The sequence below is a fragment of the Melospiza melodia genome, unplaced genomic scaffold (assembly GCF_035770615.1).
Source record: "Melospiza melodia melodia isolate bMelMel2 unplaced genomic scaffold, bMelMel2.pri scaffold_140, whole genome shotgun sequence".
Lineage (NCBI taxonomy): Eukaryota > Metazoa > Chordata > Aves > Passeriformes > Passerellidae > Melospiza > Melospiza melodia.
Window position 1 is genome coordinate 1 of NW_026948510.1, and position 69327 is coordinate 69327.

Here is a 69327-nt window from a genome sequence, read left to right on the forward strand (position 1 = left end):
TTAACCCCAAAAAATCATCCCAAAAACATCCCAAAATATCCTGAGAAAAACCCCAAAAACATCCAAAACATCACAAAAAATATCCCAAAATCATCCCAAAAATATCCTGACAATAACCCCAAAATCATCCCAAAAAAATCCCCAAAATCATCCCAAAAATATCCTGAGATTAACCCCAAAAACATCCCAAAAATATCCCAAAAATATCCCCAAAACATCACAAAAATATCCCAAAATCATCCAAAAATATCCTGACAATAACCCCAAAAACATCCCAAAAATATCCCCAAAATCACCACAAAAAACATCCCGAAATAATCCCAAAAATATCCTGAGAATAACCCCAAAAACATCCCAGAAACATCCCCAAAATCATCACAAAAAATATCCCAAAATAATCCCAAAAATATCCTGAGAATAACCCCAAAATCATCCCAAAATAATCCATAAATATCCTGAGAATAACCCCAATATCATCCCACAAATATCCCCAAAATATCCTGAGAATAACCCCAAAATCATCCCCAAAATATCCCAAAAATCACCATAAAAACATCCCAAAAACATCCCCAAAATATCCTGAGAAAAACCCAAAAACATCCCAAAACATCCCAAAAACATCCCAAAAACATCCCAAAAACATCCCCATAATCACCACAAAAAATATCCCAAAATATCCTGAGAATAACCCCAAAATATCCCAAAAACATCCAAAAACATCACCAAAAAATCCCAAAATCATCCCCAAAATACCCTGAGAATAACCCCAAAAACTTCCCAAAAATATCCCAAAAACTTCCCAAAAATATCCCCAAAACATCACCAAAATATCCCAAAATCCTCCCAAAAATATCCTGAGAATAATCCCAAAATATCCTGAGAATAACCCCAAAATCATCCACAAAATCTTCCCAAAATATCCTGAGAATAACCCCAAAAACATCCCAGAAACATCCAAAAACATCCCAAAAATATCCCAAAATCATCCCCAAAATATCCTGAGAATAACGCCAATATCATCCCAGAAATATCCCAAATCATCACAAAAACATCCCAAAATCATTCCAAAAATATCCCCAAAATCACCACAAAAAATATCCCAAAATCATCCCATAAATATCCTGAGAATAACCCCAAAAACATCCCAGAAATATCCCCAAAACATCACAAAAATATCCCAAAATAATCCCAAAAATATCCTGAGAATAACCCCAAAATCATCCCCAAAACAACCCCAAAATCACCACAAAAATATCCCAAAATAATCCATAAATATCCTGAGAATAACCCCAAAAACATCCCAAAAATATCCCCAAAACATCACAAAAAATATCCCAAAATAATCCCATAAATATCCTGAGAAAAACCCCAAAATCATCCCAAAAATATCCCCAAAACATCACAAAAACATCCCAAAATCATTCCAAAAATATCCCAAAACATCACAAAAATATCCCAAAATAATCCCATAAATATTCTGAGAATAACCCCAAAAACATCCCAGAAACATCCCCAAAACATCCTGAGAATAACCCCAAAATGTCCCCAAAATATCCTGAGAATAACCCCAAAATCGTCCCAAAAATATCCCAAAATCATCCCAAAAACATCCCCAAAATATCCTGAGAATAACCCCAAAATCGTCCCAAAAATATCCCCAAAATCATCACAAAAAACATCCCAAAAATATCCTGAGAATAACCCCAAAAACATCCAAATCATCCCAAAAACATCCCAAAAATATCCTGAGAATAACCCCAAAATCATCCCAAAAACATCCCCAAAATATCCTGAGAAAAACCCCAAAAACATCCCAAAACATCACAAAAATATCCCAAAATATCCCCAAAAATATCCTGAGAATAACCCCAAAAACATCCCAGAAATATCCCAAAAACATCACAAAAATATCCCAAAATCATCCCATAAATATCCTGAGAATAACCCCAAAAACATCCCAAAAATATCCCCAAAACATCACAAAAAAATCCCAAAATCATCCCAAAAACATCCCCAAAATCACCAAAAAAACATCCCAAAATCATCCCATAAATATCTTGAAAAATACCCCAAAACCATCCCATAAACACCCCCAAATAATCCCATAAAAACCCCAAAACATCCCAAAAACCTCCCCAAAAAATCCCCAAATCCCCCCAAAATCCCCCCAAAAAACTCCCTAAAATCCCCCAAAACCCCCCCTCAAATCACCCCAAAATCCCCAAAAATCCTCCCAAAACTCCCCAAAATTATCCCAAATCCCCCCAAAATCCCCCCAGGACCCCCCAAAATCAACCCAAACCTTCCCCAGACACCCCAAAACCCCTCCAGGACCCCCCAAAATCAACCCAAACCCCTCCAGGACCCCCAAAATCAACCCAAACCCCTCGGGACCCCCAAAATCCTCCCCAAATTCCCTTAAAACCCCCCAAAAATCCCCTCAAAATGTCCTAAAATCCCCCCAAAACAGCCCCAAATCCCCCAAAATCCCCCCTAAAATCACCCCAAAATCCCCCAGGACCCTCAAAATCCCCCAAAATGCCATAAAATCCCCCCCAAACCCTCCAAGACCCCCCAAAATCAACCCAAACCTTCCCCGGACACCCCAAAATCCCCCCAGGACCCCCCAAAACCCCCTTAAAACCTCCCCAAAATCCCCTGAAATCCCCCAAAATCCCCCCTCAAAAACCTCCCACAATCCCCTCAAAACTCCCCAAAATCCCCCAAAATCCCCCCAAAACCTCCCAAAGACCCCCAAAATCAACACAAACCTTCCCTAGACCCCCCAAAATCAACCCAAACCCCTCCAGGACCCCCAAAATCCTCCCCAAATCCCCCTTAAAACCTCCCCAAATCCCCTCCAAACTCCTTCAAACTCCCCTAAAATCCCCCCAAATCCCCCCAAAATCGCCCTCAAAACTCCCCCAAAATGGCCAAAAATCCCCAAAATTGCCCCAAATCCCCCCAAAGACCCCCCAAAATCAACCAAACCCCTCCAGGACCCCCAAAATCCTCCCCAAACCCACCCAAATCCCCCCAAAAATCCCCCTCAAAATGTCCTAAAATCCCCCTCAAAACACCCCCAGGACCCCCCAAAATCCCTCCAGGACCCCCAAAATCAACCCAAACCTTCCCCAGACACCCCAAAATCCCTCCAGGACCCTCAAAATCAACCCAAAGCCCTCCAGGACCCCCAAAATCCTCCCCAAAATCCCCCTTAAAACACCCCAAAAATCCCCTCAAAACTCCCTCAAATCACCCCAAAATTGCCCCAAAATGCCCTAAAATCCCCCCAGGACCCCCCAAAATCTCCCCAAAATGCCATAAAATCCCCCCCAAACCCTCCCAAGACCCCCAAAATCAACCCAAACCTTCCCAGGACCCCCAAAATCCTCCCCAAATCCCCCTTAAAACCTCCCCAAATCCCCTTCAAACTCCTTCCAAATCCCCTAAAATCCCCCCAAAATCGCCCTCAAAACTCCCCAAAATGGCCAAAAATCCCCCAAAATTGCCCCAAATCCCCCCAAAGACCCCCCAAAATCAACCCAAACCCCTCCAGGACCCCCAAAATCCTCCCCCAAACCCACCCAAATCCCCCCAAAAATCCCCCTCAAAATGTCCTAAAATCCCCCCAAAACAGCCCAAATCCCCCAAAATCCCCCCTAAAATCACCCCAAAATCCCCCCAGGACCCCCCAAAATCTCCCCAAAATGCCATAAAATCCCCCCAAACCCTCCCAGGACCCCCCAAAATCAACCCAAACCTTCCCAGGACCCCCAAAATCCTCCCCAGGACCCCCCAAAACCCCCTTAAAACCTCCCCAAAATCCCCTGAAATCCCCCAAAATCCCCCCTCAAAAACCTCCCACAATCCCCTCAAAACTCCCCAAAATCCCCCAAAATCCCCCCAAAACCTCCCAAAGACTCCCCAAAATCAACACAAACCTTCCCTAGACCCCCCAAAATCAACCCAAACCCCTCCAGGACCCCCAAAATCCTCCCCAAATCCCCCTTAAAACCCCCTGAAAACCTCCCCAAATCCCCCTCAAAACTCCCCCAAAAATGCCCAAAAATCCCCCAAAATTGCCCCAAAATCACCCCAAATCCCCCCAAAATCCCCCCAGACCCCCCAAATCTCCCCCAGCCCCACCTGAGAACATCTCCCCGTGGCGGGTGTAGCCCCTGGCCCGCGCTGTCTCCAGCAGAGCCCCCAGACCCAATTGGGGCCGGGGGGGTCCCAGCAGAGCCCCGGCCATGGCCAGGGCAACCAGGCCACACCTGGAAATTGGGGGGATTTTGGGGGGATTTGGGGGATTTCGGGGGGATTTGGGGATTTTGGGGGGATTTTGGGGGATTTTGAGAGGATTTTGGGGGGATTTGGGCGATTTTGGGGGGGATTTGGGGGGAGTTTTGAGGGGGTTTTAAGGGGATTTTATTGGGGATTTGGGGGAGGATTTTGGGGGTCCTGGAGGGGTTTGGGTTGATTTTGGGGGGTCCTGGAGGGATTTTGGGGTGTCTGGGGAAGGTTTGGGTTGATTTTGGGGGGTCCTGGAGGGATTTTAGGGGGTCCTGGGGGTGTTTTGAGGGGATTTTTGGGGGGATTTGGGGAGGGTTTGGGGGAGGATTTTGGGGATTTTGGGGGGTCCTGGAGGGGTTTGGGTTGATTTTGGGGGGTCTAGGGAAGGTTTGGGTTGGTTTTGGGGGGTCTTTGGGGGGTTTTGGGGGGATTTTGGGGATTTTGGGGAGTTTTGAGGGGATTGTGGGAGGTTTTTGAGGGGGGATTTTGGGGGATTTCAGGGATTTTGGGGAGGTTTTAAGGGGGTTTTGGGGGGTCCTGGAGGGATTTTGGGGTGTCCGGGGAAGGTTTGGGTTGATTTTGGGGGGTCCTGGAGGGGTTTGGGGGGATTTTATGGCATTTTGGGGGATTTTGGGGGGTCCTGGGGGGATTTTGGGGTGATTTTAGGGGGGATTTTGGGGGATTTGGGGCTGTTTTTGGGGGATTTTAGGACATTTTGAGGGGGATTTTTGGGGGGATTTGGGTGGGTTTGGGGGAGGATTTTGGGGGGTCCTGGAGGGGTTTGGGTTGATTTTGGGGGGCCCTGGGGGATTTGGGATGATTTTGGGGAGTTTTGGGGGCAGTTTTGGGGGACTTTGGGGAATTTGGGTGGATTTTGGGGGGATTTTGGGGAATTTTTGGGCATTTTTGGGGGAGTTTTGAGGGGGATTTGGGGAGGTTTTAAGGGGGATTTGAGGGGGATTTTGGGGGGTCCTGGAGGGGTTTGGGTTGATTTTGGGGGGTCTAGGGAAGGTTTGGGTTGATTTTGGGGGGTCTTTGGGAGGTTTTGGGGGGATTTTTGGGGGGATTTTGGGGGATTTTTTGGGCATTTTTGGGGGAGTTTTGAGGGGGATTTGGGGAGGTTTTCAGGGGGTGTTAAGGGGGATTTGGGGAGGATTTTGGGGGTCCTGGAGGGGTTTTGGTTGATTTTGGGGGGTCTAGGGAAGGTTTGGGTTGATTTTGGGGGGTCTTGGGAGGGTTTGGGGGATTTTATGGCATTTTGGGGGGATTTTGGGGGGTCCTGGGGGGATTTTGGGGTGATTTTAGGGGGGATTTTGGGGGATTTGGGGCTGTTTTGGGGGGATTTTAGGGCATTTTGAGGGGGATTTTGGGGGGGATTTGGGTGGGTTTGGGGGAGGATTTTGGGGGGTCCTGGAGGGGTTTGGGTTGATTTTGGGGGTCCTGGGGGATTTTGGGGTATCTGGGGAAGGTTTGGGTTGATTTTGGGGGGTCCTGGAGGGATTTTGGGGGGTCCTGGGGGTGTTTTGAGGGGGATTTTTGGGGGGATTTGGGTGGGTTTGGGGAGGATTTTGGGGGATTTTGGGGGGTCCTGGAGGGGTTTGTGTTGATTTTGGGGGGTCTAGGGAAGTTTTGGGTTGATTTTGGGGGGTCTTTGGGAGGTTTTGGGGGGATTTTTGGGGATTTTGGGGAGTTTTGAGGGGATTGTGGGAGGTTTTTGAGGGGGGATTTTGGGGGATTTCAGGGATTTTGGGGAGGTTTTAAGGGGGTTTTGGGGGGTCCTGGGGGGATTTTGGGGTGTCCTGGGGAAGGTTTGGGTTGATTTTGGGGGGTCTTGGGAGGGTTTGGGGGGATTTTATGGCATTTTGGGGGATTTTGGGGGTCCTGGGGGATTTTGGGGTGATTTTAGGGGGATTTTGGGGGGATTTAGGGCTGTTTTTGGGGGGATTTTAGGGCGTTTTGAGGGGGATTTTTGGGGGGATTTGGGTGGGTTTGGGGGAGGATTTTGGGGGTCCTGGAGGGGTTTGGGTTGATTTTGGGGGGTCTTGGGGGGGTTTGGGATGATTTTGGGGAGTTTTGGGGGCAATTTTGGGGGACTTTGGGGAATTTGGGTGGATTTTGGGGGGGATTTTGGGGGAATTTTGGGCATTTTTGGGGGAGTTTTGAGGGGGATTTGGGAGGTTTTAAGGGGGATTTGAGGGGGATTTGGGGAGGATTTTGGGGGTCCTGGAGGGGTTTGGGTTGATTTTGGGGTGTCTAGGGAAGGTTTGGGTGATTTTGGGGGGTCTTTGGGGGGTTTTGGGGGGATTTTGGGGGATTTTGGGGAGTTTTGAGGGGATTGTGGGAGGTTTTTGAGGGGGGATTTTGGGGGATTTCAGGGGATTTTGGGGAGGTTTTAAGGGGGTTTTGGGGGGTCCTGGGGGGATTTTGGGGTGTCTGGGGAAGGTTTGGGTTGATTTTGGGGGGTCCTGGGAGGGTTTGGGGGGATTTTCTGGCAGTTTGGGGGGATTTTGGGGGTCCTGGGGGGATTTTGGGGTGATTTTGAGGGGGGATTTTGGGGATTTGGGGCTGTTCTGAGGGGGATTTTAGGGCGTTTTGAGGGGGATTTTGGGGGGATTTGGGTGGGTTTGGGGGAGGATTTTGGGGGGTCCTGGAGGGGTTTGGGTTGATTTTGGGGGCCCTGGGGGGATTTGGGATGATTTTGGGGAGTTTTGGGGGAATTTTGGGGGGATTTTGGGAATTTGGGTGGATTTTGGGGGGGATTTTGGGGGAATTTTGGGCATTTTTGGGGGAGTTTTGAGGGGGATTTGGGGAGGTTTTCAGGGGGATTTGAGGGGGATTTTGGGGGGTCCTGGAGGGGTTTGGGTTAATTTTGGGGGGTCTTGGCAGGGTTTGGGTTGATTTTGGGGTGTCTAGGGAAGGTTTGGGTTGATTTTGGGGGTCTTTGGGGGGTTTTGGGGGGATTTTGGGGGATTTTGGTGAGTTTTGAGGGGATTGTGGGAGGTTTTTGAGGGGGGATTTTGGGGGATTTCAGGGATTTTGGGGAGGTTTTAAGGGGGTTTTGGGGGGTCCTGGGGGGATTTTGGGGGTCCTGGGAAGGTTTGGGTTGATTTTGGGGGTCTTGGGAGGGTTTGGGGGGATTTTATGGCATTTTGGGGGGATTTTGGGGGGTCCTGGGGGGATTTTGGGGGATTTTGAGAGGATTTTGGGGGATTTGGGCGATTTTGGGGGATTTGGGGGGATTTTTGGGGGAGTTTTGAGGGGGTTTTAAGGGGATTTTATTGGGGATTTGGGGAGGATTTTGGGGGTCCTGGAGGGGTTTGGGTTGATTTTGGGGGGTCCTGGAGGGATTTGGGGTGTCTGGGAAGGTTTGGGTTGATTTTGGGGGGTCCTGGAGGGATTTTGGGGGGTCCCGGGGTGTTTTGAGGGGGATTTTAGGACATTTGAGGGGGATTTTTGGGGGATTTGGGTGGGTTTGGGGAGGATTTTGGGGGATTTTGGGGGTCCTGGAGGGGTTTGGGTTGATTTTGGGGGTCCTGGAGGGGTTTGGGTTGATTTTGGGGGATCTAGGGAAGGTTTGGTTGATTTTGGGGGTCTTTGGGAGGTTTTGGGGGGATTTTGGGGGATTTTGGGGAGTTTTGAGGGGGATTTTGGGGGGTTTTGAGGGGGGGTTTTGGGGGATTTTAGGGAGTTTTTGGGGGGTATTTTGGGGGATTTGGGGAGAATTGTGGGGATTTGGGGTTTTTTGGGGCTGGGTTTCAGGGATTTTGGGGTTTTTGGAATATTTGGGGGAATTTCGGGGGATTCGGGGTTTTTGAGGGATTTAGGGGTTTTTGGGAGTGGGTTTCGGGGGGTTTTGGGGATATTTGGGGGAATTTTGGGGGGGTTTTGGGTGAGATTTGTTGGGTTTTGGGGGGATTTGGGTTTTTGGGGATTTTGGGGGATTTGGGGGATTTTGAGGGGATTTAGGGGTTTTTGGAGTGGGTTTGGGGGGATTTGGGGATATTTGGGGGGGTTTTGGGGATATTTGGGGGGATTTTGGGGGGGTTTTGGGCGGGATTTGTTGGGTTTTGGGGGGATTTTGGAGATGTTTTTGGGGGATTTTCGGGGGAATTTTGGGGGGATTTTGGGAGGCGGGTTTGGGGGGGTTTTGGGGATATTTGGGGGAATTTTGGGGGGGTTTTGGGCAGGATTTGTTGCGTTTTGGGGGGATTTTGGGGGATTTTTGGGGGATTTGGGATTTTTGGGGGGATTTGGGGGATTTTGAGGGGATTTAGGGGTTTTAGGGAGTGGGTTTGGGGGGGTTTTGGGGATATTTGGGGGAATTTTGGGGGGCGGTTGGGTGGGATTTGTTGGATTTTGAGGGGATTTTGGGGGTTTTTGGAAGGATTTGGGGGGATTTGGGGGTTTTGGGGGGATTTGGGGGATTTTGAGGGGATTTTGGGGTTTTTGGGAGTGGGTTTGGGGGATTTGGGGATGTTTTTGGGGGTTTTTGGGGGGGATTTGGGGGATTTTGGGGGGATTTGGGGTGATTTTGAGATGATTTTAGGGGTTTTTGGGGTGAGTTGGGGGTTTTTGAGGTGATTTTGAGGTGATTTTGGGGGTTTTTGGGGTAATGTTGGGTGTTTTTGGGTGTTTTTGGGGTGATTTGGGGGTGATTTTGGGTGATTTTGGGGTGATTTTAGGGGTTTTTAGGGTGATTTTGGGTGTTTTTGGGTGTTTTTGGGGTGATTTTGGGGTGATTTTGGGTGTTTTTGGGGTGATTTTGGGGGTTTTTAGGGTGATTTTGGGTGTTTTTAGGGTGGTTTTGGGGTGATTTTGGATGGTTTTGGGGTGATTTTAGGGGTTTTTAGGGTGATTTTGGGTGTTTTTAGGGTAATTTTGGGTGTTTTTAGGGTGTTTTTGGGGTGATTTTGGGGTGTTTTTGGGTTTTTGTTACTCACTGGGGCCCGTTCTGGATCAGGGGCGGCACCGGGCGGTGGAACAGGAGCCACTTCCAGGGACCCTCCAGGCTTGGTGGGGAGGGGGAGACCATGGGAGACCCCTCCCCAAAATCACCCCAAAAACCCCCAAAAAAACCCCAAAACCCTCCAAAATTTCCCCCAAGACCCCTCCCCAAAATCACCCCAAAAAACCCCCAAAAAAACCCCAAAACCCTCCAAATTTCCCCTCAAGACCCCTCCCCAAAATCGCCCCAAATTCCCCCAAACCAGCCCAAAACTCCTCAAGACCCCTCCCCAAATTCCCCCAGGATCACCCCAAGACCCCTCCCCAAAATTGCCCCAAATCCCCCCCAAACCCCCTCCCCAAAACCATCCCAAATTCCTCCAAGACCCCTCCCCAAAATCCAGCCCAGGGCTCTCCAAGACCCCTCCCCAAATTCACCCCCAGACCCCTCCCCAAATTTCCCCAATCCCTTCCCCAAAACCTCCTCAGACCCCTCCCCAAATCCCCCAAGACCCCTCCCCAAATTCCCCCAGGACCACCCCAAGACCCCTCCCCAAAATCCTCCCAAGAGCCCCCAGGACCCCTCCCCAAATTTCCCCAAATTTCCCCAAAACCTCCACAAGACCCCTCCCCAAAATCCAGCCCAGGGCTCTCCAAGACCCCTCCCCAAATTCCTCTCTTAAACCTCCCCAAACCCCCCCAAAATCTCCTCAAGACCCCTCCCCAAATTCCCCAAGGACCCTCCCAAGACCCCTCCCCAAATCCCCTCAAGGACCCCCCAATCTCCCCCCAGACCCCTCCCCAAAACCCCCCGAGGACCCCTCTCCAATTTCCCCCAATCCCTTCCCCAAAACCCACCAAGACCCCTCCCCGAATTCCCCAAAACCTCCCAAGACCCCTCCCAAACTTCCTCCTCAAAGCCACCCCCAGACCCCCCCAAAACCCCCTCAAGAACCCCCCAGACCCCTCCCCAAAACCTCCCAAACCTCCTCAAGACCCCTCCTCAAAACCCCTTCACCCCTTCCCAAACTCCCTCAGAGACCCCTCCTCAAAAACCCCAAATCCCCCCAAAATCCTCCAAGACCCCTCCCCAAAACCCGCCCAGGACCCCTCCACAAAACCCCCCTCAAACCTCCCCAAATTCCCCCCAAAATCCCGCTCAAAACCCCCCCAGACCCCCCAAAACCCCCTCAAGTTCCCCCCAGACCCCTCCCCAAAACCTCCTCAAGACCCCTCCCCAAATTCCCCTCACGAGCCCTCACCTGTCCCTGCGCCTCCTCAGCAGCTCCCGGAGCCCGCCGTCCTCTCCGAGCGCCTGCCCCGCTCTCTCCAGCGCCTCCCGCAGGACCGGCCCGAGCCCGGGGCGGCTCCCGGGGGTCCCTGAGGGGGTCCCGGGGGTCCCTGAGGGGGTCCCGGGCGGCGGCGGCGGCGGAGGGGGCGGAGGGGGCGCCCGCTCCATGCCCGGCCCCGGGATCAAACTCGCCTCTGATTGGCTGGAGCGGCGAGGGGAGGGCGGGAGTTGCCTGAGGGGAGAAGCGCGGTGATTGGTTGGTTTCGCAGAGGGCGCGGTGATTGACATGAAAGGCGGGTGAAGGCGGGAACTGAGGAAGGGAGACGCGCGGTGATTGGTTGTGGTTGGGAGGGGGAGGCGGGACTTGCCTGAGGGGAGCCGCGCGGTGATTGGTTGGTTACGTAGAGGGCGCGGTGATTGACATGAAAGGCGGGTGAAGGCGGGAGTTGCTGAGGGGAGACGCGCGGTGATTGGTTGTGGTTGGGAGGGGGAGGCGGGAGTTGTCTGAGGGGAGGCGCGCTCTCATTGGCTACTTTGGTTTAGGGGCGGTGATTGACAGGGGAGGCGCAAGGGAGGCGGGAGTTTCTGAGGGGAGGCGCGCGGTGATTGGTTAAATGGGCGGGCGTTGCTGAAGGAAGACGTACGCTGATTGGTTGGTTTAGAAAAAGGAAAGGCGGGCGTTGCTAAGAGGAGGTGCGCGATGGTTGGTTAGCTTGGCGCGAGAGAGGCGGGCGTTCCTGAGGAAAGACGCGCGGTGATTGGTTGGTTTAAAAAAATGAGGAGGCGGGCGCTGTTGAGGTGATTCGCGCGGTGATTGGTTGGTTTGGGGCATTGGGAGGCAGGAGTTCCTGAGGGAAGGCGCGCACTGATTGGTCGATTTGGAGCCGAGCGCGCCGCGATTGGCTGGGAAAAGTCCGGGAATTTTAACGGAATACTCCCCGCTTTTTGGGAAAAATTCCCGTTTTTTAGAGGAGAAACTTTGCCGGATTTTTTGACCCTACATGACCTGAAATAACTTAAATATCCCTACATGAACTCTAAAAACTTCTTCAAAACCGTTAACTATCTAAAAATAATGCAAATAAACCCAAAAAACGCAAATAACCCTAAAACACCCTAAAACACCCGAAAATAAACCCAAATAACCCAAAGTACGCCAATATAAACACAAAGAAGCCCCAAAAATCCCCAAATAATTCCAAATAAACAAAAACCCCCATTAACCCAAATAAACCCAAATACTGCCAAATAACCCAAAAATTAAAAACAACTACAAAGAACCCCCCCAAAAAACACCAAATTAAAAACAAAAACAAAACAGAAAAAAACCAAATAGCCTCAAAAAACACAAAAAAAAGAAAAATAAACCAATTTAAACCCCAAAAAAACCACCAACAAAGTCCATTAAAAGCCACAAATAATTCCCAAATAATTCCTAAAAAAACCCAAGTAACTCCAAGTACACCTAAATAAACACCAAAGAAATTCAAATAAACCCCAAATGAACCCAAAGAACTCTACATAAGCCAAAAAAAACCCAAAACTAAACCCAAATAACCCCCAAAAACACGAAAAAACGCCAAAAAAAAAACCCAAATAATCCCCAATATAAACCTAAATACACCACAAGTCACCCCAGTTCCTCCCGTCCCCTCCCAAAAACAGATCCCGGCCAATCAGGGTGCGCGGCACTGATCACGATAATGTTGCTGGGCAGAAACTGAAAGCACTGGTCCCACTCAGCGATTCTCAGCCAATCAGCGACCGGATCAGCTCTGACTCATCAGTTGCCAAGCAGAGACCAAAACCTGCCACTCGGTTAAACACACAAGAGACAGCGCGGTGTAATTTTTAGCCAATCAACGCGTTTCTCGCTGATTACTCATCAGTTGCCAGGAGAGGAATTGGGAAGGAGGGGAAGGTGACACGGGGGATGCGGGGGGGACCCCAAATTAATCCAAAACGAGGTTGGAAACCCAAAACGGAGCAGGAGGGGCCTGGACCTCCAAAAGCAAACACGGGGGAGGGGATGGGACCCCCAAACAGGATGAAGCCAATTTTGTTCCTGGAATATGTAAAGTAGATTATGGATATGCAAAAATAGCCATGAATATGCAACAGGCTGATGTCATGGGAGACAAGGACCATCGAGCAAAGGTTGTTATGGCCGCCAAGACCCCCCAGTTATTTTCGGGGACACCCCTAAATTAATCTGGTTTTAATTACATCAGCCTGTGGCATATTCTTAGATCCTTATGCAAATCCATGAAATAATTTACATATTCCGGGAATGATTTTAAATGGCCCCTCCCTGGGGGTGTCTCCCCATTGCAGGAGCCTCCACTGAAATGGAAAATGTAAACCCTCTCCCTTTAAGTAGTAATATATTACTATTATTATTATTATTATTATTATTATTATTATTATTATTATTATTAATAATAATAATAATAATAATAATAATAATAATAATAATAATAATAATAATAATAATAAATTATTTTGACATGAAGGGTCTCTCAGAAAAGATATGGGAGTAGAAATTTATGCCGAATTTTGCCCCAAAAGGCGAGAATAACTGCTTAAGAGACTCAGCTTAAGTCAAATAAGCAAGAGGTATTTTATTGCCACGGGTCGGAGAAATCACAAAATGGATTTCTAAGTTATGTACAGCAAAAGCGGGTTTTTATACAATTTTAAACAAGGATTACATCATTTATTACATGCATATTCATAGGCAGGCGGAGTCTACCGGGAATTCTTGGTCTTCCTTAGTGAAATTTTAAGATTTTCCTAATTTGGACTTCTTCCTGTTATCCTTGGCATGTTTTTCCATGGCTTGGCTGAAGTTACTGTTGTACTTGGCTTGATCCTAACGGCTTGGCAGGTCACTTTAACTTTTTGGCTTCCACTTCTGTTTCTTCAAATATTCTAATTCCAAAGTTTCTTCTGTGGGTGTATTTTAGATTAACTTATCCAAATATCTGATCAAAGTTCTTCCTGATAGTGTATTTTAGGTTATTTATTAACTTCTGCGATTCCCTTGATATACTTTTGAGTGTCTTTTAATTCTTTTATTTCTCAGAATCTATTGTTCATTATAAAAAATGTCTTCAAAATAACAGGGGTTTTATTAGCAAAAATTACAACTACAAGTGCAGTCGTACAAACAAGAAAAACCAGTGACAGAGTCAGAATCCTCTGGGAATCCATTGGGAAAAGGTTGATCCTTTGGAATCCAGTGGGAAAAGCTGAAATTTTGGAAATCTGGTGGGAGAAGCTGAAATTTTGAGAAATCCAGAGGAAAAAGCTGAAATTTTGAGAAGTCCAGTGGGACAAGGGCTCATCCTTTGTGAATCCATTTCTTACCCATCAAGGACAGGGCAAAGGCAAGGCCGTGCGGTTTTGAGAGGGTACCCAAAGGGTGGAGTTGGGGTTTGGGTAAAGGGAGGAGTTCTCAGCAAAACAAGGATGAGATCACATTGCTGCCTCTTACCAAAAGTGGCACGTCATAGAAAACATGGCCCAAAATCCCACATTCCCTCTAAAATAGAGAAATTACACAACTTCAGATATATTCGATCAAATTCCTTCACTGACAGCAGTCTGCGCTGTTTTTAAGGGATGAAGATGAAGCAGAGTAAAAAAAGGTGAAACTAAATTCAGAAACAGCCAGGTGTGTTCCCAGCAGTATCACAGGGAATGTGAGTGACCAGGGCTGTGCCCACAGTGCCTCCTCCAGTGGGGGATGGAGCTGGAGCAGCGCACGAAGCTCTGCCTGCACTCGGGGCACTCGCAGGGCTTCCCTTAGTGGTGTCTCCGTTGGTGTTGGGTCAAGTTAGAGCGTCTGGAGAAGCTCTTCCCACACTGGGGACACTCGTAGGGCCTCTCCCCTGTGTGGATGCGCCGGTGCATGACGAGGGTGTAGTTCTGCTTGAATCCCTTCCCGCAGTCGGGGCAGCGGAAGGGCCTCTCCTCTCTGTGAATCCGATAGTGCTGGAGGAGATCAGAGCTGGTCTGAAACCTCTTCCTGCATTTGTCACACTCGTAGGGCCTCTCCCCAGTGTGGATGCGCCGGTGGATGATGAGGTGGAAGTTGTGCTTGTATGCCTTCCCACACTCAGGGCATTGGAAGGGCCTCTCCTCTCTGTGACTCCGATAGTGCCTGATGAGATTGGAGCTGCTCTCAAACGCCTTCCCACACTTGGAACACTTGTAGGGCTTCTCCCCTGTGTGGATCCTCTGGTGCACAACCAGGCTGGAGCTCTCTGTGAAGCTCTTCCCACACTCCCCACACTCGTAGGGCTTCTCCCCAGTGTGCATCCTCTGGTGCACGATCAGGCTGGAGCTCTCTGTGAAGCTCTTCCCACACTCCCCACACTCGTACGGCTTCTCCCCAGTGTGGGTCCTCTGGTGCCTGATCAGGGCAGAGTTCCGTCTGAAGCTCTTCCCACACTCCCCGCACGTGTGGGGCTTCTCCCCATCACGGAGCTGCTCACGGAGCACCAGCTCCGAGCTCTGGCTCCATCTCCGGCCGCCTTCCCGGCCCAGGCCGGCTCTTTCCCCCTCACATCCCCGCCGGCTGCGTTTGCAGCCCCTCCCCGTGCGGCATCTCCGCGCCTTTTCCTCCCCGTTGCCTTCCTGCGCCGTGGAGCCGCTCAAAACGGCCTCTGCCACCAGCTCCTGCCGCGGGCATTTGTCCTCCCTGCTCTCCATGCTCAGCTCCTGCTCTGGGGGAGGAAGGACAAGGACACCATGGGATTTGCCTCCGTGCCACGGCCGAGGGCAACGAGATCCCCCCAGGGCGTCCCCGGCAGGACGGCACCGCCACCCCCCGATGTCCCCCCGAGGGGCCTTTTCCGCTCAGCCTTGGACTTCTCCATTCTCCAAACATCCCCCCAAAAACCCAACCCAGGGGACCCCCGGGATATCCGGGCCGGGCTCCCCCTCCCTGCTCACCGGCGCGATGCGGGGGCCGATGGTCCCACAGGTGGGGGCTGCGAATCCAGGCAGGGTCGACCGCGTGGATCCGTCCGCTCAGCCTTGATCCGCCTTTGTCCCTCCTCTTCCTCTTCCTCCCGCTCCTCCTCGTCCATCGGCCCTCCCGCTCCTCAGCCTTATCTCCGCCTCCTTCTCCTCTTCCATCCCGCCCCTTCCATCCCTTCTCCTCCTCCTGCTCGCTAACCCCACCTCCTTCACCTCCTTCCATCGCTGCTCTCTCTCCGCCTTCATCCCTCCCCTTCCATCTCCGCTAGCCCTGCTCCTCTCCCCGAACCGGCTGGAACCGTGAGGGGAAAGGGGGCGGGGAAAGGGCGGGAACCGTGAGGGGAAAGGGGCGGGCTCAGGCCAAGGGCGGCAAGTGTGAGGGGACGCTCTGGGACGCGGCACTGTGCGAACAGAACTGCAACGGACTGAACAGGAACGGGACAGAAATCAGTAAGTCTGAAAGTTTTATTTGCACTCAAATACACCCCACACAACCAGCCCCACACAATCCCCAGCCCAGCGCTCTAATTGAGATCCCACTACTGTAAATCACAGCCTGGCTGTAGAATCGAGGAAGATTTGTACGGCATGGAGTTTTTCTCAGGAGGGATTGAGCATTCTGGGGCAAGACTGAGCTGTTTTCACGGGGATTTGAGTCGTTTTGAGGTGACAGATTCATCTCTCTTGGCTTCTGGAGTGCAAAGAGACCGAGAAGAGTAAAAAATTAAGGTGATATTAAAAGGAGAAGCTTCCAGGTGTGTTCCCAGCATGGATCACAGGGAATGCGAGTGACCAGGGCTGTGCCCACAGTGCCTCCTCCAGTGGGGGATGGAGCTGGAGGAGCACACGAAGCTCTGCCTGCACTCGGGGCACTCGCAGGGCTTCCCTCACCGGTGGCTCCGATGGTGTCGGGTCAAGTGAGAGCTGCTGGAGAAGCTCTTCCCACACTGGGGACACTCGTAGGGCCGTTCCCCAGTATGGATGCGCCGGTGCCTGACAAGGTTGGAGTTGCGCTTGAATCCCTTCCCACAGTCGGGGCAGCGGAAGGGCCTCTCCTCTGAATGAATCCGATAGTGCTGGAGGAGATGAGAGCTGGTCCGACACCTCTTCCTGCATTTATCACACTCGTAGGGCCTCTCCCCTGTGTGGATGCGCTGGTGGAGGACGAGGGTGGAGTCGTACTTGAATCCCTTCCCACAGTCGGGGCAGCGGAAGGGCCTCTCCTCTCTGTGACTCCAATAGTGCTGGAGGAGATGGGTGCTGGTCCGACACCTCTTCCTGCATTTATCACACTCGTAGGGCTTGTCCCCTGTGTGGATGCGCCGGTGGATGATGAGGTTGGAGTTGCGCTTGAATCCCTTCCCACACTCAGGGCATTGGAAGGGCCTCTCCTCTCTGTGACTCTGATAGTGCTTGAGGAGATTAGAGTAGGCCTGAAACGCCTTCCCACACTTGGAACACTCGTAGGGCTTCTCCCCAGTGTGGATCCTCTGGTGCACGATCAGGCTGGAGCCCTCTGTGAAGCTCTTCCCACACTCCCCACACTCGTAGGGTTTCTCCCCAGTGTGTGTCCTCTGGTGCGTGATGAGATTGGAGCGGTGCCTGAAGCTCTTCCCACACTCCCCACACTCGTAGGGCCTCTCCCCAGTGTGAATCCTCTGGTGCCTGATCAGTTCGCTGTTCCACCTGAAACTCTTCCCACACTCCCCGCACGTGTGGGGCTTCTCCCCAGTGTGGATCCTCTGGTGCCTGATCAGTTCGCTGTTGCACCTGAAGCTCTTCCCACACTCCCCGCACTCGTAGGGCTTCTCCCCAGTGTGAATCCTCTGGTGCCTGATCAGGCTGGACCTGCGGTTGAAGCTCTGCCCACACTCCCCACACTCGTAGGGGCTCTCCCCTATGTGAATCCTCTGGTGCTCGATCAGTTCGCAGTTCCACCTGAAGCTCTTCCCACACTCCCCACACTCGTAGGGCTTCTCCCCAGTGTGGATCGTCTGGTGCCTGATCAGGTCGCTTTTCCACCTGAAGCTCTTCCCACACTCCCCGCACGTGTGGGGCTTCTCCCCATCACGGAGCTGCTCACGGAGCACCAGCTCCGAGCTCTGGCTCCATCTCCTGCCGCCTTCCCGGCCCAGGCCGGCTCTTTCCCCCTCACATCCCCGCCGGCTGCGTTTGCAGCCCCTCCCCGTGCGGCATCTCCGCGCCTTTTCCTCCCCGTTGCCTTCCTGCGCCGTGGAGCCGCTCAAAACGGCCTCTGCCACCAGCTCCTGCCGCGGGCATTTGTCCTCCCTGCTCTCCATGCTCAGCTCCTGCTCTGGGGGAGGAAGGACAAGGACACCATGGGATTTGCCTCCGTGCCACAGCCGAGGGCAACGAGATCCCCCCAGGCCGTCCCCGGCAGGACGGCACCGCCACCCCCCGATGTCCCCCCGAGGGGCCTTTTCCGCTCAGCCTTGGACTTCTTCATTCTCCAAACATCCCCCCGGAAACCCAACCCAGGGACCCCCCGGGATATCCGGGCCGGGCTCCCCCTCCCTGCTCACCGGCCCGATGCGGGGTGCGATGATCCCACAGGTGGGGGCTGCGAATCCAGGCAGGGTCGACCGCGTGGATCCGTCCGCTCAGCCTTGATCCGCCTTTGTCCCTCCTCTTCCTTTCCCCCTCCCGCTCCTCCTCTTCCTTTCCCCCTCCCGCTCCTCAGCCTTATCTCCGCCTCCTTCTCCTCTTCCATCCCGCCCCTTCCATCCCTTCTCCTCCTCCTGCTCCCTAACCCCACCTTCTTCTTCTTCTTCTCCTCCCATCGCTGCTCACTCTCCGCCTTCATCCCGCCCCTTCCATCTCCCCTAGCCCTGCTCCTCTCCCCAAACCGGCTGGAACCGCGAGGGGAAAGGGGGCAGGGAAAGGGCGGGAACCGTGAGGGGAAAGGGGCGGGGAAAGGGCGGGAACTGTGAGGGGAAAGGGGGCAGGGAAAGGGCGGAACCGTGAGGGAAAAGGGGCGGGCTCAGGCCAAGGGCGGCAAATCTGAGGGGACGCTCTGGGAGGCGGCACTGTGCAAACAGAACTGCAACGGACCGAACGTGAACGCGAGAGAAATTAGTAAGTCGCAGAATTTTATTTCCTGTCAAATACATCACGCTCAGCCAGCCCATAACAATCCACATCCGTGAGGTTGAGCAGCGCACGAAGCTCTGCCCGCACTCGAGGCACTGGCTGGGCTTCCATCACTGGTGCCTTCGTTGTTATGAGGTCAAATTAGAGCTCTGTGAGAAGCTCTTCCCACACTGGGGACACTCGTAGGGCCTCTCCCCTGTGTGGATGCGCCGGTGTCTGACGAGGGTGGAGTTCTGCTTGAATCCCTTCCCACAGTCGGGGCAGCGGAAGGGCCTCTCCTCTGAGTGAATTCGATAGTGCAGGAGGAGATCCGAGCTGGTCCGAAACCCCTTTCTGCATTTATCACACTCGAAGGGCCTCTCCCCTGTGTGGATGCGCTGGTGGGTGATGAGGTGGGACTTCTGCCTTAATTCCATCCCACATTTAGGGCATTGGAAGGGCCTCTCCTCTCTGTTAATCCAATAGTGCTTGAGGAGATAGGTGCTGGTCTGAAACCTCTTCCTGCATTTATCACACTCGTAGGGCCTCTCCCCTGTGTGGCTCCTCTGGTGGTTTTTCAGGGCGGAGCTCTGGCTCTAGCGCTTCTCACACACAGAACACTTGAAAGGCTTCTCCCCAGTATGGATCCTCTGGTGCAGGATCAGGTGAGAGCTCTTAATGAAGCTCTTCCCACATCCCCCACACTCGTAGGGCCGTTCCCCAGTGTGGATCCTCTGGTGGTTGACCAGGTCCGATCTCCATCTGAAGCTCTTCCCACACTCCCCGCACGTTTGGGGGCTTCTCCCCATCACGGAGCTGCTCACGGGGCACCAGCTCCAAGTCCCACTGTTCCCGTTTTTTGGGGTCCCAAATTCCCCCAAACTCTCCCAAATGTTGGGGTCCCAGAGTCTATTTTTGGGGTGCCCGTTCCCGTTTTTCGGGTGCCCCGAGCCCATTTTTGTGGTCCCACCATTTCCATTTATCGGGGTCCCAAGTTCCCCCAAGCTCTCACAAATTTTGGGTTCCCTGTGCCCACTTTTGGGCTGCCTGTGTCCATTTTTGGGGTCCCTCCATTCCCGAATTTGGGGTCCCAAATTCCCCCAATTTTCGGGATCCCAGTGCCCATTTTTGGGGTGTCCCGTGCCCATTTTTGGGGTTTCCTGTTCCCGTTTTGGGTGTCCCGTGCCCGTTTTGGGGTGTCCCGTACCCTGCTCCAGCGCCAGCCCCAGCGTGACCCGCCCGGTTCTGCCGGTGGCTCCGAAGATTGCGATCTTCATCCCCGGTGCCGTCAACCAAACCGGACCGAACCGAACCGGATCGTACCGGGAACGGGATCGAGATCGGGATCGGGACCGAGACTCGAACCGGGACCGCGATCGGGACCGGAACCGAGACTGAAACCGGGATTCGAGATCGGGATCGGCACCGGGAGCTCCGCGATGGCTCCGAGGAGTTTTGGGAGGGAACTGGGAGGAACTGGGAGGGAACAGGGCGGGACTGGGAGGGACTGGGACGGACTGGGAGGGACTGGGAGGGACGGGATGGCCTCGGCTCGCTCGGTTCCGCTGCAGCCGCCCCTGTCGGAATGGTCCCGGTCCATATTTGATCCCAGTCCATATTTGATCCCATTCCATATTTGAGCGCAGCCCCTATTTGATCCCAGTCTATATAATCTCAGTCCAGTTTATCCCAGTCTGTACAGTCCGAGTCCATTCGATCCCAGTCCCTGTTTTATCCCAGTCCATATTTGTTCCCAATCTATACTTAATCCCAGTCCACAGTTGATCCCAGTCCATATTTGATCCCAGTCCACATTTGATCCAAGTCCATCTTTGATCTTAGTGTATATAATCTCAGTCCAGTTTATCCCAGTCAGGATTATCCCAGTCTATATTTGATCCCAATTCATATTTCCTCCCATTCCATATTTGTTCCCAATCCATATTTAATCTCAGTTCCTATTTGATCCCAGTCCATATTTGATCCCAGTCTAAATAATCTCAATCCAGTTTATCCCAGTCTGTAGGATCACAGTCCATTTGATCCCAGGCCATATTTGATCCCAGTCCGTATTTCATCCCAGGCCATTTTTTATCACAATTCATATTTGATCCCAGTCTATATAATCTCAGTCCATCTTATCCCACTCTGTAGGATCCCAGTTCCTATTTAATCCCAATCCATATGTGATCCCAGTTCATATCTGACTCCAGTCTATATAATCCCAGTCTATATAATCCCAGTCCAGTTTATCCCAGTCTATATTTGATCCCAGTTCGTATTTGATCCCAGTCCACAGTTGAGCACAGTCTATATATGGTCCCAGTCCATAGTTGATCCCAGTCCAGTTTATCCCAGTCTGTATGGTCCCAATCCATAGGATTCCCAGTCCATATTTGATCCCAGTCTAAATAATCTCAGTCCAGTTTATCCCAGTCTGTACAATCCCAGTCCATATTTCATCCCAGTCTGTATTTGATCCCAATCCATATTTGACCCCAGTCCATTTTTTATCCCAATTCATATTTGAGCCCAGTCCATATTTGAACCAAATCTATTTAATCCCACTCCCTAACTGATCCCAGTCCATATTTGATTCCAAACCATATTTAATCCCACTGCATATTTGATCCCAATCTATTTGATCCCAGACCACATTTGATCCCAGTCCATATTTCATCCCAGTCCATATTTAATCCCAGTCCCTAATTGATCTCACTCCACATTTAATCCCAGTCCTTATTGCCCTGCACACATTCCAAAAGTCTGGAATTCCAGCTCCCAGCCAGGAAAAGATGTTCCCGACCTTGAAGGCAAATGGAGCAAAATCCTCCAGAGACATTTCCCTGCCAGCCCTCAGGACTTCAGGTCCTGGGACTGGGAATTAAAATATTAACCAAGAAATATAATAATAAATAATCGGGGAGGGTCAGTGGGGACAGAGGGGGAAATTAAATCAGGGCAGGGGTCAATAAAATCAGGCAATGGGTCAATTAAATCGGGGCAGGGGCCAATTAAATCAGGGCAGGGGTCAATTAAATCAGGCAAGGGGTCAATTAAATCGGGGCAGGGGCCAATTAAATCGGGGCAGGGGTCAATTAAATCAGGCAAGGGGTCAATTAAATCAGGGCAGGGTCTCTGGTGGTCCCAGGGTCAAGGAGACACTGAGAGAGAAACAGAGCAGGCAAAGAGAGGCAGGAGAGAAAAGAGGACACGAACACAATGAGCTGAGCAGGCGGCACTGTGCGAACAGAACTGCAACGGACTGAACATGAACGGGAAAGAAATCTGTAAGTCTGAGTTTTATTTGCTATCAAATACATCCCACACGCCAAGCCCCACACAATCCCCAGCCCAGCGCTCTAATTGAGATCCCACTACTGTAAATCACAGGCTGGCTGTAGAATCGAGGAAGATTTGTACGGCATGGAGTTTTTCTCAGGAGGGATTGAGCATTCTGGGGCAAGACTGAGCTGTTTTCACGGGGATTTGAGTCGTTTTGAGGCGACAGATTCATCTCTCTTGGCTTCTGGAGTGTAAAGAGATCGAGAAGAGTAAAAAATTAAGGTGATATTAAAAGGAGAAGCTTCCAGGTGTGTTCCCAGCATGGATCACAGGGAATGCGAGCGACCAGGGCTGTGCCCACAGTGCCTCCTCCAGTGGGGGATGGAGCTGGAGCAGCGCACGAAGCTCTGCCGCACTCGGGGCACTCGCAGGGCTTCCCTCACCGGTGCCTACGTTGGTGTCGGATCAAGTGAGAGCTCCTGGAGAAGCTCTTCCCACAGTGGGGACACTCGTAGGGCCTCTCCCCAGTATGGATGTGCCGGTGCCTGACGAGGTTGGAGTTCTGCTTGAATCCCTTCCCGCAGTCGGGGCATTGGAAGGGTCTCTCCTCTCTGTGAATCCAATAGTGCTGGAGAAGATGGGAGCTGCTATTAAAGCCCTTCCCACACTTGGAACACTCGTAGGGCCTCTCCCCAGTGTGGATGCGCCGGTGGGTGATGAGGTGGGAGTTCTTCTTGAATCCCTTCCCACATTCAGGGCACTGGAAGGGCCTCTCCTCTCTGTGAAACCGATAGTGCTGGAGGAGATAGGTGCTGGTCAAAAACCTCTTACTGCATTTATCACACTCATAGGGCCTCTCCCCAGTGTGGATCCTCTGGTGCATAATCAGATTGGTGCGCTGGCTGAAGCTCTTCCCACACTCCCCACACTCGTAGGGCTTCTCCCCAGTGTGGATCCTCTGGTGCCTGATCAGTTCGCAGTTCCGCCTGAAGCTCTTCCCACACTCCCCGCACCTGTGGGGCTTCTCCCCATCACGGAGCACCAGCTCCGAGCTCTGGCTCCATCTCCGGCCTCCTTCCCGGCCCAGGCCGGCTCTTTCCCCCTCACATCCCCGCCGGCTGCGTTTGCAGCCCCTCCTAGTGCGGCATCTCCTCGCCTTTTCCTCCCCGTTGCCTTCCTGCGCCGTGGAGCCGCTCAAAACGGCCTCTGCCACCAGCTCCTGCCGCGGGCATTTGTCCTCCCTGCTCTCCATGCTCAGCTCCTGCTCTGGGGGAGGAAGGACAAGGACACCATGGGATTTGCCTCCGTGCCACAGCCGAGGGCAACGAGATCCCCCCAGGCCGTCCCCGACAGGACGGCACCGCCACCCCCCGATGTCCCCCCGAGGGGCCTTTTCCGCTCAGCCTTGGACTTCTTCATTCTCCAAACATCCCCCCAAAAACCCAACCCAGGGACCCCCCGGGATATCCGGGCCGGGCTCCCCGTTCCTGCTCACCGGCGCGATGCGGGGGGCGATGATCCCACAGGTGGGGGCTGCGAATCCAGGCAGGGTCGACCGCATGGATCCGTCCGCTCAGCCTTGATCCGCCTTTGTCCCTCCTCTTCCTCTTCCTCCCGCTTCTCCTCGTCCATCTCTCCTCCCGCTCCTCAGCGTAATCTCCGCCTCCTTCTCCTGTTCCATCCCGCCCCTTCCATTCCTTCTCTTCCTCCTGCTTCCTAACCCCAACTTCTTCTCCTCCTTCCATCGCTGCTCACTCTCCGCCTTCATCCCTCCTCTTCCATCTCCTCTAGCCCTGCTCCTCTCCCCGAACCGGCTGGTACCGTGAGGGGAAAGGGGGCAGGGAAAGGGCGGGAACCGTGAGGGGAAAGGGGCGGGCTCAGGCCAAGGGCGGCAACTGTGAGGGGACACTCTGGGAGGCGGCACTCTGCGAACAGAACTGCAACGGACTGAACATGAACGGGACAGAAATCAGTAAGTCTGAAAGTTTTATTTGCACTCAAATACACCCCACACACCCAGCCCCACACAATCCCCATCCCAGCACTCTAATTGAGTTCCCAGTACTGTCAATCACCTCCCAACCCCATCTCAGGCTGGCGGCTGTGCAATCGAGTAAATTTATTATGGCATGCAGTCTTTCTCGGGTGGGATTGGGCATTCTCAGGTAAGACTGAGCTGTTTTCACTGGGATTTCAGTAGTTCTGAGGTGACAGATCCATCTCCCTTGGCTTTTGGAGTGCAAAGAAATGGAGAAAAGAAAAAAATTAAGGTGAAATTAAATGGAGAAACAGCAGGATGTGTTGCCAACATGGATCACAGGGAATGTGAGTGACCAGGGCTGTGCCCACAGTACCTCCTCCAGTGGGGGATGGAGCTGGAGCAGCGCACAAAGCTCTTTCCCCACTCGGGGCACTCGCAGGGCTTCCCTCACCGGTGCCTACGTTGGTGTTGGGTCAAGTTAGAGCTGCAGTAGAAGCTCTTCCCACACTGGGGACACTCGTAGGGCCTCTCCCCGGTGTGGATGCGCCGGTGCATGACGAGGGTGGAGTTGTGCTTGAATCCCTTCCCACAGTCGGGGCAGCGGAAGGGCCTCTCCTCTGAGTGAATCCGATAGTGCAGGAGGAGATGGTAGCTGGTCCGAAACATCTTCCTGCATTTATCACACTCGTAGGGCCTCTCCCCTGTGTGGATGCGCTGGTGGCTGATGACGTTGGAGTTGCGCTTGAATCCCTTCCCACACTCAGGGCATTGGAAGGGCCTCTCATCTCTGTGACTCTGATAGTGCCTGAGGAGATCAGAGCTGGACTGAAACGCCTTCCCACACTTGGAACACTTGTAGGGCCTCTCCCCAGTGTGGATCCTCTGGTGCCTGATCAGGCTGGAGCCCTCTGTGAAGCTCTTCCCACACTCCCCACACTCGTACGGCCTCTCCCCAGTGTGCATCCTCTGGTGCACGATCAGGCTGGAGCCCTCTGTGAAGCTCTTCCCACACTCCCCACACTCGTAGGGCTTCTCCCCAGTGTGTGTCCTCTGGTGCGTGATGAGATTGCAGTGGCGCGTGAAGCTCTTCGCACACTCCCCACACTCGTAGGGCTTCTCCCCACTGTGGATCCTCTGGTGCCTGATCAGGTCTCTGTTCCACCTGAAGCTCTTCCCACACTCCCCGCACGTGTGGGGCTTCTCCCCATCACGGAGCTGCTCACGGAGCACCAGCTCCGAGCTCTGGCTCCATCTCCGGCCGCCTTCCCGGCCCAGGCCGGCTCTTTCCCCCTCACATCCCCGCCGGCTGCGTTTGCAGCCCCTCCTCGTGCGCCATCTCCGCGCCTTTTCCTCCCCGTTGCCTTCCTGTGCCGTGGAGCCGCTCAAAACGGCCTCTGCCACCAGCTCCTGCCGCGGGCATTTGTCCTCCCTGCTCTCCATGCTCAGCTCCTGCTCTGGGGGAGGAAGGACAAGGACACCATGGGATTTGCCTCCGTGCCACAGCCGAGGGCAACGAGATCCCCCCAGGCCGTCCCCGGCAGGACGGCACCGCCACCCCCCGATGTCCCCCCGAGGGGCCTTTTCCGCTCAGCCTTGGACTTCTCCATTCTCCAAACATCCCCCCAAAAACCCAACCCAGGGACCCCCCGGGATATCTGGGCCGGGCTCCCCCTCCCTGCTCACCGGCGCGATGCGGGGGGCGATGATCCCACAGGTGGGGGCTGCGAATCCAGGCAGGGTCGACCGCGTGGATCCGTCCGCTCAGCCTTGATCCGCCTTTGTCCCTCCTCCTCCTCCCGCTCCTCCTCTTCCATCGGCCCTTCCGCTCCTCGGCGTTATCTCCGCCTCCTTCTCCTCTTCCATCCCGCCCCTTCCATCCCTTCTCCTCCTCCTGCTCCCTAACCCCACCTTTTTCTCCTCCTTCCACCGCTGCTCTCGATCCGCCTTCATCCCTCCCCTTCCATCTCCCCTAGCCCTGCTCCTCTCCCCTAACCGGCGGGAACCGTGAGGGGAAAGGGGACAGAGAAAGGGCGGGAACCTTGAGGGGAAAGGGGGCGGGGAAAGGGCGGGAACCGTGAGGGGAAAGGGGCGGGCTCAGGCCAAGGGCGGCAAATCTGAGGGGACGCTCTGGGAGGCGGCATTGTGCGAACAGAACTGCAACGGATTGAACATGAAACGGACAGAAATCTGTAAGTTTGAGTGTTTAATTTGCTGTCAAATACATCATACTATGGCAGCCCATAACAATCCACATCCGTGAGATGGAGCAGCACACGAATCTCGGCCCGAACTCGGGGTACGCGCAGGGCTTCCCTTACCGGTGGCTATTTTGGTGTTGAATCAAGTTAGAGCTGCTGGAGAAGCTCTTCCCACACTGGGGACACTCGTAGGGCCTCTCCCCAGTGTGGATGCGCCGGTGTCTGACGAGGGTGGAGTTCTGCTTGAATCCCTTCCCACAGTCGGGGCAGCGGAAGGGCCTCTCCTCTGAGTGAATTCGATAGTGCAGGAGGAGATCCGAGCTGGTCCGAAACCCCTTTCTGCATTTATCACACTCGTAGGGCCTCTCGCCTGTGTGGTTGCGCTGGTGGATGATGAGGTGGGAGTTCTGCCTGAATCCCTTCCCACAGTCTGGGCATTGGAAGGGCCTCTCCCCTGTGTGACTCTGGTAGTGGCGGAGGAGATTAGAGCTTGTCAGATACCTCTTCCCACACTTGGAACACTCGAAAGCCCTCTCCCCAGTGTGGCTCCTCTGGTGGGGTATCAGGTCGGAGCTCCGAATGAAACGCTCCCCACATTGCCCACATTCGTAGGGCCTTTTCCCAGTGTGGATCCTTTGGTGGATGATCAAGTCCGACCTCCATCTGAAGCTCTTCCCACACTCCCCACACTCGTAGGGCTTCTCCCCAGTGTGGATCCTCTGGTGCTCGATCAGTCTGGAGTTCCACCTGAAGCTCTTCCTACACTCCCCACACTCGTAGGGCTTCTCCCCAGTGTGGATCCTCTGGTGCCTGATCAGGTCGCAGTTCCACCTGAAGCTCTTCCCACATTCCCCACACTCATATGGCTTCTCCCCACTGTGGATCCTCTGGTGCCTGATCAGTTCGCAGTTCCACCTGAAGCTCTTCCCACACTGCCCGCACGTGTGGGGCTTCTCCCCATCACGGAGCTGCTCACGGAGCACCAGCTCCGAGCTCTGGCTCCATCTCCGGCCGCCTTCCCGGCCCAGGCCGGCTCTTTCCCCCTCACATCCCCGCCGGCTGCGTTTGCAGCCCCTCCTCGTGCGGCCTCTCCGCGCCTTTTCCTCCCCGTTGCCTTCCTGCGCCGTGGAGCCGCTCAAAACGGCCTCTGCCACCAGCTCCTGCCGCGGGCATTTGTCCTCCCTGCTCTCCATGCTCAGCTCCTGCTCTGGGGGAGGAAGGACAAGGACACCATGGGATTTGCCTCCGTGCCACAGCCGAGGGCAACGAGATCCCCCCAGGCCGTCCCCGGCAGGACGGCACCGCCACCCCCCGATGTCCCCCCGAGAGGCCTTTTCCGCTCAGCCTTGGACTTCTTCATTCTCCAAACATCCCCCCAAAAACCCAACCCAGGGACCCCCCGGGATATCCGGGCCGGGCTCCCCCTCCCTGCTCACCGGCGCGATTCGGGGGTCGATGATCCCACAGGTGGGGGCTGCGAATCCAGGCAGGGTCGACCGCGTGGATCCGTCCGCTCAGCCTTGATCCGCCTTTGTCCCTCCTCTTCCTCTTCCTCCCGCTCCTCCTCTTCCTTCCAACCACGCCCTGCTCCTCCCCCGACCCCGCCTCCTCCTCCCCTTTCATCTCTGCCCTTCCCTCCCTCCTCCTCCTCCCCAGCAGCAGCCAGTGGCACTCTCCGTGCCCCGTTCCCGCAGCCCTCGCAGCCCGTGGCAGGAGCGCGCATGGAGCCGGGACAGGTCGGGATGGACAGCGCGGGGCTCTCGGCTGCTCCCAGCCGCTGCGGGAGGGGTGAACCCGGCCCGGGCCAAAGGAGAGGCAAACTGGGCAAACTGGGGGCTGCACATCCAGACTGGGCCTTACTGGGGACCCTGCGTGGCCACTGCCAGCCCTTGGGGCTCCTCTCGGCACATCCGCCAGGGGGAACGCACACAGGGCTGGGGCATCCCAGCAGTGGCAGCACTGCCAGGGACTGGGCTGGACTGGGATCGTACTGGGAGTGACTGGGGCTGTGCTGGTTCTGTACTGACATCATACTGGGGTCACACTGGGAGTGACTGGGGCTGTACTGGTTCTGTACTGACACTGGGATTGTAGTGAGTTTGTACTGACATCATTCTGAGATCACACTGCCTTCCCAGGGCAAATTGTGATCGCTCTCATGGGGACTGGGATCATACTGGGGTCATACTGGGAGTGGCTACAGTCATACTGGGATTAGAGTGGCTGTGATTGGACCCTCAGTGGGGGTTACTGGGAGCTACCAGGCCCATGCTGGGAGCCAACTGGGGACTTAATTAGAGGAACTGGGAGCAACTGGGGTAAAAATGGGGGCAAGTGAACCACGCTGAGGTGACTGGGAGTGCCTGGCAATGACTGCCAGAATGTTCAGGGCAACTGGGATGTACTGGGAGGGCAGGAGACCATGGAGGTGGTGATTGGCACCAAACTGGGACTGACTGGGAAGGTGTTGGGGGTACTGAGAACACGCTGGGGGCAAGTGGGAGTGACTGGGCCATTGCTGGGAGAGACTGGAGTCACACTGGGAGTGCCTAGGACTATGCCAGGGACAACTGGGAGGACGGAGAACACACAGGATGAAAGTGGGAGGAACTGGGAGCAACGGGGACCATGCTGGGAGAAAATGGCATCATCCTAGGGAAGCAAAGGGAGGGACTGACCTCGTCTGAGAGTGACTGGGATCAGGCAGGGAGGCAGGGCAAGTGACCAGGATGATACTGGGAGTGCACAGGCCCATACTGGGAATGACCAGGCTATTGCTGGGATTGCCCAGGAAACTGGAAGCACACGGGGGAGCAACTGGGCTCATAGTGGGAGCAGCCACTGCAGACCCCGGATGTCCCCCCGAGGGCCATTTGCGGCTCGGCTTTGGAGCCCTGCCAGCTGCGAACATCCCCCCCGAAACAAACCCCAAAGCCAGGCAGCCCCCGGGATATTTGGGCCGCGCTCCCCCTCCCCAGGAACCTGCGGGATGTGGGGCGATGCTTCTGGGGCTGTGGCACTTTGAGGGAGCGCCTGGGGCACGAGATGCTCCCTCTCCTCTTCTGCTGCGGCAGCTGCTCGGCCTCTTCCTCCCTCCCTCCTCCTCCACCCCCGTTCCCTATGGCCGAACCGTGAGAGGAAAGGGGGCAGGGAAAGGGCGGAATCGTGAGGGGAAAAGTGGGCAGGGAAAGGGCGGGAACCGTGAGGGGAAAGGGGGCAGAGAAAGGGCGGAAACCGTGAGGGGGAAAGGGGGACAGGGAAAGGGCGGGAACCGTGAGGGGGAACGGGTCAAGGAAATGGCGAAACCGTGAGGGGAAAGGGGACCGGGAAATGGAGGAACCGTGAGGGGGAAAGGGAGCAGGGAAAGGGCGGGAACCGTGAGGGGAAAGGGGCGGGGAAAGGGCGGAACCGTGAGGGGAAAGGGGGCAGGGAAAGGGCGGAAACGTGTGGGGAAAGGGGACCGGGAAATGGCGGAACCGTGAGGGGGAAAGGGGGCAGGGAAAGGGCGGGAACCGTGAGGGGAAAGGGGCGGGCTCAGGCCAAGGGCGGCAACTGTGAGGAGACGCTCTGGGAGGCGGCACTCTGCAAACAGAACTGCAACGGAATGAACATGAACGGGAAAGAAATCTGTAAGTCTCAGAGTTTTATTTGCTATCAAATACATCCCACACGCCCAGCCCCACAAAATTCCAAGCCCAGCGCTCTAATTGAGATCCCACTACTGTAAATCACAGCCTGGCTGTAGAATCGAGGAAGATTTGTATGGCATGGAGTTTTTCTCAGGAGGGATTGAGCATTCTGGGGCAAGATGAGCTGTTTTCACTGGGATTTGAGTCGTTTTGAGGTGACAGACTAATGTCTCTTGGCTTCTGGAGTGCAAAGAGATCGAGAAGAGAAAAAAATTAAGGTGATATTAAATGGAGAACAGCCAGCCGTGTTCGCAGCATGGATCACAGGGAATGTGAGTGACCAGGGCTGTGCCCACAGTGCCTCCTCCAGCGGGGGATGGAGCTGGAGCAGCGCACGAAGCTCTGCCCGCACTCAGGGCACTCGCAGGGCTTCCCTCACCGGTGCCTACGTTGGTGTTGGGTCAAGTTAGAGCTGCAGTAGAAGCTCTTCCCACACTGGGGACACTCGTAGGGCCTCTCCCCTGTGTGGATGCGCCGGTGCCTGACGAGGTAGGAGTTGTGCTTGAATCCCTTCCCGCAGTCGGGGCAGCGGAAGGGCCTCTCCTCTGAATGAATCCGATAGTGCTGGAGGAGATGAGAGCTGGTCCGAAACCTCTTCCTGCATTTATCACACTCGTAGGGCCTGTCCCCTGTGTGGATGCGCCGGTGGCTGATGAGGGTGGAGTCGTACTTGAATCCCTTCCCACACTCAGGGCATTGGAAGGGCCTCTCCTCTGAGTGAATGCGATAGTGCTGGAGGAGATGGCCGCTGGTCCGACACCTCTTCCTGCATTTATCACACTCGTAGGGCGTCTCTCTAGTGTGGATGTGCTGGTGGGTGATGAGGTGGGAGTTGCGCTTGAATCCCTTCCCACACTCAGGGCATTGGAAAGGCCTCTCCTCTCTGTGACTCTGATAGTGCTTGAGGAGATCAGAGCTGGTCTGAAAAGCCTTCCCACACTTGGAACACTCGTAGGGCCTCTCCCCAGTGTGCATCCTCTGGTGCACAATCAGGTTGGAGCCCACTGTGAAGCTCTTCCCACACTCCCCACACTCGTAGGGCTTCTCCCCAGTGTGTGTCCTCTGGTGCGTGATGAGATTGGAGTGGCGCCTGAAGCTCTTCCCACACTCCCCACACTCGTAGGGCTTCTCCCCAGTGTGAATCCTCTGGTGCCTGATCAGTTCGCTGTTCCACCTGAAGCTCTTCCCACACTCCATGCAGCTGTGGGGCTTCTCCCCATCACGGAGCACCAGCTCCGAGCTCTGGCTCCATCTCCGGCCGCCTTCCCGGCCCAGGCCGGCTCTTTCCCCCTCACATCCCCGCCGGCTGCGTTTGCAGCCCCTCCTCGTGCGGCCTCTCCGCGCCTTTTCCTCCCCGTTGCCTTCCTGTGCCGTGGAGCCGCTCCAAACGGCCTCTGCCACCAGCTCCTGCCGCGGGCATTTGTCCTCCCTGCTCTCCATGCTCAGCTCCTGCTCTGGGGGAGGAAGGACAAGGACACCATGGGATTTGCCTCCGTGCCACAGCCGAGGGCAACGAGATCCCCCCAGGCCGTCCCCGGCAGGACGGCACCGCCACCCCTCGATGTCCCCCCGAGAGGCCTTTTCCGCTCAGCCTTGGACTTCTTCATTCTCCAAACATCCCCCCAAAAACCCAACCCAGGGACCCCCCGGGATATCCGGGCCGGGCTCCCTCCCTGCTCACCGGCGCGATTCGGGGGGCGATGATCCCACAGGTGGGGGCTGCGAATCCAGGCAGGGTCGACCGCGTGGATCCGGCCGCTCAGCCTTGATCCGCCTTTGTCCCTCCTCTCCCTCTTCCTCCCGCTCCTCCTCTTCCTTTCCCCCTCCCGCTCCTCAGCCTTATCTCCGCCTCCTTCTCCTCTTCCATCCCGCCCCTTCCATCCCTTCTCCTCCTCCTGCTCGCTAACCCCACCTCCTTCACCTCCTTCCATCGCTGCTCTCTCTCCGCCTTCATCCCTCCCCTTCCATCTCCGCTTGCCCTGCTCCTCTCCCCAAACCGGCTGGAACCGCGAGGGGAAAGGGGGCAGGGAAAGGGCGGGAACCGTGAGGGGAAAGGGGGCAGGGAAAGGGCGGGAACCGTGAGGGGAAAGGGGGCGGGGAAAGGGCGGGAACCGTGAGGGGAAAGGGGCGGGCTCAGGCCAAGGGCGGCAAGTGTCAGGGGACACGCTGGGACGCGGCACTCTGCGAAGAGAACTGCAATGGACTGAACAGGAACGGGAGAGAAATCAATAAGTCTGAAAGTTTTATTTGCACTCAAATACACCCCACACACCCAGCCCCACACAATCCCCATCCCAGCACTCTAATTGAGTTCCCAGTACTGTCAATCACCTCCCAACCCCATCTCAGCCTGCTGGCTGTGGAATCGAGAAAATTTAGTATGGCATTGCAGTCTTTCTCGGGAGGGATTGAGCATTCTCGGGTAAGACTGAGCTGTTTTCACTGGGATTTGAGTAGTTCTGAGGTGACAGATCCATCTCCCTTATCTTTTGGTGTGCAAAGAAATGGAGAAGAGGAAAAAAATTAAGGTGAAATTAAAAGCAGAAACAGCAGGATGTGTTCCTAACATGGATAACAGGGAATGTGAGTGACCAGGGCTGTGCCCACAGTGCCTCCTCCAGTGGGGGATGGAGATGGAGCAGCGCAGGAAGCTCTTTCCGCACTCAGGGCACTCGCAGGGCTCCACTCACCGGTGCCTACGTTGGTGTTGGGTCAAGTTAGAGCTGCTGGAGAAGCTCTTCCCACACTGGGGACACTCGTAGGGCCTCTCCCCTGTGTGGATGCGCCGGTGTCTGACGAGGGCGGAGTTGTACTTGAAACCCTTCCCACAGTCGGGGCAGCGGAAGGGCCTCTCCTCTGAGTGAATTCGATAGTGCAGGACGAGATCAGAGCTCGTCCGAAACCTCTTTCTGCATTTATCACACTCGTAGGGCCTCTCCCCAGTGTGGATGCGCCGGTGGGTGACGAGGGCGGAGTTGTACTTGAATCCCTTCCCGCAGTCGGGGCAGCGTAAGGGCCTCTCCTCTGAGTGAATCCGATAGTGCTGGAGGAGATGGGTGCTGGTCCGAAACCTCTTCCTGCACTGATCACACTCGTTCAGCGTCTCTCCAGTGTGGATGTGCTGGTGGGTGATGAGGTGGGAGTTGCGCTTGAATCCCTTCCCACACTCAGGGCATTGGAAAGGCCTCTCCTCTGTGTGACTCCGATAGTGCTTGAGGAGATCAGAGCTGGTCGGAAACGCCTTCCCACACTTGGAACACTCGTAGGGCTTCTCCCCTGTGTGGATCCTCTGGTGCACAATCAGGCTGGAGCCCACTGTGAAGCTCTTCCCACACTCCCCACACTCGTAGGGTTTCTCCCCAGTGTGTGTCCTCTGGTGCGTGATGAGATTGGAGTGGCGCCTGAAGCTCTTCCCACACTCCCCACACTCGTAGGGCCTCTCCCCAGTGTGAATCCTCTGATGCACGATCAGGGCGGAGTTCCACCTGAAGATCTTCCCACATTCCCCACACTCGTAGGGCCTCTCCCCAGTGTGAATCCTCTCGTGTTTTATCAGTTCGGAGTTCCTGCTGAAGCTCTTCCCACACTCCCCGCACGTGTGGGGCTTCTCCCCATCACGGAGCTGCTCACGGAGCACCAGCTCCGAGCTCTGGCTCCATCTCCGGCCGCCTTCCCGGCCCAGGCCGGCTCTTTCCCCCTCACATCCCCGCCGGCTGCGTTTGCAGCCCCTCCTCGTGCGCCATCTCCGCGCCTTTTCCTCCCCGTTGCCTTCCTGCGCCGTGGAGCCGCTCAAAACGGCCTCTGCCACCAGCTCCTGCCGCGGGCATTTGTCCTCCCTGCTCTCCATGCTCAGCTCCTGCTCTGGGGGAGGAAGGACAAGGACACCATGGGATTTGCCTCCGTGCCACAGCCGAGGGCAACGAGATCCCCCCAGGCCGTCCCCGGCAGGACGGCACCGCCACCCCCCGATGTCCCCCCGAGGGGCCTTTTCCGCTCAGCCTTGGACTTCTTCATTCTCCAAACATCCCCCCAAAAACCCAACCCAGGGACCCCCCGGGATATCCGGGCCGGGCTCCCCCTCCCTGCTCACCGGCGCGATGCGGAGGGCGATGATCCCACAGGTGGGGGCTGCGAATCCAGGCAGGGTCGACCGCGTGGATCCGGCCGCTCAGCCTTGATCCGCCTTTGTCCCTCCTCTTCCTCTTCCTCCCGCTCCTCCTCTTCCTTCCAACCATCCCTGCTCCTCCCCCGACCCCGCCTCCTCCTCCTCCCCTTTCATCCCTGCCCTTCCCTCCCTCCTCCTCCTCCCCCAGCAGCAGCCGCGCTCTCCGTGCCCCGTTCCCGCAGCCCTCGCAGCCCGTGGCAGGAGCGCGGATGGAGGCGGGACAGGTCGGGATGGACAGCGCGGGGCTCTCGGCTGCTCCCAGCCGCTGCGGGAGGGGTGAACCCGGCCCGGGCCAAAGGAGAGGCAAACTGGGCAAACTGGGGGCTGTCCATCCAAACTGGGCCTTGCTGGGCACCCTGCGTGGCCACTGCCAGCCCTTGGGGCTCCTCTCGGCACATCCGCCAGGGGGGAACGCACACAGGGCTGGGGCATCCCAGCAGTGGCAGCACTGCCAGGGACTGGGCTGCGCTGGGATCGTACTGGGAGTGACTGGGGCTGTACTGGTTCTGTACTGACATCATACTGGGGTCGTACTGGGAGTGACTGGGGCTGTACTGGTTCTGTACTGACATCATACTGGGGTCGCACTGGGAGTGACTGGGGCTGTACTGGTTCTGTACTGACACTGAGATTGTAGTGAGTTTGTACTGACATCATTCTGAGATCACACTGCCTTCCCAGGGCAAATTGTGATCGCTCTCATGGGGACTGGGATCATACTGGGGTCATACTGGGAGTGGCTACAGTCATACTGGGATTAGAGTGGCTGTGATTGGACCCTCAGTGGGGGTTACTGGGAGCTACCAGGCCCATGCTGGGAGCCAACTGGGGACTTAATTAGAGGAACTGGGAGCAACTGGGGTAAAAATGGGGGCAAGTGAACCACGCTGAGGTGACTGGGAGTGCCTGGCAATGACTGCCAGAATGTTCAGGGCAACTGGGATGTACTGGGAGGGTCGGAGACCATGCAGGTGGTGATTGGCACCAAACTGGGCCTGACTGGGAAGGTGTTGGGGGTACTGGGAACACGCTGGGGGCAAGTGGGAGTGACTGGGCCATTGCTGGGAGAGACTGGAGTCACACTGGGAGTGCCTAGGACTATGCCAGGGACAACTGGGAGGACGGAGAACACACAGGATGAAAGTGGGAGGAAGTGGGAGCAACGGGGACCATGCTGGGAGAAAATGGCATCATCCTAGGGAAGCAAAGGGAGGGACTGACCTCGTCTGAGAGTGACTGGGATCAGGCAGGGAGGCAGGGCAAGTGACCAGGATGATACTGGGAGTGCACAGGCCCATACTGGGAATGACCAGGCTATTGCTGGGATTGCCCAGGAAACTGGAAGCACACGGGGGAGCAACTGGGCTCATAGTGGGAGCAGCCCCTGCAGACCCCGGATGTCCCCCCGAGGGCCATTTGCGGCTCGGCTTTGGAGCCCTGCCAGCTGCGAACATCCCCCCCGAAACAAACCCCAAAGCCAGGCAGCCCCCGGGATATTTGGGCCGCGCTCCCCCTCCCCAGGAACCTGCGGGATGTGGGGCGATGCTTCTGGGGCTGTGGCACTTTGAGGGAGCGCCTGGGGCACGAGATGCTCCCTCTCCTCTTCTGCTGCGGCAGCTGCTCGGCCTCTTCCTCCCTCCCTCCTCCTCCACCCCCGTTCCCTATGGCCGAACCGTGAGGGGAAAGGGGGCAGGGAAAGGGCGGGAACTGTGAGGGGAAAGGGGGCAGAGAAAGGGCGGAACAGTGGGGGGGAAAGGGGGCAGGGAATGGGCGGAACCGTGAGGGGAAACGGGGCAGGGAAATGTCGGAACCGTGAAGGGGAAAGGGGGCAGGGAAAGGGCGGAACCGTGGGGGGAAAGGGGGCAGGGAAAGGGCGGAACCGTGGGGGGAAAGGCGGCAGGGAAATGGCGGAACCGTGAGGGGGAAAGGAGGCAGGGAAAGGGCGGAACCGTGAGGGGAAAGGGGCGGGCTCAGGCCAAGGGCGGCAACTGTGAGGGGACGCTCTGGGAGGCGGCACTCTGCGAACAGAACTGCAACCGACTGAACATGAACGGGAGAGAAATCTGTCAGTCTGAGAGTTTAATTTGTTATCAAATGCATCCCACACGCCCAGCCCCACACTATCCCCATTCCATGGCTCAAAATTGGGATCGAACTTCTCTCAATCTTCCAACTCTATCTCACTCTGGTGGGTGTGGAATCATGTGAGTCTGGTGTGGGATTGAGGTTTTTTGAGGTGGGTGTGCGCACTTTTAGGGTAAGACTGAGCTTTTTTCCCTGGGATCTCATTGGTTTTGATGTGACAGATGTAACCAAATTGGCTTTTGTAATGCAAAGAGATTTACAAGTGAAAGAAATTAAGGAGAAACCAAAAGTAGAAGCAGCCAGGTGTGTTCACAGCATCAATCACAGTAAATGTGAGTGACCAGGGCTGTGCCCACAGTGCCTCCTCCAGTGGGGGATGGAGCTGGAGCAGCGCATGAAGCTCTTCCTGCATTCGAGGCACTCGCAGGTCATCCCTTACCGGTGCCTCCTTTGATGTTGGGTCAAGTGAGAGCATCTGGAGAAGCTCTTCCCACAGTGGGGACACTTGTAGGGCCTCTCCCCTGTGTGGATGCGCCGGTGGGTGACGAGGGTGGAGTTATACTTGAATCCCTTCCCACAGTCGGGGCAGCGGAAGGGCCTCTCCTCTGAGTGAATCCGATAGTGCTCGAGGAGATGAGAGCTGGTCCGAAACCTCTTCCTGCATTTATCACACTCGTAGGGCCTCTCCCCAGAGTGGATGCGCCGGTGGGTGATGAGGTGGGACTTTTTCTTGTATCCCTTCCCACAGTCTGGGCATTGGAAGGGCCTCTCCTCTGTGTGACTCTGATAGTGCTGGAGGAGATCAGACCTGGTCTGAAACGCCTTCCCACACTTGGAACACTTGTAGGGCCTCTCCCCAGTGTGGATCCTCTGGTGCCTGATCAGACTGCAGCTCTGGCTGAAGCTCTTCCCACACTCCCCACACTCGTAGGGCCGTTCCCCAGTATGGATTCTCTGGTGCAGGATCAGTAGGGAGCTCCGAATGAAACACTTCCCACATTGCCCACACTCATAGGGCTTCTCCCCAGTGTGAGTCCTCTGGTGCCTGATCAGGCTGGACCTGTGGTTGAAGCTCTGCCCACACTCCCCACACTCGTAGGGCTTCTCCCCAGTGTGGATCCTCTGGTGCGTGATGAGATGGGAGTTCCTGCTGAAGCTCTTCCCACACTCCCCGCACGTGTGGGGCTTCTCCTCATCACGGAGCTGCTCACGGAGCACCAGCTCCGAGCTCTGGCTCCATCTCCGGCCGCCTTCCCGGCCCAGGCCGGCTCTTTCCCCCTCACATCCCCGCCGGCTGCGTTTGCAGCCCCTCCTCGTGCGCCATCTCCGCGCCTTTTCCTCCCCGTTGCCTTCCTGCGCCGTGGAGCCGCTCAAAACGGCCTCTGCCACCAGCTCCTGCCGCGGGCATTTGTCCTCCCTGCTCTCCATGCTCAGCTCCTGCTCTGGGGGAGGAAGGACAAGGACACCATGGGATTTGCCTCCGTGCCACAGCCGAGGGCAACGAGATCCCATCAGGGCGTCCCCGGCAGGACGGCACCGCCACCCCCCGATGTCCCCCCGAGGGGCCTTTTCCGCTCAGCCTTGGACTTCTTCATTCTCCAAACATCCCCCCAAAAACCCAACCCAGGGACCCCCCGGGATATCAGGGCCGGGCTCCCCGTTCCTGCTCACCGGCGCGATGCGGGGGGCGATGATCCCACAGGTGGGGGCTGCCAATTCAGGCAGGGTCGACCGCGTGGATCCGTCCGCTCAGCCTTGAACCGCCTTTGTCCCTCCTCTTCCTCCCGCGCCTCCTCTTCCATCGGCCCTCCCGCTCCTCTGCCTTATCCCCGCCTCCTTCCCCTCTTCCATCCCGCCCCTTCCATCCCTTCTCCTCCTCCTGCTCCCTAACCCCACCTTCTTCTTCTCCTTCCATCGCTGCTCTCTCTCCGCCTTCATCCCTCCCCTTCCATCTCCCCCAGCCCTGCTCCTCTCCCCGAACGGGCTGGAACCGCGAGGGGAAAGGGGGCAGGGAAAGGGCGGGAACCGTGAGGGGAAAGGGGGCAGGGAAAGGGCGGGAACCGTGAGGGGAAAGGGGGCAGGGAAAGGGCGGAACCGTGAGGGGAAAGGGGCGGGCTCAGGCCAAGGGCGGCAACTGTGAGGGGACACTCTGGGAGGCGGCACTGTGCGAACAGAACTGCAAAGGATTGAACATGAAAGGGAGAGAAATCTCTAAGTCTGGGTGTTTAATTTGCTGTCAAATACATCATACTATGGCAGCCCATAACAATCCACATCCGTGAGATGGAGCAGCACACGAATCTCGGCCCGAACTCGGGGTACTCGCAGGGCTTCCCTTACCGGTGGCTATGTTGGTGTCGAGTCAAGTTAGAGCTGCTGGAGAAGCTCTTCCCACTCTGGGGACACTCGTAGGGCCTCTCCCCAGTGTGGATGCGCCGGTGTCTGACGAGGGTGGAGTTCTGCTTGAATCCCTTCCCACAGTCGGGGCAGCGGAAGGGCCTCTCCTCTGAGTGAATTCGATAGTGCAGGAGGAGATCCGAGCTGGTCCGAAACCCCTTTCTGCATTTATCACACTCGTAGGGCCTCTCGCCTGTGTGGTTGCGCTGGTGGATGATGAGGTGGGAGTTCTGCCTGAATCCCTTCCCACAGTCTGGGCATTGGAAGGGCCTCTCCCCTGTGTGACTCTGGTAGTGGCGGAGGAGATTAGAGTTTGTCAGATACCTCTTCCCACACTTGGAACACTCGAAAGCCCTCTCCCCAGTGTGGCTCCTCTGGTGGGGTATCAGGTCGGAGCTCCGAATGAAACACTCCCCACATTGCCCACATTCGTAGGGCCTTTTCCCAGTGTGGATCCTTTGGTGGATGATCAAGTCCGACCTCCATCTGAAGCTCTTCCCACACTCCCCACACTCGTAGGGCTTCTCCCCAGTGTGGATCCTCTGGTGCTCGATCAGTTTGGAGTTCCACCTGAAGCTCTTCCTACACTCCCCACACTCGTAGGGCTTCTCCCCAGTGTGGATCCTCTGGTGCCTGATCAGGTCGCAGTTCCACCTGAAGCTCTTCCCACATTCCCCACACTCATATGGCTTCTCCCCACTGTGGATCCTCTGGTGCCTGATCAGTTCGCAGTTCCACCTGAAGCTCTTCCCACACTCCCCGCACGTGTGGGGCTTCTCCCCATCACGGAGCTGCTCACGGAGCACCAGCTCCGAGCTCTGGCTCCATCTCCGGCCGCCTTCCCGGCCCAGGCCGGCTCTTTCCCCCTCACATCCCCGCCGGCTGCGTTTGCAGCCCCTCCTCGTGCGCCATCTCCGCGCCTTTTCCTCCCCGTTGCCTTCCTGCGCCGTGGAGCCGCTCAAAACGGCCTCTGCCACCAGCTCCTGCCGCGGGCATTTGTCCTCCCTGCTCTCCATGCTCAGCTCCTGCTCTGGGGGAGGAAGGACAAGGACACCATGGGATTTGCCTCCGTGCCACAGCCGAGGGCAACGAGATCCCCCCAGGCCGTCCCCGGCAGGACGGCACCGCCACCCCCCGATGTCCCCCCGAGAGGCCTTTTCCGCTCAGCCTTGGACTTCTTCATTCTCCAAACATCCCCCCAAAAACCCAACCCAGGGACCCCCCGGGATATCCGGGCCGGGCTCCCCCTCCCTGCTCACCGGCGCGATGCGGGGGGCGATGATCCCACAGGTGAGGGCTGCGAATCCAGGCAGGGTCGACCGCGTGGATCCGTCCGCTCAGCTTTCATCCGCCTTTGTCCCTCCTCTTCCTCTTCCTCCCGCTCCTCCTCTTCCTGCACACAACCCCCTGCTCCTTCCCCGACCCCGCCTCCTCCTCCCCTTTCATCCCTGCCCTTCCCTCCCTCCTCCTCCTCCCCCAGCAGCAGCCAGTGGCACTCTCCGTGCCCCGTTCCCGCAGCCCTCGCAGCCCGTGGCAGGAGCGCGGATGGAGCCGGGACAGGTCGGGATGGACAGCGCGGGGCTCTCGGCTGCTCCCTGCCGCTGCGGGAGGGGTGAACCCGGCCCGGGCCAAAGGAGAGGCAAACTGGGCAAACTGGGGGCTGCCCATCCAAACTGGGCCTTGCTGGGGACCCTGCCTGGCCACTGCCAGCCCTTGGGGCTCCTCTCGGCACATCCGCCAGGGGGGAACGCACACAGGGCTGGGGCATCCCAGCAGTGGCAGCACTGCCAGGGACAGGGCTGGACTGGGATCGTACTGGGAGTGACTGGGGCTGTACTGGTTCTGTACTGACATCATACTGGGGTCGCACTGGGAGTGACTGGGGCTGTACTGGTTCTGTACTGACACTGGGATTGTAGTGAGTTTGTACTGACATCATTCTGAGATCACACTGCCTTCCCAGGGCAAATTGTGATCGCTCTCATGGGGACTGGGATCATACTGGGGTCATACTGGGAGTGGCTACAGTCATACTGGGATTAGAGTGGCTGTGATTGGACCCTCAGTGGGGGTTACTGGGAGCTACCAGGCCCATGCTGGGAGCCAACTGGGGACTTAATTAGAGGAACTGGGAGCAACTGGGGTAAAAATGGGGGCAAGTGAACCACGCTGAGGTGACTGGGAGTGCCTGGCAATGACTGCCAGAATGTTCAGGGCAACTGGGATGTACTGGGAGGGCAGGAGACCATGGAGGTGGTGATTGGCACCAAACTGGGACTGACTGGGAAGGTGTTGGGGGAACTGGGAACACGCTGGGGGCAAGTGGGAGTGACTGGGCCATTGCTGGGAGAGACTGGAGTCACACTGGGAGTGCCTAGGACTATGCCAGGGACAACTGGGAGGACGGAGAACACACAGGATGAAAGTGGGAGGAACTGGGAGCAACGGGGACCATGCTGGGAGAAAATGGCATCATCCTAGGGAAGCAAAGGGAGGGACTGACCTCGTCTGAGAGTGACTGGGATCAGGCAGGGAGGCAGGGCAAGTGACCAGGATGATACTGGGAGTGCACAGGCCCATACAGGGAATGACCAGGCTATTGCTGGGATTGCCCAGGAAACTGGAAGCACACGGGGGAGCAACTGGGCTCATAGTGGGAGCAGCCACTGCAGACCCCGGATGTCCCCCCGAGGGCCATTTGCGGCTCGGCTTTGGAGCCCTGCCAGCTGCGAACATCCCCCCCGAAACAAACCCCAAAGCCAGGCAGCCCCCGGGATATTTGGGCCGCGCTCCCCCTCCCCAGGAACCTGCGGGATGTGGGGCGATGCTTCTGGGGCTGTGGCACTTTGAGGGAGCGCCTGGGGCACGAGATGCTCCCTCTCCTCTTCTGCTGCGGCAGCTGCTCGGCCTCTTCCTCCCTCCCTCCTCCTCCACCCCCGTTCCCTATGGCCGAACCGTGAGAGGAAAGGGGGCAGGGAAAGGGCGGAATCGTGAGGGGAAAAGTGGGCAGGGAAAGGGCGGGAACCGTGAGGGGAAAGGGGGCAGAGAAAGGGCGGAAACCGTGAGGGGGAAAGGGGGACAGGGAAAGGGCGGGAACCGTGAGGGGGAACGGGTCAAGGAAATGGCGAAACCGTGAGGGGAAAGGGGACCGGGAAATGGAGGAACCGTGAGGGGGAAAGGGAGCAGGGAAAGGGCGGGAACCGTGAGGGGAAAGGGGCGGGGAAAGGGCGGAACCGTGAGGGGAAAGGGGGCAGGGAAAGGGCGCAAACGTGAGGGGAAAGGGGACCGGGAAATGGCGGAACCGTGAGGGGGAAAGGGGGCAGGGAAAGGGCGGGAACCGTGAGGGGAAAGGGGCGGGCTCAGGCCAAGGGCGGCAACTGTGAGGAGACGCTCTGGGAGGCGGCACTCTGCAAACAGAACTGCAACGGAATCAACATGAACGGGAAAGAAATCTGTAAGTCTCAGAGTTTTATTTGCTATCAAATACATCCCACACGCCCAGCCCCACAAAATTCCAAGCCCAGCGCTCTAATTGAGATCCCACTACTGTAAATCACAGCCTGGCTGTAGAATCGAGGAAGATTTGTATGGCATGGAGTTTTTCTCAGGAGGGATTGAGCATTCTGGGGCAAGATGAGCTGTTTTCACTGGGATTTGAGTCGTTTTGAGGTGACAGACTTATGTCTCTTGGCTTCTGGAGTGCAAAGAGATCGAGAAGAGAAAAAAATTAAGGTGATATTAAATGGAGAACAGCCAGCCGTGTTCGCAGCATGGATCACAGGGAATGTGAGTGGCCAGGGCTGTGCCCACAGTGCCTCCTCCAGCGGGGGATGGAGCTGGAGCAGCGCACGAAGCTCTGCCCGCACTCAGGGCACTCGCAGGGCTTCCCTCACCGGTGCCTACGTTGGTGTTGGGTCAAGTTAGAGCTGCAGTAGAAGCTCTTCCCACACTGGGGACACTCGTAGGGCCTCTCCCCTGTGTGGATGCGCCGGTGCCTGACGAGGTGGGAGTTGTGCTTGAATCCCTTCCCGCAGTCGGGGCAGCGGAAGGGCCTCTCCTCTGAATGAATCCGATAGTGCTGGAGGAGATGAGAGCTGGTCCGAAACCTCTTCCTGCATTTATCACACTCGTAGGGCCTGTCCCCTGTGTGGATGCGCCGGTGGCTGATGAGGGTGGAGTCGTACTTGAATCCCTTCCCACACTCAGGGCATTGGAAGGGCCTCTCCTCTGAGTGAATGCGATAGTGCTGGAGGAGATGGCCGCTGGTCCGACACCTCTTCCTGCATTTATCACACTCGTAGGGCGTCTCTCTAGTGTGGATGTGCTGGTGGGTGATGAGGTGGGAGTTGCGCTTGAATCCCTTCCCACACTCAGGGCATTGGAAAGGCCTCTCCTCTCTGTGACTCTGATAGTGCTTGAGGAGATCAGAGCTGGTCTGAAAAGCCTTCCCACACTTGGAACACTCGTAGGGCCTCTCCCCAGTGTGCATCCTCTGGTGCACAATCAGGTTGGAGCCCACTGTGAAGCTCTTCCCACACTCCCCACACTCGTAGGGCTTCTCCCCAGTGTGTGTCCTCTGGTGCGTGATGAGATTGGAGTGGCGCCTGAAGCTCTTCCCACACTCCCCACACTCGTAGGGCTTCTCCCCAGTGTGAATCCTCTGGTGCCTGATCAGTTCGCTGTTCCACCTGAAGCTCTTCCCACACTCCATGCAGCTGTGGGGCTTCTCCCCATCACGGAGCACCAGCTCCGAGCTCTGGCTCCATCTCCGGCCGCCTTCCCGGCCCAGGCTGGCTCTTTCCCCCTCACATCCCCGCCGGCTGCGTTTGCAGCCCCTCCTCGTGCGCCATCTCCGCGCCTTTTCCTCCCCGTTGCCTTCCTGTGCCGTGGAGCCGCTCAAAACGGCCTCTGCCACCAGCTCCTGCCGCGGGCATTTGTCCTCCCTGCTCTCCATGCTCAGCTCCTGCTCTGGGGGAGGAAGGACAAGGACACCATGGGATTTGCCTCCGTGCCACAGCCGAGGGCAACGAGATCCCCCCAGGCCGTCCCCGGCAGGACGGCACCGCCACCCCCCGATGTCCCCCCGAGGGGCCTTTTCCGCTCAGCCTTGGACTTCTTCATTCTCCAAACATCCCCCCAAAAACCCAACCCAGGGACCCCCCGGGATATCCGGGCCGGGCTCCCTCCCTGCTCACCGGCGCGATTCGGGGGGCGATGATCCCACAGGTGGGGGCTGCGAATCCAGGCAGGGTCGACCGCGTGGATCCGTCCGCTCAGCCTTGATCCGCCTTTGTCCCTCCTCTCCGTCTTCCTCCCGCTCCTCCTCTTCCTTTCCCCCTCCCGCTCCTCAGCCTTATCTCCGCCTCCTTCTCCTCTTCCATCCCGCCCCTTCCATCCCTTCTCCTCCTCCTGCTCGCTAACCCCACCTCCTTCACCTCCTTCCATCGCTGCTCTCTCTCCGCCTTCATCCCTCCCCTTCCATCTCCGCTAGCCCTGCTCCTCTCCCCGAACCGGCTGGAACCGTGAGGGGAAACGGGGCAGGGAAAGGGCGGGAACCGTGAGGGGAAAGGGCGGGAACCGTGAGGGGAAAGGGGGCAGGGAAAGGGCGGGAACCGTGAGGGGAAAGGGGCGGGCTCAGGCCAAGGGCGGCAAGTGTCAGGGGACACGCTGGGACGCGGCACTCTGCGAAGAGAACTGCAACGGACTGAACATGAACGGGACAGAAATCAGTAAGTCTGAAAGTTTTATTTGCACTCAAATACACCCCACACACCCAGCCCCACACAATCCCCATCTCAGCACTCTAATTGAGTTCCGAGTACTGTCAATCACCTCCCAACCCCATCTCAGCCTGCTGACTGTGGAATCGAGAAAATTTAGTATGGCATTGCAGTCTTTCTCGGGAGGGACTGAGCATTCTCGGGTAAGACTGAGCTTTTTTCACTGGGATTTGAGTAGTTCTGAGGTGACAGATCCATCTCCCTTGTCTTTTGGAGTGCAAAGAAATGGAGAAGAGGAAAAAATTAAGGTGAAATTAAAAGCATAAACAGCAGGATGTGTTCCTAACATGGATAACAGGGAATGTGAGTGACCAGGGCTGTGCCCACAGTGCCTCCTCCAGTGGGGGATGGAGATGGAGCAGCGCACAAAGCTCTTTCCGCACTCAGGGCACTCGCAGGGCTCCACTCACCGGTGCCTACGTTGGTGTTGGGTCAAGTTAGAGCTGCTGGAGAAGCTCTTCCCACACTGGGGACACTCGTAGGGCCTCTCCCCTGTGTGGATGCGCCGGTGTCTGACGAGGGCGGAGTTGTGCTTGAAACCCTTCCCGCAGTCGGGGCAGCGGAAGGGCCTCTCCTCTGAGTGAATTCGATAGTGCAGGACGAGATCAGAGCTGGTCCGAAACCTCTTTCTGCATTTATCACACTCGTAGGGCCTCTCCCCAGTGTGGATGCGCCGGTGGGTGACGAGGGCGGAGTTGTACTTGAATCCCTTCCCGCAGTCGGGGCAGCGTAAGGGCCTCTCCTCTGAGTGAATCCGATAGTGCTGGAGGAGATGGGTGCTGGTCCGAAACCTCTTCCTGCATTGATCACACTCGTTCGGCGTCTCTCCAGTGTGGATGCGCTGGTGGGTGATGAGGTGGGAGTTGCGCTTGAATCCCTTCCCACACTCAGGGCATTGGAAAGGCCTCTCCTCTGTGTGACTCCGATAGTGCTTGAGGAGATCAGAGCTGGTCGGAAACGCCTTCCCACACTTGGAACACTCGTAGGGCTTCTCCCCTGTGTGGATCCTCTGGTGCACAATCAGGCTGGAGCCCACTGTGAAGCTCTTCCCACACTCCCCACACTCGTAGGGTTTCTCCCCAGTGTGTGTCCTCTGGTGCGTGATGAGATTGGAGTGGCGCCTGAAGCTCTTCCCACACTCCCCACACTCGTAGGGCCTCTCCCCAGTGTGAATCCTCTGATGCACGATCAGGGCGGAGTTCCACCTGAAGATCTTCCCACATTCCCCACACTCGTAGGGCCTCTCCCCAGTGTGAATCCTCTCGTGTTTTATCAGTTCGGAGTTCCTGCTGAAGCTCTTCCCACACTCCCCGCACGTGTGGGGCTTCTCCCCATCACGGAGCTGCTCACGGAGCACCAGCTCCGAGCTCTGGCTCCATCTCCGGCCGCCTTCCCGGCCCAGGCCGGCTCTTTCCCCCTCACATCCCCGCCGGCTGCGTTTGCAGCCCCTCCTCGTGCGCCATCTCCGCGCCTTTTCCTCCCCGTTGCCTTCCTGCGCCGTGGAGCCGCTCAAAACGGCCTCTGCCACCAGCTCCTGCCGCGGGCATTTGTCCTCCCTGCTCTCCATGCTCAGCTCCTGCTCTGGGGGAGGAAGGACAAGGACACCATGGGATTTGCCTCCGTGCCACAGCCGAGGGCAACGAGATCCCCCCAGGCCGTCCCCGGCAGGACGGCACCGCCACCCCCCGATGTCCCCCCGAGGGGCCTTTTCCGCTCAGCCTTGGACTTCTTCATTCTCCAAACATCCCCCCAAAAACCCAACCCAGGGACCCCCCGGGATATCCGGGCCGGGCTCCCCCTCCCTGCTCACCGGCGCGATGCGGAGGGCGATGATCCCACAGGTGGGGGCTGCGAATCCAGGCAGGGTCGACCGCGTGGATCCGTCCGCTCAGCCTTGATCCGCCTTTGTCCCTCCTCTTCCTCTTCCTCCCGCTCCTCCTCTTCCTTCCAACCACTCCCTGCTCCTTCCCCGACCCCGCCTCCTCCTCCCCTTTCATCCCTGCCCTTCCCTCCCTCCTCGTCCTCCCCCAGCAGCAGCCGCGCTCTCCGTGCCCCGTTCCCGCAGCCCTCGCAGCCCGTGGCAGGAGCGCGGATGGAGCCGGGACAGGTCGGGATGGACAGCGCGGGGCTCTCGGCTGCTCCCAGCCGCTGCGGGAGGGGTGAACCCGGCCCGGGCCAAAGGAGAGGCAAACTGGGCAAACTGGGGGCTGCACATCCAGACTGGGCCTTACTGGGGACCCTGCGTGGCCACTGCCAGCCCTTGGGGCTCCTCTCGGCACATCCGCCAGGGGGGAACGCACACAGGGCTGGGGCATCCCAGCAGTGGCAGCACTGCCAGGGACTGGGCTGCGCTGGGATCGTACTGGGAGTGACTGGGGCTGTACTCGTTCTGTACTGACATCATACTGGGGTCACACTGGGAGTGACTGGGGCTGTACTGGTTCTGTACTGACACTGGGATTGTAGTGAGTTTGTACTGACATCATTCTGAGATCACACTGCCTTCCCAGGGCAAATTGTGATCGCTCTCATGGACACTGCATCATACTGGGGTCATACTGGGAGTGGCTACAGTCATACTGGGATTAGAGTGGCTGTGATTGGACCCTCAGTGGGGGTTACTGGGAGCTACCAGGCCCATGCTGGGAGCCAACTGGGGACTTAATTAGAGGAACTGGGAGCAACTGGGGTAAAAATGGGGGCAAGTGAACCACGCTGAGGTGACTGGGAGTGCCTGGCAATGACTGCCAGAATGTTCAGGGCAACTGGGATGTACTGGGAGGGCAGGAGACCATGGAGGTGGTGATTGGCACCAAACTGGGACTGACTGGGAAGGTGTTGGGGGTACTGAGAACACGCTGGGGGCAAGTGGGAGTGACTGGGCCATTGCTGGGAGAGACTGGAGTCACACTGGGAGTGCCTAGGACTATGCCAGGGACAACTGGGAGGACGGAGAACACACAGGATGAAAGTGGGAGGAACTGGGAGCAACGGGGACCATGCTGGGAGAAAATGGCATCATCCTAGGGAAGCAAAGGGAGGGACTGACCTCGTCTGAGAGTGACTGGGATCAGGCAGGGAGGCAGGGCAAGTGACCAGGATGATACTGGGAGTGCACAGGCCCATACTGGGAATGACCAGGCTATTGCTGGGATTGCCCAGGAAACTGGAAGCACACGGGGGAGCAACTGAGCTCATAGTGGGAGCAGCCACTGCAGACCCCGGATGTCCCCCCGAGGGCCATTTGCGGCTCGGCTTTGGAGCCCTGCCAGCTGCGAACATCCCCCCCGAAACAAACCCCAAAGCCAGGCAGCCCCCGGGATATTTGGGCCGCGCTCCCCCTCCCCAGGAACCTGCGGGATGTGGGGCGATGCTTCTGGGGCTGTGGCACTTTGAGGGAGCGCCTGGGGCACGAGATGCTCCCTCTCCTCTTCTGCTGCGGCAGCTGCTCGGCCTCTTCCTCCCTCCCTCCTCCTCCACCCCCGTTCCCTATGGCCGAACCGTGAGGGGAAAGGGGGCAGGGAAAGGGCGGAACCGTGAGGGGAAAGTGGGCAGGGAAAGGGCGGGAACCGTGAGGGGAAAGGGGGCAGGGAAAGGGCGGGAACCGTGAGGGGAAAGTGGGCAGAGAAAGGGCGGAACCGTGAGGGGGAAAGGGGGCAGGGAAAGGGCGGAACCGTGAGGGGAAAGGCGGCAGGGAAAGGGCGGGAACCGTGGGGGGAAAGGGGGCAGGGAAAGGGCGGAACCGTGGGGGGAAAGGCGGCAGGGAAATGGCGGAACCGTGAGGGGGAAAGGAGGCAGGGAAAGGGCGGAACCGTGAGGGGAAAGGGCGGGAACCGTGAGGGGAAAGGGGCGGGCTCAGGCCAAGGTCGGCAACTGTGAGGGGACGCTCTGGGAGGCGGCACTGTGCGAACAGAACTGCAACGGACTGAACATGAACGGGAGAGAAATCTGTCAGTCTGAGAGTTTAATTTGTTATCAAATGCATCCCACACGCCCAGCCCCACACTGTCCCCATCCCACCGCTCAAAATTGGGATGGAGCTTCTCCCAGTCTTCTTCCACCACTATCTCACCCTGGTGGGTGTGGAATCATGTGAGTCCTGTGTGGGATTGAGGTTTTTTGAGGTGGGTTTGTGCACTTTTAGGGTAAGACTGAGCTTTTTTCACTGGAATCTCAGTCGTTTTGATGTGACAGATGTAACTAATTCGGCTTCTGGAATGCAAAGAGATTGACAAGTGAAAGAAATTAAGAAGAAACCAAAAGTAGAAGCAGGCAGATATGTTCCCAGCATCGATCACAGGGAATGTGAGCGACCAGGGCTGTGCCCAAAGTGCCTCCTCCAGTGGGGGATGGAGCTGGAGCAGCGCACGAAGCTCTTCCTGCACTCAGGGCACTCGCAGGGCTTCCCTTACCCGTGCCTGTTGCGTACTGGATCAAGGCAGGCAACCTGGTTCTGAGGATCAGCACGACGGCCCACTCTCCAGGGCCGTTCGGGCCAAGGACACACGCAGACACCAATGTGGTGGACGGTTTAAAAGGCGTTTATTACTTCTTCTCATGGGGTCTTATAGTCTAAGGGGTCTAACGTCAAAAGGGGGTTTGTCCTTCTTATCTATGGTTAGTAGGGAATGGAAAAGTACTGGGTAAGGAGTGGAAAGTTGCTGACTTTACTGTTAGTGGGGCCACATTCCTATTGTTAGTGGGGCCACATTGCTATGTTAGTTTCTTATCTATGAGTAACAGAGGGTCTTATCTACGGGAAACAGAGGGTCCTGGCTTTCCGTAACATCGCGACAACTTGCGCAGCGCCTTTCCCTGACTACCACAGGTGCCTCCTTTGGTGTTGGGTCAAGTAAGAGCGTGTGGAGAAGCTCTTCCCACACTGGGGACACTCGTAGGGCCTCTCCCCTGTGTGGATGCGCCGGTGTCTGACGAGGGTGCAGTTGTGCTTGAATCCCTTCCCACAGTCGGGGCAGCGGAAGGGCCTCTCCTCTCTGTGAATCCGATAGTGCTCGAGGAGATGACAGCTGGTCTGAAACCTCTTCCTGCATTTATCACACTCGTAGGGCCTCTCCCCAGTGTGAATGCGCCGGTGGATGATGAGGGTGGAGTTCATCTTGAATCCCTTCCCACACTCACAGCATTGGAAGGGCCTCTCCTCTGTGTGGGTCTGAAAGTGCTGGAGGAGATCAGACCGGGTCTGAAACGCCTTCCCACACTTGGAACACTTGTAGGGCCTCTCCCCAGTGTGGATCCTCTGGTGCCTGATCAGGCCGCAGCTCTGGCTGAAGCTCTTCCCACACTCCCCACACTCGTAGGGCCGTTCCCCAGTGTGGATTCTCTGGTGCAGGATCAGTAGGGAGTTCCGAATGAAACACTTCCCACACTCCCCACACTCGTAGGGCTTCTCCCCAGTGTGAGTCCTCTGGTGCCTGATCAGGCTGGACCTGTAGTTGAAGCTCTTCCCACACTCCCCACACTCGTAGGGCCTCTCCCCTGTGTGAATGCGCCGGTGTTTGATAAGGGTGGAGTTCATCTTGAATCCCTTCCCACACTCACAGCATTGGAAGGGCCTCTCCTCTGTGTGGGTCTGAAAGTGCTGGAGGAGATCAGACCGGGTCTGAAACGCCTTCCCACACTTGGAACACTCGTAGGGCCTCTCCCCAGTGTGGATCCTCTGGTGCCTGATCAGGCCGCAGCTCTGGCTGAAGCTCTTCCCACACTCCCCACACTCGTAGGGCCGTTCCCCAGTATGGATTCTCTGGTGAAGGATCAGTAGGGAGTTCCGAATGAAACACTTCCCACACTCCCCACACTCGTAGGGCTTCTCCCCAGTGTGAGTCCTCTGGTGCCTGATCAGGCTGGACCTGTAGTTGAAGCTCTTCCCACACTCCCCACACTCGTAGGGCCTCTCCCCTGTGTGAATGCGCCGGTGTTTGATGAGGGTGGAGTTCATCTTGAATCCCTTCCCACACTCACAGCATTGGAAGGGCCTCTCCTCTGTGTGGGTCTGAAAGTGCTGGAGGAGATCAGACCGGGTCTGAAACGCCTTCCCACACTTGGAACACTCGTAGGGCCTCTCCCCAGTGTGGATCCTCTGGTGCCTGATCAGGCCGCAGCTCTGGCTGAAGCTCTTCCCACACTCCCGACACTCGTAGGGCCGTTCCCCAGTATGGATTCTCTGGTGAAGGATCAGTAGGGAGTTCCGAATGAAACACTTCCCACACTCCCCACACTCGTAGGGCTTCTCCCCAGTGTGAGTCCTCTGGTGCCTGATCAGGCTGGACCTGTAGTTGAAGCTCTTCCCACACTCCCCACATTCGTAGGGGCTCTCCCCAGTGTGAATCCTCTGGTGCTCGATCAGTTGGGAGTTCCTGCTGAAGCTCTTCCCACACTCCCCACACCTGTGGGTCTTCTCCCCATCACGGAGCTGCTCACGGAGCACCAGCTCCGAGCTCTGGCTCCATCTCCGGCCTCCTTCCCGGCCCAGGCCGGCTCTTTTCCCCTCACATCCCCGCCGGCTGCGTTTGCAGCCCCTCCTCGTGCGGCATCTCCGCGCCTTTTCCTCCCCGTTGCCTTCCTGCGCCGTGGAGCCGCTCAAAACGGCCTCTGCCACCAGCTCCTGCCGCGGGCATTTGTCCTCCCTGCTCTCCATGCTCAGCTCCTGCTCTGGGGGAGGAAGGACAAGGACACCATGGGATTTGCCTCCGTGCCACAGCCGAGGGCAACGAGATCCCCCCAGGCCGTCCCCGGCAGGACGGCACCGCCACCCCCCCGATGTCCCCCCGAGGGGCCTTTTCCGCTCAGCCTTGGACTTCTTCATTCTCCAAACATCCCCCCAAAAACCCAACCCAGGGACCCCCCGGGATATCCGGGCCGGGCTCCCCCTCCCTGCTCACCGGCGCGATGCGGGGGGCGATGATCCCACAGGTGGGGGCCGAAGCCATTTATTATAATGAACAATAGTTTCTGAGAAATAAAAGAATTAAAAGACACTCAAAAGTATATCAAGGGAATCGCAGAAGTTAATAAATAACCTAAAATACACTATCAGGAAGAACTTTGACCAGATATTTAGATAAGGTAATCTAAAATACACCCACAAAAGAAACTCTGGAATTAGAATATTTGAAGAAACAAAAGTGGAAGCCAATAAGTTAAAGTGACCTGCCAAGCCGTTAGAATCAAGCCAAGTACAACAGTAACTTCAGCCAAGCCATGGAAAAACATGCCAAGGTTAACAGGAAGAAGTCCAAATTAGGAAAATCTTAAAATTTAACTAAGGAAGACCAAGAATTCCCGGTAGACTCCGCCTGCCTATGAATATGCATGTAATAAACGATGTAATCCTTGTTTAAAATTGTATAAAAACCCGCTTTTGCTGTACATAATTTAGAAATCCATTTTGTGATTTCTCCGACGCGTCGCAATAAAATACCTCTTGCTTATCTGACTTAGGCTGAGTCTCTTAAGCAGTTATTCTCGCCTTTTGGGGCAAAATTCGGCATCAGGGCTGCGAATTCAGGCAGGGTCGACCGCGTGGATCCGTCCGCTGAGCTTTGATCCTCCTTTGTCCCTCCTCTTCCTCTTCCTCCCGCTCCTCCTCCTCCATCCGCCCTCCCTCTCTTCAGCGTTATCTCCGCCGCCTTCTCGTCTTCCATCCCGCCCCTTCCATCCCTTCTCCTCCTTCTCCTACCCAACCACGCCTTCTGCTCCTGCCATTGCTGCTCTCTCTCCGCCTTCATCCCTCCCCTTCCATCTCCCCTAGCCCTGCTCCTCTCCCCTAATCGGGTGGAACCGTGAGGGGAAAGGGGGCAGGGAAAGGGCGGGAACCGTGAGGGGAAAGGGGGCGGGGAAAGGGCGGGAACCGTGAGGGGAAAGGGGGCGGGGAAAGGGCGGGAACCGTGAGGGGAAAGGGGCGGGCTCAGGCCAAGGGCGGCAACTGTGAGCGGACGCTCTGGGAGGCGGCACTGTGCGAACAGAACTGCAACGGACTGATCATGAACGGGAAAGAAAGTTGTAAGTCGCAGAATTTTATTTGCTGTCAAATCCATCATTCTCAGCCATCCCATACCAATCCACAACCCTGAGATTGAGCAGCGCACGACTCTCTTCCCGAACTCGGGGAACTCGCAGGGCTTCCCTTAGTGGTGCCTATGTTGGTGTCGGGTCAAGGTAGACCTCTGTGAGAAGCTCTTCCCACACTGCGGACACTCGTAGGGCCTCTCGCCAGTGTGGATACGCTGGTGCCTGACAAGGTTGGAGTCGTACTTGAAACCCTTCCCGCAGTCGGGGCATTGGAAAGGTCTATCCTCTCTGTGAATCCGACAGTGCTGGAGCAGATTGGAGCTGCTATTAAAGCCCTTCCCACACTGGGGACACCTGTAGCGCCTCTCCCCAGTGTGGATGTGCCGGTGCCTGACGAGGCTGGAATTCTGCTTGAATCCCTTCCCGCAGTCGGGGCATTGGAAAGGTCTCTCCTCTCTGTGAATCCGATAGTGCTGGAGGAGATGGGAGCTGCGACTAAAGCCCTTCCCACACTTGGAACACGCGTAGGGCCTCTCCCCTGTGTGGATGCGCCGGTGGGTGATGAGGTGGGAGTTGTGCTTGAATCCCTTCCCACACTCAGGGCATTGGAAGGGCCTCTCCTCTCTGTGAAACCAATAGTGCTGGAAGAGATCATAGCTGGTCATAAACCCCTTCCCACATTTGGAACACTCGAAGGGCCTCTCCCCAGTGTGCATCCTCTGGTGCCTGATCAGATGGCTGCGCTGGCTGAAGCTCTTCCCACACTCCCCACACTCGTAGGGCCTCTCCCCAGTGTGGGTCCTCTGGTGCATGATAAAATGGTTGCGCTGCCTGAAGCTCTTCCCACACTCCCCACACTCGTAGGGCTTCTCCCCAGTGTGGATCCTATGGTGCACGATCAGTTCGGAATTCCTGCTGAAGCTCTTCCCACACTCCCCGCACGTGTGGGGCTTCTCCCCATCACGGAGCTGCTCACGGAGCACCAGCTCCGAGCTCTGGCTCCATCTCCGGCCGCCTTCCCGGCCCAGGCCGGCTCTTTCCCCCTCACATCCCCGCCGGCTGCGTTTGCAGCCCCTCCTCGTGCGCCATCTCCGCGCCTTTTCCTCCCCGTTGCCTTCCTGCGCCGTGGAGCCGCTCAAAACGGCCTCTGCCACCAGCTCCTGCCGCGGGCATTTGTCCTCCCTGCTCTCCATGCTCAGCTCCTGCTCTGGGGGAGGAAGGACAAGGACACCATGGGATTTGCCTCCGTGCCACAGCCGAGGGCAACGAGATCCCCCCAGGCCGTCCCCGGCAGGACGGCACCGCCACCCCCCGATGTCCCCCCGAGGGGCCTTTTCCGCTCAGCCTTGGATTCTTCATTCTCCAAACATCCCCCAAAAACCCAACCCAGGGACCCCCCGGGATATCGGGGCCGGGCTCCCCCTCCCTGCTCACCGGCGCGATGCGGGGTCGATGATCCCACAGGTGGGGGCTGCGAATCCAGGCGGGGTCGACCGCGTGGATCCGTCCGCTCAGCCGTGATCCGCCTTTGTCCCTCCTCTTCCTCTTCCTCCCGCTCCGCCTCTTCCATCCCCCCTCCTCCTTTTAGCCGACCACACCTCCTCCTCCTCTCCCATCCCTCCCCTTTCCCTCCCTCCTCCTCCTCCTCTCTTTCCCCACCTCCTTCTCTTCCCTCCCTCGTCCTCTTCAATCCCTCCTCACGGAAAGGGATGGAAAGCCAAAAACTCCCCCAGTACTCCCCCAAACCCCGAAGAACTTCCCCAGATTTCCCCGAGGACATTCCAACCTCCCCACAGGATTCCCAAAACTCCCCCAGGACATTCCAACCTCCCCATGGTGCCCAAAACTCCCCCAGGACTCTCCAAATGCCCCCAGGACACCTCAAAACCCACTTAGGACATCCCCAAGCCCCCCCAGGACTCCCCAGAATCCCTCCAGGACATCCAAACCCCCTCCAGGATGCCCAAAACTCCCCCAGGACTCCCCAAAATCCTCCCAGGACATCCAAACTCCTCCCCAGGATTTCCCAAACCTTCCCTGGTCTCCTCACAACCTCCCCCAGGACTCCCCAAAATCGCCAGGCCAGTTTTGGGGTGCAGCGGGTGCTTTATTACATTTGTACAACGGCGGCGCTGGGGCCCCCCCGGCTTTCTATGGCTTGTGCTGGGGGAAAAGGGGGGGCCGGGACCCCAAAATTTGGGTTTTGGGGGAGCCAGGACCCCAAAATTGAGGTTTTGGGCAGGCCAGGACTCCAAACTCACATTTTGGGGTGGCCAGAACCCCAGACTCGGATTCTGGGTGGAGACCAGGACCCCAAAATTAAGGTTTTAGGGGTGGCCAGGACCACAAAACCAAGGTTCAGGGGGTGCTGGGACCCCCAAATTAGAGTTTGGGGCGACCTGGACCCCAAAATCGGGGCTCGGGACACCAAACCCAGGGCTCGTGGTGGGGAGGGTGGGACCCCCAAATTTTTTTTTTTTTTTTTGGCGGGTCCGGGACCCCAAAATTTGGGGGTTTGGGGGGGTCTGTGAGCCCGGAGCGGGGGTTCGGGGGGTTCATTTCCGCCGGGGCCGCTCGGGGTCGCGCCGGGGGAGCCCCTCGTCGGTGGAGGAGGTGGTGAGGAGCCCCTGGTGCCAGCGGGCCAGCTCGGCGTGCTCCTGAGCGCTGGCGGCCAGCGCCCGCAGCCAGCCCTGCATGTCCTCCTGCGGGGCACACACGGGGCCGGGCACCCCGGAAACGGCGTCAGGGACCCCGAAAACGGCGTCGGGGACACCGAAAATGGGGTCAGGGACCTCGAAAATGGGGTTGGGGACCTCGAAAATGGGGTTGGGGACACCAAAATGGGGTTGGGGGCCTCGAAAATGGGGTCGGGGACACCAAAATGGGGTCAGGGATCTCTGAAACGGGGTCAGGGACCTCGGAAACGGGGTTGGGGACACCAAAAATGGGGTTAGGGACAACGGAAATGGGGTTGGGGACACCAAAAATGGGGTCAGGGACCCCGAAAACGGCGTCAGGAACACCAAAAATGGGGTCAGGGATCTCTGAAATGGGGTCAGGGACCTCGGAAACGGGGTTGGGGACACCAAAAATGGGGTCAGGGATCTCTGAAACGGGGTCAGGGACCTCGGAAACGGGGTTGGGGACACCAAAAATGGGGTCAGGGATCTCTGAAATGGGGTCAGGGACCCCGAAAACGGCGTCGGGGACACCGAAAATGGGGTCAGGGATCTCTGAAATGGGGTCAGGGACCTCGGAAACGGGGTTGGGGACACCAAAAATGGGGTTGGGGGCCTCGAAAATGGGGTTGGGGACACCAAAAATGGGGTCAGGGATCTCTGAAATGGGGTCAGGGACCTCGGAAACGGCGTCGGGGACACCAAAAATGGGGTCAGGGATCTCTGAAATGGGGTCAGGGACCTCGAAAATGGGGTTGGGGACACCAAAAATGGGGTTGGGGACCTCGGAAACCAGGTCAGGGACCTCGAAAATGGGGTTGGGGACCTCGGAAACCGGGTCAGGGACCCCGAAAACGGCGTCAGGGACCCCGAAAATGGGATCGGGGACGCCAAGAATGGGGTCAGGGACCCCAAAAATGGCGTCAGGGATCTCTGAAATGGGGTTAGGGAGCCCGAAAATGGGGTCAGGGACACCAAAAATGGGGTCAGGGACCTCAAAAATGGGGTTGGGGGCAATGAAAATGGGGTCGGGGACGCCAAAAATGGGGTTGGGGACCCATCAAAACGAACATGAGATCACAACCACAAAAACCTCCATGAGACCCCAAAACCACCATGAGACCCCCCAAAACCTCCCTGAGACCCCCAAAATCAACATGAGACCCCCAAAACCCTACAAAGACCCCCCAAACCAACATGAGACCCCCCCAAACCACCATCAGACACTCACAAACCCCTCAAAGACCCCCCAAACCCACCATGAGACCCCCAAAAACGTCCATGAGACCCCAAAACCAACATGACACCCCCAAAACCTCCATGAGACCCCAAAACCAACATGAGACCCCCAAAACGTCCATGAGACCCCAAAACCAACTTGAGACCCCCCAAAACCTCCATGAGACCCCCAAAAACAGCATCAGACACCCCAAAACCACCACAAGATCCACCAAACCCACCATGAGACCCCCAAAACCTCCATGAGACCCCCCAAAACCTCCATGGGACCCCCACAACCAACATGAGACCCCCAAAACCTCCATGAGATACCCCAAAACCAACATGAGACCCCCAAAACCTCCATGAGACACCCCAAAACCTCCATGAGACACCCCAAAACCTCCATGAGATACCCCAAAACCTCCATGAGACCCCCACAACCAACATGAGACCCCCAAAACCTCCATGAGACACCCCAAAACGTCCATCAGACCCCCCAAAATCTGACAAAGACCCCCCCAAAACCAACATGAGACCCCCCAAAACCCGTCAAAGACCCCCCAAACCAACATGAGACCCCCAAAACCTCCATGAGACCCCCAAAACCCCTCAAAGCCCCCCAAAACCAACATGAGACCCCCAAAACCTCCATGAGACCCCCCCAAAACGTCCATGAGACCCCCAAAACCACCATGAGACCCCCAAAACCTCCATGAGACCCCCAAAACCACCATGAGACCCCCCCAAAACGTCCATGAGACCCCCCAAAACCTCCACAAGATCCACCAAACCCCTCAAAGACCCCCAAAACCTCCATGAGACCCCAAAACCACCATGAGACCCCCAAAGCCCCCCCAAAACCCCCAAAGCCCCCCCAGAGCCGCACCTCGTCCTTGGCCTGCAGCAGGAACTCGCTCCCGTCGCCGGTCCTGCAGGACGGGGACAATGTCACCGTGTCCCCCCGGACCTCGGGGCGTCACCGCCACCAAGGCCACCAGGAGACCCCAAAAATGGTGCCCGACACCCCAAAATAAGATCAGAAACCCCAAAATGACATCAGGGCCACCCAAATCAACAGGAGACCCCAAAAGGGACATCAGTGACCCCAAAAGTGACATCGGAGACCCCAAAATGACATCAGGGCCACCAAAACTGACACCAGAAACCCCAAATCAACAGGAGACCCCAAAAGTGACATCAGGAACCCCAAAAGTGACACCAGAAACCTCAAAAGTTACATCGGTACCACCCAAATCAACAGGAGACCCCAAAAATGACATCAGAGGTCTCAAATGACATCAGAAACCCCAAAAGTGACATCGGAGACCTCAAAAGTGACATCAGTGACCCCAAAAGTGCCACCAGGAACCCCAAAATGACATCAGAACCACCCAAATCAACATGAGACCCCAAAAGGGACATCAGCGACCCCAAAAGTGACACCAGAAACCCCAAAAGTGACATCAGAACCACCCAAATCAACAGGTGACCCCAAAAATGACATCAGGGCCACCCAAATCAACAGGAGACCCCAAAAGGGACATCAGTGACCCCAAAAGTGACATCAGAAACACCAAAATGACATCAGGGCCACCAAAATGACATCAGGGCCACCAAAACTGACACCAGAAACCCCAAATCAACAGGAGACCCCAAAAGTGGTGTCAGACAGCCCAAAAGGGACATCAGAAACCCCAAAAGTGACATCAGGAACCCCAAAAGTGCCACCAGAAACCTCAAAAGTGACATCAGTACCACCCAAATCAACAGGAGACCCCAAAAATGACATCAGAAACCCCAAAAGTGCCATCAGAAACCCCAAAATGACATTGGAGACCCCAAAAATGACATCAGGGCCACCCAAATCAACAGGAGACCCCAAAATAACACCAGAAACCCCAAAAGTGACATCAGAGACCCCAAAAGTGACACCAGAAACCTCAAAAGTGCCACCAGAGACCCCAAAAGTGACATCAGGGCCTCCAAAATCAACAGGAGACCCCAAAAGTGCCATCAGAGACCCCAAAAGTGCCATCAGAAACCCCAAAAGTGACATCGGAGACCCCCAAATGACATCAGGGCCACCCAAATCAACAGGAGACCCCAAAATAAGATCAGAAACCCCAAAAGTGACACCAGAAACGTCAAAAGTGCCACCAGAAACCCCAAAAATGGTGCCAGAGACCCCAAAATAAGATCAGAAACCCCAAAATGGCATCAGGGCCACCCAAATCAACGGGAGACCCCAAAATAAGATCAGAAACCCCAAAAGTGCCACCAGAAACCCCAGAATAGACACCAAGAACCCCAAAAGTGACATCAGAAACCCCAAAAATGGTGCCAGAGACCCAAAAATAACATCAGAAACCCCAAAATGACATCAGGGCCACCCAAATCAACAGGAGACCACAAAGTGACATCAGTGACCCCAAAAGTGACACCAGAGACCCCAAAAGTGACACCAAGAACCCCAAAAGTGACATCAGAACCACCCAAATCAACAGGAGACCCCAAAAGTGCCACCAGGAACCCCAAAATGACAGCAGTGACCCCAAAAGTGCCACCAGGAACCCCAAAAGTGCCACCAGGAACCCCAAAATGACATCAGTGACCCCGAAAATGACATCAGTGACTCCAAAAGTGATATCGGAGACCCCAAAAGTGACATCAGGAACCCCAAAAGTGCCACCAGGAACCCCAAAATGACATCAGGAACCCCAAAAGTGCCACCAGGAACCCCAAAAGCGAGCAAGGCCAGGACCCACCTGAGCTTGAAGACGTTCTTCTTCTTCTTGTAGTCGTTGGCCACCTCGCTGGCGGCGCGGTGCAGGCTGAGCAGGGGCTCCCCCGCGTGCGTGGCCCCCGACGCCGGGCCCTTGGCGTCCTTGTAGAAGCCCAGGTCACCCTTGGCCAGCACGCAGTAGAGGTTCACCCAGGACCTGCTCGTGGTGGGAGCCCAGGTTGTGGTGGGTGCTCTCCACTGATGGACACCAAACGCTTGGAGAACCTCTCCATTGATGGACACCAAACCCTTGGTGGAACCCCATCATTGATGGACACCAAACCCTTGGTGGAACCCATCATTGATGGACACCAAACCTTGGTGAACCCCATCACTGATGGACACCAAACCCTTGGAGAAACCCCTGCCCTTGGTGGAACCCATCACTGATGGACACCAAACCCTTGGAGAAACACCAACCCTTGGTGAACCTCTCCATTGATGGACCCCAAACCCTTGGTTGACCTCATAATGGATGGAACCCCAACCCTTGGTGGACCCCATCATTGATGGACACCAAACCCTTGGAGAAACCCCAGCCCTTGGTGGAACCCATCATTGATGGACCCCCATCCCTCCTTGTAGAAGCCCAGGTCACCCTTGGCCAGCACGCAGTAGAGGTTCACTCAGGACCTGCTCGTGGTGGGAGCCCAGGTTGTGGTGGGTGCTCTCCACTGATGGACACCAAACGCTTGGAGAAACCCCAGCCCTTGGTGGAACCCATCATTGATGGACACCAAACCCTTGGTGGAACCCATCATTGATGGACACCAAACCTTGGTGAACCTCTCCATTGATGGACACCAAACCCTTGGTGGAACCCCATCACTGATGGACACCAAACCCTTGGAGAAGCCCCAGCTCTTGGTGGAACCCATCATTGATGGACACTGAACCTTTGGTGAACCTCTCCATTGATGGACACCAAACCCTTGGTGGAACCCATCACTGATGGACACTGAACCCTTGGAGAAGCCCCAGCCCTTGGTGGAACCCATCACTGATGGACACCAAACCCTTGGTGAACCTCTCCATTGATGAACCCCAAACCCTTGGTTGACCCCATCATGGATGGACACCAAACCCATGGAGAAAGCCCAGCCCTTGGTGGAACCCCATCATTGATGGACACCAAACCCTTGGTGAACCTCTCCATTGATGGACACCAAACCCTTGGTTGACCCCATCATGGATGGAACCCCAGCCCTTGGTGGATCCCATCATTGATGGACACTGAACTTTTGGAGAAACCCCAGCCCTTGGTGGAACCCATCCCTGATGGACACTAAACCTTTGGAGAAACCCAACCCTTGGTGGAACCCCATCACTGATGGACCCCCATCCCTCCTTGTAGAAGCCCAGGTCACCCTTGGCCAGCACGCAGTAGAGGTTCACCCAGGACCTGCTCGTGGTGGGAGCCCAGGTTGTGGTGGGTGCTCTCCACTGATGGACACCAAACGCTTGGAGAACCTCTCCATTGATGGACACCAAACGCTTGGAGAAACCCCAGCCCTTGGTGGAACCCATCATTGATGCACACCAAACCCTTGGTGGAACCCATCATTGATGGACACCAAACCCTTGGAGAAACACCAACCCTTGGTGAACCTCTCCATTGATGGACCCCAAACCCTTGGTTGACCTCATAATGGATGGAACCCCAACCCTTGGTGGACCCCATCATTGATGGACACCAAACGCTTGGAGAAACCCCCGCCCTTGGTGGAACCCATCATTGATGCACACCAAACCCTTGGTGGAACCCATCATTGATGGACACCAAACCTTGGTGAACCTCTCCATTGATGGACACTGAACCTTTGGAGAAACCCCAGCCCATGGTGGACCCCATCACTGATGGACACCAAACCCTTGGAGAACCTCTCCACTGATGGACACCAAACCCTTGGAGAAACCCCAGCCCTTGGTGGAACCCCATCACTCATGGACACCAAACCTTTGGTGAACCTCATCATTGATGGACACCAAATCCTTGGAGAAACCCCAGCCCTTGGTGGAACCCATCATTGATGGAACCCCAGCCCTTGGTGGAACCCATCACTGATGGAGACCAAACCCTTGGTGAACCCCATCACTGATGGACACCAAACCCTTGGAGAAACCCCAGCCCATGGTGGACCCCATCACTGATGGAACTCCAACCCTTGGTGGAACCCATCACTGATGGACACCAAACCCTTGGTGAACCTCTCCATTGATGGACACCAAACCCTTGGAGAAACCCCAACCCTTGGTGGACCCCATCACCGATGAACACCAAACCCTTGGAGAAACCCCAGCCCTTGGTGAACGCCTTCCACGGATCAATCACAACCCTTGGTGAACCCCCAACCCTTGGAGCACCCCAACTCTTGGTGAACCCCAACTCTTGATGAAACCCTTCCATTGATGAACCCCAACCCTTGGAGCACCTCAACCTTTGATGAAACCCTTCCATTGATGAACCCCAAACCTTGGAGAACCCCAACCCTTGGAGACCCCCAACTCTTGGTTACCCCCAACTCTTGATGGACCCCTTCCATTGATGAACCCCAACCACTGGAGAACCCCCAACTCCTGATGAACCCCAACCTTTGGTGAACCCCAACCCTTGATGAACCCCAACTCCTGATGAACCCCTTCCATTGATGAACCTCTTCCACTGATGAACCCCAACCCTTGCAGAACCCCCAACTCTTGTTGAACCCCAACCCATGATGAACCCCTTCCATTGATGAACCCCAAACGTTGGAGCACCCCAACTCTTGTTGAACCCCAACTCTTGGTGAACCCCAACTCTTGGTGAACCCCAGCCTTGATGAATCCCAACCCTTGGAGAACCCCTTCCATTGATGAACCCCAACCCTTGGAGAAACCCCAACTCTCGATGAACCCCTTCCATTGATGAACCTCAACCCTTGATGAACCCCTTCCATTGATGAACCCCTTCCATTGATGAACCTCAACCCTTGATGAACCCCTTCCATTCATGAAACCCTTCCATTGATGAACCTCAACTCTTGCTGACCCCCACCCCTTGGAGCACCCCCACTCTCAATGAACCCCTTCCATTGCTGCCCCCCAACCCTTGGAGCACCTCAACCCTTGGAGACCCCCAACCGTTGGAGAGCCCCTTCCATTGCTGCTCCCCAATCCTTGGAGCACCCCCGACTCTCGATGAACCCCAACCCTTGGTGAACCCCAACTCTTGATGAACCCCTTCCATTGATGAACCCCAACCCTTGGAGAACCCCCAAGTCTTGATGAACCCCTTCCATTGATGAACCTCAACCCTGGGAGACCCCCAACCCTTGGAGAACCCCTTCCATTGATGAACCCCAACCCTTGGTGAACCCCAACCCTTGATGAACCCCTTCCACTGATGAACCCCAACCCTTGGAGAAACCCCAACTCTCGATGAACCCCTTCCATTGATGAACCTCAACCCTTGATGAACCCCTTCCATTGATGAAACCCTTCCATTGATGAACCTCAACTCTTGCTGACCCCCACCCCTTGGAGCACCCCAACTCTCAATGAACCCCTTCCATTGCTGCCCCCCAACCCTTGGAGCACCTCAACCCTTGGTGAACCCCAACTCTTGATGAACCCTTCCATTGATGAACCCCAACCCTTGGAGACCCCCAACCGTTGGAGAGCCCCTTCCATTGCTGCTCCCCAATCCTTGGAGCACCCCCGACTCTCGATGAACCCCAACCCTTGGTGAACCCCAACTCTTGATGAACCCCTTCCATTGATGAACCCCAACCCTTGGAGAACCCTAAATCTTGATGAACCCCTTCCATTGATGAACCTCAACCCTGGGAGACCCCCAACCCTTGGAGAACCCCTTCCATTGATGAACCCCAACCCTTGGAGAACCCCAACTCTTGATGAACCCCTTCCACTGATGAACCTCAACCCTTGATGAACCCCAACTCTTGATGAACCCCTTCCATTGATGAACCCCAACCCTTGGAGAACCCCAACTCTTGATGAACCCTTCCACTGATGAACCTCAACCCTTGATGAACCCCAACTCTTGATGAACCCCTTCCATTGATGAACCCCAACCCTTGGAGAACCCCAACTCTTGATGAACCCCTTCCATTGATGAACCCCAACCCTTGGAGAACCCTAAATCTTGATGAACCCCTTCCATTGATGAACCTCAACCCTGGGAGACCCCCAACCCTTGGAGAACCCCTTCCATTGATGAACCCCAACCCTTGGAGAACCCCAACTCTTGATGAACCCCTTCCACTGATGAACCCCAACCCTTGGAGCACCCCAACTCTTGGTGAACCCCAACCCGTGATGAACCCCTTCCATTGATGAACCTCAACCCTTGGAGAACCCCCAACCCTTGGAGAACCCCAACTCTTGATGAACCCCTTCCATTGATGAACCCCAACCCTTGGTGAACCCCTTCCATTGATGAACCCCAACCCTTGGTGAACCCCAATCCTTGGAGAACCCCAACCCTTGGAGCACCCCAACTCTTGATGAACCCCAACCCTTGGTGAACCCCCAACTCCTGATGAACCCCTTCCACTGATGAACCCCAACCCTTGGCCAAGGCCCCTCTCCCGGCGCCGTCCCGACCCCGGACCTGTTGGACGCCTTCTTGCCGGCGCCGTCGAGCTCGTGCTTGCGCAGCAGGAACCCCTCGTGCGCCACGGTGTGCGCGGGCGGCGGCGGCGGCGGCGCGCTGCCCTGGGCCGGCGCCGAGCGCGAGCGCCGCGGCTCCGCCGGGCCCTGCGCCGAGTCCCGGGGGCGCGGGCGGCGCCGCGGCTTCGGCCGGTCCCGGGCGCGGGGACGATCCGGGCGCGGCGTCCGCTCCGGCAGAGACTCGGGGCCCGCGGGGAGACGGGCGGGGGAGTCGCGGTCACGGGGCTGGGGACAGCAGGGGACAGTGAGGGACAGTGAGGGACAGTGAGGGGACAGTGAGGGGACAGTGAGGGGACAGTGAGGGGACAATGAGAGAGCTCCAGGGGACAGCAGGGACAGTGAGGGACAGTGAGGGGACAGTGAGGGACAGTGAGGGACAGCGAGGGGACAGTGAGGGGACAGCGAGGGGACAGTGAGGGGACAATGAGGGGACAATGAGGGGACAGTGAGGGGACAGCAAGGGGACAGTGAGGGGACAGTGAGGGACAGTGAGGGGACAGTGAGGGGACAGTGAGGGACAGTGAGGGGACAGTGAGGGACAGAGAGGGGACAGTGAGGGGACAGTGAGGGGACAATGAGGGGACAATGAGGGGACAATGAGGGGACAGCAAGGGGACAGTGAGGGGACAGTGAGGGACAGTGAGGGGACAATGAGGGACAGTGAGGGGACAATGAGGGGACAATGAGGGGACAGTGAGGGACAGTGAGGGGACAGTGAGGGACAGTGAGGGGACAGTGAGGGGACAGTGAGGGGACAATGAGGGGACAGTGAGGGACAGTGAGGGGACAATGAGGGGACAGTGAGGGGACAATGAGAGAGCTCCAGGGGACAGCAGGGACAGTGAGGGACAGTGAGGGACAGTGAGGGGACAGTGAGGGACAGTGAGGGACAGAGAGGGGACAGTGAGGGACAGAGAGGGGACAGTGAGGGGACAGTGAGGGACAGAGAGGGACAGTGAGGGGACATTCAGGGAGCTCCAGGGGACAGTGAGGGGACACGCGGGGATCTCCAGGGGACAGCAGGGGACAGTGAGCTGGACATGGAGGGGACACTGAGGGGACAATGGGGGGACACTCAGGGAGCTCCAGGGGGACATGGAGGGGACAATGGGGCATCTCCAGGGGGACATGGAGGGGGCACCAAGGGGAATCCAAAGGGACACCAAGAGGAATCCTTGGGGCCACCAAAGGGTCACCGAGGGGCCACCAAAGAGTCACCAAGGTGGCCCCAAGGACTCACCGAAGCCGGCACGGGGCCACCCGCCTCCTTCTCCTGCAGCTGCTCCACGATGTCGGCCAGGGTGGCTTTGCTGCTGGAGGACATTTGGAGAGCGGGGTGGCATCACCTCAGCCCCGTCCCCTCCCCGCGGTGTCCCCGCCGCGTCCCCTCGGCGTCCCCGCGCTCACCCGCCGCCCTTGCCGTCGTGCCGCGGCGCCTCCGGCTCGCTGGACTCCTGCCGCTCCAGCCGGCGCTCCCGGCGCTCCCGGCGCCGCTCCGGCCGCGCCTCGCCCGGCTCCTCCTGCGCCTTGGCGGCCGCCGGCGGCTCCGCGGTGACGGCGGCGACGGCGGTGACGGCGGCCGGAGGCGGCTCGGTGGCCGCCGCGTCGGTGACCGGCGTCTGGACGCGGTCCAGCTTGGGCTGGAGGCGCTCCGGCCGCAGCTCGTGCCGGACGTAGGCGACGCGCGGCTCCGGCCGCCGGGGCTCCGCCGCGCCCGGGGGCTCCCCCAGGAATTTGCGGGCGAGGAGCGGCGTGGGCGGCTGCTTGTTCTGCTCGGCCTTGAGCTTCTCGATCTGCGCCGTGCGGTGGGGATGGAGATGGAGATGGTGGAGATGGGGATGGGGATGGGATGGAGATGGGGTGGAGATGGGATGGAGATCATGGAGATGGGATGGAGATGGAGATGGAGATGGGGATGAGATGGAGATTATGGAGATGGGGATGGGGATGGAGATGGAGATGGAGATGGGGATGAGATGGAGATGGAGATGGAGATGGGATGGAGATGGAGATGGGGATGAGATGGAGATTATGAAGATGGGATGGAGATGATGGAGATGGAGATGGAGATGGAGATTATGGAGATGGGGATGGGGATGGAGATGGAGATGGAGATGGGGATGAGATGGAGATGGAGATGGAGATGGGATGGAGGTGATGGGGATGGAGATGGAGATGGGATGGAGATGGAGATTATGGGGATGGAGATTATGGGGATGGAGATGAGATGGAGATGGAGATGGGATGGAGATTATGGGGATGGAGATAGGGATGAGATGGAGATGGTGGAGATGGGGATGGGGATGAGATGGAGATGGAGATGGAAATGGGATGGAGGTGATGGAGATGCAGATGGAGATAGGATGGAGATGGAGATGATGGAGATGGGGATGAGATGGAGATGAGATGGCGGGAGCAATGATGGAGATGGAGATAGGATGGAGATGATGAAGATGGAGATGGGGATGAGATGGAGATGAGATGGGGATGATAGAGATGGGGATAGAGATAGAATGGAGATGGAGGTGGAGATGATGGAGATGGGGGTGATGGAGATGGAGATGATGAAGATGGAGATGGGGATGAGTTGGAGATGGAGATGATGGAGATCATGAAGATGGAGATGACATGGAAATGAGGATGGGGATGACATGGAGATGGCAATTGAGATGACAGATGGGGTGGAGATGGAGATGATGGAGATGGGGATGATGGAGATGGGATGGAGATGGAAATGAAGGAAATGGAGATGAGATGGAGAAAGAGATGATGGAGATGGGGATGAGATGGAGACGTGATAGCCATGGGATGCAGATGGAGATGATGGAGATGGAGATAGAAATGATGTCAATGGAGATGACGGAGGTGAGATGGGGACAGGGATGGAGTCGGGGATGGGACAGGGATGAAGATGGAGATGAAGAGGACAAAGCCAGGAGATGGAGATGAAGAGGACAAAGCCAGGCCACGGAAACCCCAACAGAGACGGGCACGGGATGAAGACCAAGGTCAGACGAGGAGATGGCTCTGCAGAGCCCCCAGCTGTCCCACCCCGCGGTGGCCGTACCGTGGTGAGGCGCCGCAGCGAGCTGAACCTCTCCTCCCAGGCGGCCGCCGCCTTGCGGAAGGCCTCGTGCCGCCGGATCAGCTGCTCCACCTCGTCCACGCTGCTGCCCAGCTCCTGGCTCTTGAGCAGCGGCTCCTGGGCCGTCAGCCACGCGTCGGCCACCACGGCCTCCTGCGCGAACTGGTGCACCTCGCGCACTGCCGGCACAGCCGGGGCCGCCGTCACCGCCGCGGGGTCGCCCCAGGGCTGGGCTCACCCATCGGCCGGTGGCCCTCATCATTTGGTGTCACCCATAGTCTGGTGTTCCCCGTAATTTCGTGTTCCTCATAGTCTGGTGTTCCCCGTAATTACATGTTCCTCATAGTTTGGTGTTCCCCATAAACTGGTGATCCCCGTAATTTTGTGTTCCTCATAATCTGGTGTTCTCCGTAATTTTGTGTTCTTCATAATTTGGTGTTCCTCATAATTTGATTTTCCTCATAATTTGGTGTTCCCCATAATTTGATGTTCCTCATAATTTGGTGTTCCCCGTAATTTCATGTTCCTCATAATTTGGTGATCCCCATAATTTGATGTTCCTCATAATTTGGTGTTCCCCATAATTTTGTGTTCTTCATAATTTGGTGTTCCCCATAATTTCATGTTCCTCATAATTTGGTGTCTCCCATAATTTGGTGTCCCCCATAATTTCGTGTCCCCCATAACCTGCTGACTCCCACAAACTGACTCCCACGACCCAATGCCCACCCCGAGACCTGGTGTCCCCCCAACACCCAACGTCCACCCAAAACTTGGTGACCCCCCATAAACTGGTGTCCTCCACGACACCCCGAGACCCGGCGTCCCCCCAGCCCTCGACATCCCCCAGGAACCTTCTGCCGTCGCCCCGGTGCCCACTCACTCTGCTGCAGCCACTCCCAGTGCTTGTCCCACTTCTCCGTCACCTCCTTCTTCTTGGCCAGCAGCTTCTCCATGTGGGATTTGATCTGCGGGGAGGTGGGCACGTGGCTCGGGACACCCCGCGGGTCCCACCAGGGCCCCGTCCCCGCGTTGTCCACCCCCCCGGGCACCTCGTCGGCCGCGGGGCTCTTGCTGAGGATGAGGGTCTTGCCCAGCTCCAGGCAGGTGGCCACGCTCTTGGCGCGCGCCTCCATCTCCGTCTTGAGGCTTTGGTGGTCGTTCATCAGCAGCTCCACCGAGGACACGTCCCTGGGGCGGGGATGGACACGGGTGGGGATGGAGGGAGGTCCTTGGTGGCTGGGAGGGGACATCGGCATGGGGAAGGGTGGGAGATCCTCCTGATGGACCAGGACGTGGTCCTTGGAGCCATGGTGGGACAGGATTTGGTGCTTTGGTCCATGGTGGGACAGGACGTGGTCCTTGGAGCCATGGTGGGACAGGACATGGTCCTTGGAACCATGGTGGGACAGGACATGGACCCTCAGATGGACCAGGGCACAGAACCTTGGGATGGACCAGGACATGGTCTTTGGGTCCATGGTGGAGCAGGACCCAGATCCTTTGATGGCCCAGGACATGGGATCTTGGGATGGACCAGGATGTGATCCTTAGGTCCATGGTGGAACAGGACATGGACCCTCAGATGGAGCAGGACATGGGATGGTGGCACCATGAGAGACCAGGACATGTCCTTGGGTCCATGGTGGACCAGGACATGGATCCTCAGATGGACCAGGACATGGGATCTTGGGATGGACCAGGATGTGATCCTTAGGTCCACGGTGGAACAGGACATGGACCCTCAGACAGACCAGGACATGTTCCTGGGATCATGGAAGAAGACATGGACCCTCAGATGGAGCAGGACATGGGATGGTGGCACCATGGAGACCAGGACATGCTCCTTGGGTCTGTGATGGACCCTCAGATGGACCAGGACATGGTCCTTGGGTCCTTGGTGGGCCAAGACTTGATCCCTGGGTCATGGAACAGAACATGGACCCTCAGATGGACCAGGACATGATCCTTGGGTCCTTGGTGGAACAGGACATGGTTCTTGGGTCCGTGATAGACCAGGACATGAACCCTCAGATGGAGCAGGATGTGGTTCTTGGTTCCATGGTGGAACAGGACATGGACCCTCAGATGGACCAGGGCATGGTCCTTGGGTCCTTGGTGGAACAGGACATGGTTCTTGGGTCTGTGATAGACGAGGACATGAACCCTCAGGTGGAGCAGGACATGGGATGGTGGCACCATGAGAGACCAGGACATGCTCCTTGGGTCTGTGATGGACCCTCAGACGGACCAGGGCATGTTCCTTGGGTCCTTGGTGGAACAGAACATGGACCCTCAGATGGAGCAGGACATGATCTTTGGTGGGCCAAGACTTGATCCCTGGGTCATGGAACAGCACACGGACCCTCAGATGGACCAGGACCCAGAACCTCCTGAAGCGCCACCCTTGCCCACCCCTACCTGGGCTTCTCGCCGGCGCCCATCTGGTGGAGCACGCCGTCCATCCAGGCCAGCAGGTCCCGGGCGGTGCCCACGAAGCGGATCTTGTCGGCCACGCTGGCCACGTGCAGCCGGCACTCCTCGCACGCCGCCAGCAGCTCCTTCCAGGCGCGCAGCACCTCCTGCTCGCGGCCCGCGATGGCCTCGGCGTTGTCGCCGGCGTAGAGCGTGCGCAGCTGCGCCGCGCCCTCCTGCAGCCGCCGCACCTGCGTCAC

General features: G+C 56.6%; 4 protein-coding genes and 4 pseudogenes across 5 annotated transcripts in view; all 8 read right to left on the minus strand.

Annotated features, from left to right (window-relative positions):
• Positions 1-4149: 4149 nt before the first annotated feature.
• On the minus strand, positions 4150-10699 carry ACTMAP (actin maturation protease; the record flags this gene model as incomplete). Its single annotated transcript, XM_063182030.1, has 3 exons — positions 10503-10699; positions 9237-9305; positions 4150-4277 (listed from the first exon to the last, which is right to left on the minus strand). Coding segments are annotated over exons 1-3 (394 nt in total), but the record flags the coding sequence as incomplete, so codon positions are not given.
• Positions 10700-13127: 2428 nt separating this feature from the next.
• On the minus strand, positions 13128-25652 carry LOC134433143 (zinc finger protein 850-like; annotated as a pseudogene).
• Positions 25653-26059: 407 nt separating this feature from the next.
• On the minus strand, positions 26060-27588 carry LOC134433140 (zinc finger protein 501-like; annotated as a pseudogene).
• Positions 27589-29694: 2106 nt separating this feature from the next.
• LOC134433132 (zinc finger protein 850-like) lies at positions 29695-39515 on the minus strand (annotated as a pseudogene).
• Positions 39516-42207: 2692 nt separating this feature from the next.
• LOC134433142 (zinc finger protein 329-like) lies at positions 42208-43188 on the minus strand. The gene has a single exon (XM_063182027.1). It carries the CDS (start codon positions 43116-43118, stop codon positions 42297-42299), a length of 822 nt encoding a protein of 273 aa, XP_063038097.1. The 5' UTR covers positions 43119-43188; the 3' UTR covers positions 42208-42296.
• A 945-nt stretch (positions 43189-44133) lies between these two features.
• On the minus strand, positions 44134-51814 carry LOC134433145 (zinc finger protein 271-like; annotated as a pseudogene).
• Positions 51815-52204: 390 nt separating this feature from the next.
• On the minus strand, positions 52205-53771 carry LOC134433141 (zinc finger protein 239-like). Of its 2 annotated transcripts, none has more exons than XM_063182025.1 (2): positions 53650-53771; positions 52205-53422 (listed from the first exon to the last, which is right to left on the minus strand). In XM_063182025.1, the coding sequence occupies exon 2, from the start codon at positions 53406-53408 to the stop codon at positions 52332-52334; it is 1077 nt and encodes a 358-aa protein (XP_063038095.1). In that variant the 5' UTR covers positions 53409-53422; positions 53650-53771; the 3' UTR covers positions 52205-52331. The 2 variants fall into 2 exon arrangements, with proteins under 2 accessions (XP_063038095.1, XP_063038096.1); XM_063182026.1 differs by having other exon boundaries at positions 52205-53417; positions 53650-53726.
• Positions 53772-54301: 530 nt separating this feature from the next.
• Positions 54302-69327, minus strand: part of SPTBN4 (spectrin beta, non-erythrocytic 4) — a 72849-nt gene continuing 57823 nt past the window's right edge. Inside the window, exons 25-34 of the mRNA XM_063182016.1 lie at positions 69074-69327; positions 67705-67843; positions 67536-67620; positions 66635-66831; positions 64975-65360; positions 64808-64880; positions 63509-63792; positions 58880-59053; positions 57001-57043; positions 54302-54917 (exon numbers count right to left, since the gene is read on the minus strand). The exon at positions 69074-69327 is cut by the window's right edge and continues 369 nt beyond it. Coding sequence (XP_063038086.1) covers positions 54771-54917; positions 57001-57043; positions 58880-59053; positions 63509-63792; positions 64808-64880; positions 64975-65360; positions 66635-66831; positions 67536-67620; positions 67705-67843; positions 69074-69327 — 1782 coding nt within the window. The 3' untranslated portion in view covers positions 54302-54770. The remainder of the gene's footprint in view (positions 54918-57000; positions 57044-58879; positions 59054-63508; positions 63793-64807; positions 64881-64974; positions 65361-66634; positions 66832-67535; positions 67621-67704; positions 67844-69073) is intronic.

Bases quoted from the DNA above. Each gene is read 5' to 3' on its own strand.
- LOC134433142 (XM_063182027.1), bottom strand. From the start codon at position 43,118: ATGGAGTGTGGGAAGAGCTTCAGGTGGAACAGCGAACTGATCAGGCAC.
- LOC134433141 (XM_063182025.1), bottom strand. From the start codon at position 53,408: ATGGAGAGCAGGGAGGACAAATGCCCGCGGCAGGAGCTGGTGGCAGAG.